At 41.3% G+C, this 72,089-nt stretch overlaps 1 pseudogene; it reads left to right on the top strand.

Moving 5' to 3' along the window:
• Window positions 1-43,642: 43,642 nt before the first annotated feature.
• On the top strand, window positions 43,643-44,210 carry LOC118499837 (annotated as a pseudogene).
• The last annotated feature ends 27,879 nt before the right edge of the window (window positions 44,211-72,089 follow it).

Below are 72,089 nucleotides of genomic sequence, written 5' to 3'. Positions count from 1 at the left end.
AGTGGCCGTGCAGAGTTCCAGGGAGGCAAACACAGAAGACAGCAAGTCCAAACCTGCTCATCACCAGAAGAAGTTGCCTGTGGGACAGCAGCAAGGAGGCAGGAATGTGCTGGCATCTGGGTAACAGTCCTACTGTGGCCAAAGGAAGGAGAGGCACAGGGGGCTGTGTAGGCATGAGTTCAGGTAGAGAGTATCTTCACATCCCTCTACAGAAAGGCAGATCTCTGCATTCTTCTCATGTTCTCTTGCTGAGTGGGATTTCCCTATGACACCAAACCCACATTTCTAACAAAGCAAAGAAGCGTCAGTTTTTTATTACATTTTCAGCTAACTATAAAGTATATTTGTTTTTGTACAATAGAAACATTCCAGGAGAAGAGATAAAGTTGACCAAACTGATTTTTTTAAAATAAGAATTTGAGGATAAGAGTCAAGAAATAAAACTGTCAACAATTTGTTATAATTATTAAGATTTAGGTGACCACAATTGTTTGAGTGGGAGGCTCTGCTTTTCAGATTGAATCACTATGCCCTGAAATATTTTTTTAGTTTGAATTTTCTTTGAAAAAAATCAAACTTTTAAATTATATTTGCCTAACAGATTGGATTATGCTTGTGGGTCCAAAACAGAATCATCATTTTATATGAGAGAGGTTTTTTTTTAAGAGAATATTCTAGGGATTGACATTCTCCATATCCTCGTCCTCAGAACCTTGATATCCATATTTAAATAAAGCAGTAACTAGGGTGCCAATTTTAAGCTTAGAAAAGATTATGGCAAATCAATCTTTCCTTTCAAAAGTTATGCAGTCTTGTTGGTGAGCTTGATAATTCTTTCACTCTCCTGGGGAAAAACCTGAGGTTCTGTTGGGACACAGGTGTTGGACAAAATGCAGAATCTTTCTAGGAAAGTCTGTAAAAACTCAGAGTTTCTGTGGTCACCCCTTCATGAAAAATCATTTCTGCCATGGAACTCAGATTAGGTGAGACAAACAGACTCTAGTTTTCAAATTCTCCCAGAGATGCAGGGCAGGTTCTCGGTTAGCTGACTCTCAAGGTTTGGAGCTACACTGGGGGAATAAGCGGACCCATCCATCAGTGGGACCTAAGTGGAGGTGAGACTATCCCCAGAGGATTTCCCACAGAGAAGTGGCCCCAGGTCAACCAGTCATTGGGGTGGGGAGACTTGAGAACAGCTTCATCAGTCATGTAGTTGGATGGGTAAGTGATGGAAAAGGCCAGAAGAAACAAGGAAGCCACAATTGAGGAGGACAGTGAGGGATGGCTTACTAGCCACACAAGTAAGATACTAAGTCCCCTTGTTTCCAAAGGGTTCTGGAAACAATCCAAGTTTAAAAATAGCTGTGATCTTAAATTTCTGTGCTTCTTTATACCATCATTTATGAATGAGCATATAATAAATTTATTTTTAGACCCAAAAAAGAGGGGGAAAAAGAAAGCTAAGCAGGCCAGCAAGAAGAGAAAAAGGAAGGAAGGGACCCTACCACTCTTAGACTCTTAATGGAAGAACTACCAAAAGGGAAAGAAAATGATTCCAGGAAAAAGATGAAAAGAATATCAAAGAAATAGGCAAACATAACTAGAACTGAAACATAATTTGACTGTCATAAAAACAGCAAATTCTGATTCTGGAGGTTCTGAAAACAAGGTGAAAGAAAAATATGACCCAACCATAAAATATAAGAAAGCAATAGGTTATCTATTTAAGGTGATTTATTTTGATTCTTGAATTATTTTTTGGGAAATGTAATAAACTGATTAAATTTAGCTATTATTAAGTCAAGTGTGCATGAATAAAGTTGAAGAGCATGGAAAAAGTAAAGCTGTCATATATTTCTGGTGGAATATAAAATGATGCAGGTTCTTTGAAAAGCATTTTGCATACACAACCCTCTACACACTAGTGCACACACATGCACCTACCTTATACATACTCTTACTCTCTCATTCAGAGGAAGTTGTCTTTGTAATTGTCTCTAAATCATCCAAATAACAAGCCAACTTACCCCTCCATTCTTTGTAGAGCTTGAAATAAATCATTTGGGAGGGTCTTCTTTAAAATGAGAATGTGCAACTGTAAATAAAAATGAAGTATACACCTTATATTTATTTAGAATAGACATATAAACATATTATGGGGTTCTTTCCAGTACCTAAAAGTGGGTCCATGGATATTAGGGGGTTCAGAGCTCAAGTTTCACTGGCTTCAGGGTATATCTGTCCTCATAAGTAAAAGAAACATTTTACAGTGAAACCAAAGCAAAGCCTGCAATGGACTGTATTACTTGCGTTTCTAACCTTAGTTAAGTCTGGCCATCCAAATGTCTTGAAATGAAACTGCAGGTTGTTAGGTCTCTACCTGATGTCAGTCAGAGCAAACCACTGGGGCAGTAACTGTGGATCCACACACCTAGCACTTCACATGCCCTCCAGTTTCATGGTGCACACAGTGGTTCGTGCTGGACCACAGTGAAGTCCAGTGAGGCTGTCGGTCAAGAAGACAATCAGTGCTGAGAGCAAACCATAAATCCAACAAAGGGCTATTCCCAGAAAATACAACGAAATATATGTGTATGTATGTATTTACATATACAGTTATATTTTATTTATTTTTTCATAAAAACATATATTTATACTAGTTACTTATTCCTTATATTTATATATTTACATTTGCATAATATCTATGTTATTTATTATAATATATTTATCTTCCTTAGTTTTTATATTTTGTATGTATACTTATATAACATTTATATATGTATATGAGTTATATAATATATAAATATAAACACATAAATATAATACATTGTGAATATTACTAAAATAAATAATATATATAATTAATACTTTCTTAGAAATAAGATAAATCCCACTAAAAATGGTCAAAAGATTTGTAAACATTTTACCACAAAAGATGCATGAATGGTTAACAAGTACATGAAAGAGTCTCAACATCACTAGTTATCAGAGAAAAGCAAACAAAATCCAAAGTCAGATACCATTGCACCCACTGAAATGGCTAAACATACCTGACATTTCCAAGTGAAGATGTGAAAGAAATGGAATTCCCTCTCATTGCTGGTGGGCATGCAAAATGAGGCAGTCACTTTGGAAAAGGGTAAGGCAGAATATTATAAGTTAAATAGGCACTTACCTGTGACCCAACAATCTCACTCTAGGTATCTCCCTATAGAAATATATATGCTAACTTACACAGCAGCATTATTCTTAATAGCTAAGTGCAGGAATTGACCCACATGACTAGTGAATGAAAAAATACTGTATTATCCATCCCTACAATGAAATACTACTAGAAAGGAGCACAATAGTGATACATGCCACAACACAGATGGATGTCAAAAACATTTCATTGAGTCAAGAAGTCAAACACAGGCCTGGCTGGTGTAGCTCAGTGGATTGAGCATGGGCTGCTAATCAGGGGGTCACTGGTTCGATTCTTAGTCAGGGCACATGCTTGGATTGCAGGCTGGGTCCCTAGTGAGGGTCACATGAGAGGCTACCACACATTGATATTTCTCTGTCTCTATTTATCCCTCTTTCTAAAAAAAGTAAATAAATAAAATCTAAAAAAGAGAAGTCAAACACAAAAAAACTACATAGTGTTTTATTTCATTCATATAAAATCCTATAAAGAACAAAGCTAGAGGAACAAAACACAGATCAGTGTTGGCCTGGGATGAGGGAGTGGGAGAGAGTCGACTGTAAATGGAAACAGGAAACTTTTGGGTGATGCAACTGTTCTATGTCTTGACTGTGGTGGTGGCCATACAAGTGTACACAGTTCCTCAAATATATCTAAGTATACACTTAAAAATTATAGTTGAGATTAAATCATTCAAAGGTATAATATCACAATTGAAAAATACGCATAATAGTATGTAATAGTGAGTCTGTATTTGAATACTAGTGGTTTCCTGAAGAAGATAGTCTAACCCCAAGACAGTCTAATACACAGTATTACTCATATTATACAGGGTCCAGCAGAAGTAACGCTTGCTTGACGGTGGTTGGTAGGGTAATAATATGGATATAATAACTTATAGTTTTAATTTGAACATATCACCTAAAATGTCACATGGTTTGCTTGAATGTGATATTGTTACATTACAGAATTACTTGCTTATGGTTTTGTGATAAAAGATTTTGTAATAAAAAGGGACGTTATTTGTGCTGAGCCCTGTATTTTGGTTTGGAGAAGCATTGACTTTTGCCGGCAGCTATAAATACACCAAAACTAGAATCACAAAATGTTAGGGAAGAATATAAGCTATTTACAATTGTCCTGTTGGATAATTTACTCCAAAGAATAAGTCTGAATATCTTGGAACTATTTTTTAAAACTACTTTTAGAACTCTGAGTACATTCTTCTGACTCATCTCAATAATGGAAAGTCTTTGTCTTGGAAATTGAGTTTAGGTTTTGCAAATAGTTAAAAGTCATTTGGAGCTAAGTTTCTTGAAATAAGTGGACAACTGAGTATTTTAAAAGGTGGCCCTAGTTTTTATACTCAGGCTCTGATAGGTTTGTTAATCAGCAGCCTGGAACTTTTGAGTTCTTCCCCATCTCCATGAGCTCTCAGATTCAAGGCCTTCCCAAATGCACACAGACAGGATGGCACACCCCAACTTTGTCATTGCTTGTTTTGCTTTGTTTCTGGTGCACACATTTCCAGTATGTGCAAAGAAAGGGTTGGTAGAGTAATGATGAGAAAATGGATGTGGTAAGGAAACATTATTTAAAGGTTTTCAGACTTTAGAAGATGGTGCCACTGATAAGCAGTGGGGATTTTAGGGTGAGATTTGGCTCCTGAAGATTATTCTTGAGTTTGTTAATAGTCACTTTAAGTTTCAGTGGAAGAGTCAGGAAGGTGGTTAGAAAATGGACATGATCTAGAGTAAATTCAGTTCTGAAAACAAGCATTTGCTACAGAGAGGTGAGGTAGAATAGATTTCCAAGGGAAAAGGCTATATAAGGAAACAAGGGCTGAAACGGGAGTAGGGGGCAGAAAACTGTACTTGAACAATGATTGAAATAAAAAAAAAAAAAGAAAAAAAAAAGGAAACAAGGGGATACAGCTGATTCTAGGGAGACCCCATGTTGCTTAGCTGCCCTATTATCTGTCCCACCCTCCTGCCTAAAGTGGAAGCTGGAATTTGAAATAAAGACACCTTGATTTTATTTATATATTTTTAAGGTTAAAACTGAGAAAGGATGATGTTTATCTAGTGCCCAAGTGAAAGTACAGTAAGAAACAGAGATTATAAGATAATTACAGCATACCCTCTGCTAAAATGTAGATTGAATACATCATGTGTGCTATTATTTATAGCAAGAAATGCCTAGCAGAATTTTTACTGTGGAGAAGGCTGTCTGAGATCAGATACTGGACCCACACTTGCACCCAGCTGGTCATAGAGCCAAACTCAGACCGTGAGAAATTCTATAGGCCAAATGAGCGGGTTTCTCCAATGACCCAGCAAATAAATGCCATGAATAAAAGATGAAGTGAGGAATGGGAACTGTTACAGATTAAAAGAGATGGAGAAAGTCTACCAACCAAATGCAGTGCATGTTTGTTCTTTGGATCACAATATAAACAAATCAATGGTAAAAAGAGATTTATTTTGAGATCAGTGAAAATTGAACACAAACAGGGCATTAGATATTATAAAGAAATTATGGCCAATTTTATTGGGAGTGATAATGTAATGTGGTTAAGTGTAAAACATGATTTTCAGTACATAATAAAACATTTATGGATGAAGTGACATGTTGAAATTGGCTTCGAAGTTTTATAATTAAAAGGTGGTAGGGATTGATGGAACTGAAAGAACATTGAAAACTGTCATAGACAGGTTATGAGTACATGGAAATTTACTATATTATTTCCCCCAATATATATATATTTTAAGTGTTCTATTAGAAGGTGTTCTTTAAAATGGCAAGTAAATTAATTGCTCAAATCAGATTAAGTCTGTCTGGTAATCGTGGTTACATTCGTTTGTGGCGAGGTGATAGGGTCCTTGCCCTTGCAGCATGGGGACTATGGGCAAGATGTTGGCGTCAGACTGGTGGGAGTTCAAATCCTGCTCTTTCAAGACAACTGCTGAGCTTGGGTCACATTTCCCAACATCTGCAAACCTCCCCCAGCACCTCAGACCAGTGCCCAGAACACAGTAGGCATTCAGTGTTTGTTAAATGAATGCGGGAAGGAAAAGCTAAAGCAAGAGATAAAACTTTTAGCACAAGTATTGACAATAGTGTAGTATTTCAAAACATTTGTTTTAAACAGCTACCAAGAAAAGGTGTAGAGCTGGGCTGGCCTCCTGTACACCATCCTTCAACTCTTAGTCGGAAGTGTTTATGTGCGAGCAGATTCTGGGGTGAGTGGGGGATGAGGGGCAGGCAAGATTTACACCATATTCAATAGGGCCTCCATGTGCTAATTAGCATTTGGTCAGAAGAAACTGGGCTACATTTATATTAAGTATATATTTTGGGATAGAGAAGAGTCCTCCCATTTGAAATTGATGGAGAGTATCGGTGTTTCTCTGCGTATGTCTGAGATATTTAGCACAGTGCTTGCAGTTAGTTGTCACAAAAGAGTGGTTTAATGAAATAAACTGACCTTATCTGGATACCTCTGATCTGAACTCCTTACACTGAGGTTTGTTACAAAGCAAAGGTTCCCAAGCGGAGTGAGGACTGCAAATCATCTGGGGGGTGGTTCAGAAAGCATCCCCCAATCATAACGTACACACACACATGCACATCTATGGCTGGCCTGGTAAACAACATCGCTGGTAGGCAGACAGGTATTCTATCCTCTGGAGTGTTGGTAAACAAGAAAGGACAACTTTAGGGACCTGCTAAGAAGTCCCACACTTCTGTATGTATCACAAAACATTGCCCTGCTTTATTTCAACCTTGTGGCACAAGAGAAAATACCTGGGTAACACTTCTGAAGCAAGCTGGGCATGAGTGTTTTTACTCCAATAATTAACAAGCACGCTGCTGGTCTGGAGGGCTCTAACTTCCCATTGGCCCAGTGCTGGGGTCTCATGCTTGCTGGCTTCAGGAACACCACTGTGCCCACCTTTCAGGTGTCCTGGCATCCTGTTTTGTGTGTATTGGAGCATTGTACAGGAAGGTGCCGCCACATAGAGGGTTGTATGAGACTGTGCAGCTTATAGCTCAGCCAAGGGCCATCCTAATGGACAATCCATGATGGCCTCCAACAGGCATGGGGCATAATTCTATTCCTACAGATAGAAGTATGCACTTGTAAGGTAAGTGGTGATGGACTGGGGCACGTGTGTCTGGGGTTCTGGAAGCTGCTAGATATCTGAGCAAAGAAGCTATTTCAAAAAGCTGTTCTTCTATCTTCGCATGTCCTTAGCCTTTCCCAGGCAGTGGCCTCTGCCCTGTGGCCGTCTCCCTCAACACTACACCAGGCCCTTAAAGATTCCCCTTTGGTCATTCTCTCATTGCTCAGCCTACCTCTCCTGGTCCAGTCCCTGCTCACTCTTCATACCTGCACTCAAGAAATACCCTGTTCCCTTCCTTTCTGATCCAAATGACTCAACTTTAATGAACCATAAAAAGCAGGGCCTAAATCATCAGAAGCCTCCTAACAACAAAACTAAAAGGCATTTTTCCCCTAGAGGGCAGACAGGCTTAGCCCTGCATTTTAGAAGAGGTACGGCAGAGGTGGGGCCAAGAATGGGGGAATTATCAAGGAACAGGAGAAATAGTGAACAAAGGTGTTATTTGCAAAGCACAGTGAAATGAAATTTAGAATCAGCCTTCTCTTCCATTCTTGGAGGCAGCTGCGAATGTGGAAATCTACTGGTCCTTTTGCAGGTGAGAGAATGGCACCTGTGGGTGAAGAAAGCAGTGAAAGGTCTTCAGGTGAGAATGGGACTGTGTGAGGAGAGAAGCTTTCAATTGGTACTGCCTAGACATTCCCCAATAAGACTTAGCTCACTGTCCCCTTAAATGATGTCAGACTGGCATGCTAAGAGATTTCCAAAAGTCTAAGAGGTTTCATAAAAATGTGGATAACATAAGCACTACAGGGTCAGACAATCCTGGGGTAAAATTCCAGCTTCTTTTTCTATTGGATATAACCACAGATAAGTTATTTAACTTCTTATACCCTCATTTTTCTCATTTTTAAAATGAGGTGCTTCCAGTTAGAAAATAGATAAGTAATGGGGATGCAAATGCACAGCATGGTGACTGTAGTTCATAATTTCACATTGCCTGTTTGAAAGTTGTTAAGAGAATAGATTTGAAAAGCTCTAGTCACAAGAAAGAACTGCATCTATGTGTGGTGATGGATGTTAACTAGACTTATTGTGGTAATCATTTTGTAATATATTCAAATATTAAAGCATTATGTGAGACATCTGAAAGTAGTATAATCTTATATGTCAATTATATCCCAATAAAATAAATTTTAGAAAGTATGTTTTTAAAATGACAAAAATGGGATTAGCAACAGTAACTACTTTGTTTGTGGTAACTGCTGTCCATAACTGTTGGAAAAGGAATGAAAGAAGGGAAGGAGGAGGAGGGGAGGAAGGGAGATGGGGAAGGAAGTGGAAGCGGGCGAGAGTGGAGAAATGAAGAAAAGCACAGCCAAGCCCCTACTGGCCCCACCCTCAGGCACCCTCAGGGAACAGAGAGCCTCTCCTGGGGAAATGCAATATGCAGAAGACATTGTTCTTCCCAGTCTGTTACCAGAAGAACGTTCTGCAACACAATATTTAAAGCATTCAAAGGTGAAGACTGGGCTCAATAATTCTTCCACTCTATATACAACAGTGAAAATTGATGCTTATGAAGTGGGAGATGGTAAACACTAAATATTGCTCATTAATCTAGAGATATAATGGGATACCTAACAACCAATGACTGAGAAAGGCTGTTCAGTAGGTGTCATTCACTCTGCTCAATAGTATATGAATAACAACAGGCAGGTGATTAAAGAAGAAGGTGGCTCATTAAAGCAGATAAAAGGGAACATTGCATTGTTTACTCCCCACATAATTATCTTTTAAAAGTCTTCACTGGGAGTAGGGGTATTACTGTGACAAATAGTTTCAACTGGGGATTAGACATTTATAATATGAATGTGTAGTCACAATGTTTAAACCACATTGAGAGACCTGTTAAACTGTATGCTGCATAGAAGGTGCTAAGTGAAACTGAGAATACTGGAAAAACTTCCAGAACATTCAAGGCTGAGACCCCCAGTGTCCCCCAAACCCTCTTGGCATAGCTACTGATATATGAGAAAAATGTATTGTGTTTGTGTGCTTTATTGTTTCTGTATTGGATTATTTTCATTATTTTTTATTTTTCATTATGTGAAACACAGGATTCCATTCAATTCAGTTTCTCCCTAAGATTTTTTGGCTAAACTAATTAACTGGTGGGAGAATCGATATAGTAGGCATTAATGGTAGTCAGAATTGTGTTGGTCACAAAATTAGATTATTGAAACTCCTAAGTACTTTGGTGGTAATAAATGTTCCCAATTGATTCTGTACATTGAGATGACTCTGATTATAACTAAATGGCTGCTTTTCATATGGAAGCAGCCAGCAGAAGGGTAGCTTTCCTGTAAGACATTTGGATCACAATTCTGTTGGGGACATGATGAACCATGAGCCTGGACTGGCTGACAGTTGGAATAAACATTTTTTCCTGTTTGGCTGTAACCAATGACAAGGCAGTGACAACTTTAGTTAAACCAGGTGCTTGACATGAAAAACACAGCAGCAACAAGCACATTCTGAAATATTTGTTTTTGAGAAACTAAAGACTGTTGGACTCAACTGAGTTAAAGCCCTTTGTATATATAACTTCACTAAGCCTGATGTTCCTAAACCTTTGTAAAAGTAGAATTATGCCTTATGTCAGGCAATAAAGTACCTCATTCTAAAAGCATTCGTGTACTTGTGAATGGGAAGTTTAATGCACATATACACATGTATTTGTTATGAAGCATGAAGGTACATGGTTCATCTAAATCTACTTTTGATATTAACCAAGTAAAAACAACATTTCTTTGATAAAGAGGTTTATACTACCTTTCTGTTACTACTTGAATTTGTTATTTTTGTCTGGTAAAAGGAATATAAAATAAACCTAAACAGTCACAGAAATGAACTGATTTTTTAAAAAGTAGTTCATTTAAATTTTGCTCCATTATCTTTAGAAATTGGCTTGGCTCTGTAAATGATGGCTCGTCATGGATACAAAGATTCTTTTTGTTTTTCAAGGAAAGGATGAATAAGGATTGCATTTTCTTGCAATGGTTCAATGAATACTTGCAGTGTGGAGGTAAAGCACTGCAGTCTGCTAGCTTACCACTTTCTCAAGGAGCCACCGACACCTTAAAGAACACTCATGCACATACAATGTCACAGCATAGAATGCCTTTGACCCAAAGCATTGCTTTGAGATCAGCACAGGTGCACGCTCAAGGAAGTGAAAAAGTTCCTCAAGAAAATGTCCCACTAAAGCAATTATTATGTCCACCAGCCTACTGCCTCCCTTAGGATTGCTCCCTCTTTATCAACTCCCTGGTGCTGATTTCCAGGAGATGTTGCTCATGCTTCTCTTCTTACTCTCAAACTTGGGCTTATTGGACTTGGCCAACTAATGTTGGCTCACTTTCCAACCTCAAATCTTACCCAGTTTTGCTTCTAAAAAAATGTGAATCTTACTCAGGTTGAAAATCCCCTTACCTGGCATTGATCCCAGCTTGTTCTCTGTTTCAGACTATGCCACCCAAGGCCAGGGGTGAAAATTCAAAGGGATTCTGGCTTGTTTGAGAAAATAAATTCTGTGTCTTGTGGAAGAAAAAATTATCACCACCTGAAATAATCAGAGGGGCTCACAGAGAACAAAAACCCTGACTCAGGAATTGATGAATAGGTAGAAATGGACACTGAGCAAGGCTGATGGCAATTTTGGTGAAGGAAACAGAAAAAAATGCCAACATGAAATGTTGAACAAATGCCAGCCTTTGTTCAAAGGCTGACAAACAGACCAGAATGCTGGTGTATTAGTTAGCTCTTGCTGCATAACAAATTGGGCCCAAATTTGGCAACTTGAAACCATGCACACTTATTATTTCACAGTTTCTGTCGTTCAGGAATTTCTGTGGCTTGGCTGGCTCAGGATCTTATAAGACTTGTAAGGCTGCATTCTTATCTGCAGGCTCAACTGGGGAAGGACCCAATTCCAACCAAGACTGAAAAACAGTCATTGAAGAAGCAGCATGTTCTTTCTGTGTGCAGGAGATCAGGGCAGGGCACAAAGTGCTGATGCTGTTCTTTGACATTGCTGTTCAGCTGCTGGCCTAATGGCTAGGCAAGGATGGCAGGTGGACCCACAGCCCTGCCAGCTTCCACAGAAAGTTCTGCATCAGTTTTTCTGCTTTAGGCCATGTGTGTACTTAGCTCCACATTGAAGGATACCCACTTCTTCTGCTAGGACACCCCATCTTCTGAAGGTCAGAGACAGTGAAGACCAAAGTAGAATCCAATCTGTACTCAGAGTTCTTTTTTTCAGCTCAGCCTTAGAGGTCCCAGCTGATCTTTGCTTCCCCTCTTTTATGTTCAGTTTCCCCTTCCCAGCTCCTTGCCCTAGGCATTTCACAGATGCAGAAATGACAGTCTCACATTGAATATTAATTAATTTATTTAGTTAGTTATTTTATCGTTGTTCAATTACAGTTGTCTGCATTTTCCCCCACCACTACCCCCTACCCCAGCCAAACCCACCTCCCTCCCTTGCTTCCACTCTCCCCCTTGGTTTTGTCCATGTGTTCAGTTCCTGAAAACCTTTTCCCCCATTATCCCCTCCCTGCTCCCCTCTGGTTATTGTCAGATTGTTCTTAATTTCAGCATCTCTGGTTATATTTTGTTTGCTTTTTTCTTTTGTTGATTATGTTCCAGTTAAAGGTGAGATCATATGATATTTTTCCCCCACTTCCTGGCTTATTTCACTTAGCATAATGCTCTCCAGTTCCATCCATGCTGTAGCAAAGGGTAGGAGCTCCTTCTTTCTCTCTGCTGCGTAGTATTCCTGAATATTTACCCTGCCTGCACAATGGCCTAACCTCGACTCCTTCTGTAACATCAAATATAGACATGTGTATTTCAGTGGATTTACTTTTCTGATCAAATGCTGCTGGCAATGGTACTACCAGTCTGACAGCAACAGAGCACTGGGACCTGAAACACAGACCACTGAAGAGGCTTTGATAGCAGATTAGAGAGTCTGGCTAAGTTAAGGAGAGGAAAGTTATCTTCCCCTCCTTATTCAAAAGGTTACAGTGTTAAGGCTCTCTCTGTCAAATAGAGACTGTGGAACATTTTTACCATACTCTGAGATAAGGAGGTAAAAGAGGTTTCAGAAGTATAGCCATTGGTCTGAGGGTCTACATAAGCCTCAGGATCTCTGGAAGCACTCCAGGGAAAATGAGCAGGCTCTGTTGGGTGGTTTTGGATATTTGCCTTCTCCTAGAATTTTTGATATATTTTAATTTTGTAATAAAGGCTAAAACCTATCCCTCTTGGTCACTCCATGCTTCAGATAAAGCACGTGCCGTCCCACTCACCATCCAGGTATAAAAAAAATCTAGCTTTAACTCCTGTAGGGGAGGTAAACTTGAGTAATTTAGGGCTTGTTTCAATTTTTAAATCTAGCTTAATATTCACCCACAATAGGAAGAATACAGTTCAAGTTGATTCTCTATGAGCAAAAATGTCTGGAAGAAACCACCACATGGCCGTCACATGCCCAGAGGTGGGCACTTAGCTATGTCCTCTCATGACCCATACATTTGGAGCTATTTTCTTTCTTTTTTTCTAGCCAAAGAGACCTTAACAGAAATCACTGGGTAGGGATTCTGGGAAAAGAATTTTAAAGGGGATTGTCATGCCCTCTTTTGTTCTCCGTTTTTGCACTTTCCTTTTACCTGTAATTGTTGGCACTCTGTCATCTACCTTGGGACCATAAGGACACTTTAAGGTTGAAAATATGTGCTAAACATAGGAGGACTCTGCAGCCTAATGACTAGATGTGGGAGGCTTATATTAACTTTAACCTGGACTTCAGAGAGAAAACCAGTATCAGAAGTGCAACTCCACTCAGGGAAGTCTGTGCACTGGGAAATCAGTAAGGCACAGATGTAGGTATGGGTATGGCATCTCAGCTCATGCTACCTGGAAGGTTTCTGACTCACCACCCATCAGGGGTGAGTCTTGTGCCAGGAGGGATAAATGGGATTGTATCCAGCAGTGACTCCTTAGGTCCCTGCCTTCTGACATCTGTTGAGCTATTTTCTAGGCTCCCCCTGGACTGAAAAGACATGAGAAACAGAAATAGTCCCTCTGATCCCTGAAGGAAGCCTCCCTTCCTAAATTCAGCACCAGACTGTGTCACAGCACTTTGTGGGGGAATGACGGTACAGGCCACCAGGTGGTGAAGGCAAGATCCCCAATTGCAAGGCAGGTTTGGGGCCTCCAGGTGAATTCCCTGCCTCTGCCATTCACTGCTGGCTCTGCTTCAACACGGCGTTGCTCCATCAATAAGCTTAAAGCATTGCTTCCTTCGGGAGGAAGTGTTCAAATAGCTATCTCATTTACAATTACTGAAGGCCACCCCCATTACCCACAATTATTCCTGCTGCTGTCAACTTGGTCTCAGTTCAAAGGAAAGAAGACCTTAGTGATACTGAAGCCATTAGGGATTTTTAATTTGGAAACAGTGCCACAGACTGGGTGGGTTATGAACAGCAGACATTTATTTCTCACAGTTCTGGAAGCTGGAAACTCCAAGATCAAGGCACCAGTATATTCAGTGTCTGGTGAGGGCATTCTTTTCCCTAGTTCATAGTGTCTTCTCACTGTGACCTAACATGGAGGAAGGGACAAGGAAGCCCTCTGAGGTCTCTTAGAAGGACACTAATCCCATCTTTAGGGTTCCACCCTCATGACCTCTTCACCTCCCAAAGGCCCCACCTCCTAACACCAACACATGGAGGTGGGGGTGTTAAGCTCCAACAGCTGATTAGGGGAGACACATTCAATCTATATCAGTTACTCAATCTAAAGTGACATTAGAGATAAATGGAAAGAAATTGCCTCATTTGCCTAAATGTTAAGTCCTTAACATTATATATATAAAATTGTAGAGTAGTACAGAGGGAACCTACAAGTTATCCAAGCTCCTTAGCTCTTTGCCTTCTGTCAATCTGTTCCATTGTTGATAAAATGGTGTGTGAAATTTCTACCTTTCAAAGTCATTGTGGGGATGAAATGAAGTCCTTCAGATTAGATGTCCAACACAGCGGTATCTCATCCCAGAAATGTGGATTCTTATGCTATTTTTCACTCAAGTTTTCATCCGTTGACTTGAAAAATGGGTATTGGGAGTGAACATATTTCAGATGAGCAGACAGAATCCTAGACTATTAGGTTTTGCTGGTGTGTAAACTTCCTCCACTAAGGTTCAGCAATGGGAGCCTACAAATTAACTGACAACAGAGAGACTAACAGAAGAAATCAAGGTTGATTTCCAAGGGCTTTAATGGGAAAATATGGCAGGTTCTAGTGGGCTCTTTGAAGCTGATAGGCAGCTGAATTCTCACTTCCAAGTGCTAAGTTAGCCTTCTTCCAAACAGGAAACTTCCTCAGGGGTGGTGAATGGTAGCTGTATTTGGAGGAGTATCTGCTTAGATTTAAATAACATTTCTTCCTGTGCTTACTAGTTATTCAGATGTTTTCAGTTTAATGTAATTTTTAATCCCTTTATTTTCAAACTTGAGCATGTATCAGAGTCACCTGGAGGGCTCATCAAAAAAGAGTTTTGGGTCTGAAGTGGGGATGACAGAATGACATTTCTACAATTTGAGAATCACTGAGCAGTGATAACCTTTGGCTGCTACACAGAGGCCTCAGAAATGAATAATTCATCTCTGTAATGTCGTTAGTGGAGCTATTCTGTCATGCCATCAAATACTGTGCTGTGGTGGAGAGGGCCAGTGGGAAGCCCAGCATCCTGGCTGCTGGATGATGGTGCTGTCACTTGGTTCCTGGTACCTGATGTGGAGGAACCATGGACACTCTGGGAGCCTCATGGGCCTTAACATAGTGAGTGTGTGCGAGCATGTGTGTGTGTTTGGGGCTGGAGATCAGTGGGCTAAATAATACTTTTGTCAACCGTGAACTCCTGTGGCTGATTTTTGTGCAAAAAACAGCCCACACTGCTCCACTCCCTTCACTTCTGTACCTGACACCAGGGACTGACATCCATGCTGATACCAGAACTCCCACATCCTAATTCAGCTGTATCCCCCTTTTGTAGAGTGTAAAAATAAAAGTTTAAAAGAGATAAAAATAGAGTAAAGGGTTAAAAGAGTGATATGGAAAAAGAGAAATTAACCTGAGAGATGCTATTTTGGGAAATGCTTTCCTAGAGGCCAGAATACCAATCTGTGCAGCTGTGTTGCTCTGACATGGGCAGAGGTGCCTGATGAAAATCTAATGCTGAATCCAAGCACACAAGGGCAGCATGTACTTGTGTTTATAGCACCTACCATCAAGATCTATAAATAAGAAAGCTAACTCAGAAACTGCCACAGCAAGGAAAATATCCGTGAATGGTAGAGAAAAGGTTTTATAGGGAGTTCTCTGATGATGAAGGAGCTGAGGAGAGGAGGATCCCCGGACTGTACCCAGCAATACCCTACCACTGCCCCAGCATGAGGTGTCAGGAGTTGTCACTGCCTCCAGTGCTGGATAGAGGGCTCCACTCAGACAGTAAATGTGCAAGAACCTGAAGCTGTACTCAGAGGAGGCAGAGCTCACCTTTGAAAAGAAATTCCTTCTTTTCACTTAAAGAAGTTTATGCCCTTGAAAAGAGTTTTTTCAAATACACCTCATTACATCACCTCCAAAACATTTTCATCAGGCAAGTGCAGCCCTTCGCCCATGAGCAATTCTATGTTCCAAACAAAGGGATTCCCTATGATCAGAAATCAGAGCTGTGTGCGACCCCAAGACCCTGTCCCACTTCCAGAGACAGCTATCCTCCTGAGAGGTGGGAAGGAGGAACGAAGGCAGGAGGGACAGAAGCTCTGGGCTGCTATGGAGTGTTTGTCCCTCTCTTTGTTCTTGGTTTGATGTATTCAATGATTTGCAAGAAGTACAGTGAAATTGTTCTTACCCATTATATTCAGAACTAAACTCCCTTCCACAGCTAATATTGACTCAGTGTCCAGTGCTCTGGGGACAGTAGATTCATTGATCCTCAGATTTTGTGCTGGGCATTGGCCCACCAATATGGATCATGCTTCTCTAAAGGAGAGGCTATGGGTAACTGTTTGTTAACATCATTTTAGTTCAAGGTTACATCTCAGAAAACTAAATGGACCCAATATTGTGATATCTACTTTTAAACTCCAATCAAAAAAGTAACATTCACAAAAAGATTTGTAAGAAACTGGGATTTGGTGCAAATCCATTAAGGGTCTAAGTTTGTCTGTCAGAAATATGAGTTCAGTAAAAATCACTTTTGGAAAAGATACTATAATATCTTCTAGGGAAAAGGTTAGATTAACAATGAAAATCTTTTTCTCACCCTTAGATCCTAGTTCTGCCACTTTAGGCCCACCCATTAAATGCACGTCTTCTTTTTTAGCCTTTGTAACCTTCATATACTAATCTCTTCTTCCCTTTGCCTCACAAACCCTGCCTCAGGACCAACTGGGATGATCTAGGTCGGGAAGGTTGAATACAAAACTATGTCTGGTATTATTATTCTGTTATCCAAGTAGAGATTATAAAATTTCAGTATACAATCCAGAACTATTCTTATAAATGAAACAAAATTATGCAAAAAAGAATGACAGATTAGTGCAACATGCTGAGTGGTGTCCATCTGGAAGGAGATTCCAGACTCTCTCCCAGTTCACCACCCTTGTGAGACCAACCACAGGAGGGGGGCAGTTGAGCAAGGTAGGTAATCCCTTTTCTAATAATGGAACTGGGGAAAGGAAATCCCATATGAAGTATGCTATTTTCCAAAGGGATTTCCTTGGCTATAATTCTTTGTGTCACACAATAATAGGGTGATTCTGATGGGAGTTTGCAGAGAGCCATCTGTGTGGGTGAGAAAAGTAGTCCAATGATGTTAACCATTGCAAAAAGGCAGCAGAAATGGAGCAGGGTTAAGCTGGTCTTCCTGGTCTGTTTTGAGCTGTGTCCTTCAGAGGTCAGGTAGCTTATCAATGCCTCAGTTTAGCATGTAAAGACATGGACCTCTCAGAATTATGAGAAAGCTAAATAATTTAGCAACTATAAAGTCCTAGGAGATGAAAGGCACAATAGAAATTCAAATTATTTGTTTTATTAGGAGACACCATCAATAGAAGGAAAAGTAAAATGCTCTTTGATGGTTGTCCAGTTCAACTGATGACAGCATTGTCCTCCTACCTCGGAATCTATGAGATTTAACTGCCTCAGATAATTGCTTACCCTCCTACTCTGTTTCATCTCTTCTTTATAAGAATTATCTTTAGTAGTTTCTCTTCAGGGGTTACCCTGCTTCTTGTATTCTGACATTCCTCAGAAAATTGAACAAAATAAGTTGGCATAAATCCCCAAAGAGAAGCATGCCTCTTCATTATGGTGATTATGTCCTATGTGGAGGCTTTTTCATAAGAAGAAGTAGGTATCAGAGTTTTAATTTAAGTTCAAAAGACAGTAAATTGCTAGTGGCTAAAACCCAGTTGTTACAGGGAGAACTTTACCTTTAAACTAGGAAAGCTTTTTCAGCAGGCCACCCCTCCTGGTAAAAAGATTGGCCCCCTATTTAATCTCAGTAAACACAGTCAGAACCTCAAAGGGGAAATTTACCCAACTAGAAAGCAGGCAGCCACCTTCCTTGATACACCTAGTTAATTGACCCCCTTAACGAGGAGGTCTTGAGTGGAGCCCTCTCTCCAATCTGATTTCTTCATTTGGGCCTAGGCAGGGTGCCTGGCCTTTGTCCAGTCTCTTCCATATAAGTGACTAGATGGACCAGATTTTACTGCAACCTCCAACCAGGCCATAGGTCCACAGGCTTTGGTTAACCAGTGAACAAAATAGGGAGAGAATCTAGGTGCTTTTCTGCCTTAGGAGTACAGGCCAATGGGGAAGGGACTATGAAAATTTAATGGCTCAAAATTCTCATGTTTTGAATTATCACAATCACAAATTATCACATTTTCTTTAGCCCAAACCTGGAAGATGGCTTAAGAAAGAATCTTTGTGACATCTCTTGTATTAAGCAGTCAAGAAAAACAAAAGAAACATTGAATTTTAAAAGTAAAATTTTCTGGATTTTTTTTTTTCGTTAATGGGAAAAATGTCTAGTTGATTAAGTACTACATGACAAGTTATGTCTGGAAAGAGTCCAGCCATTGTTAATATAACGAGAATGGTTTGTGTGATATTGATGTAATCTGGCAGCCAAGGAAAGTGGACTGGAATGTGCATGAGTGAACAATGATGACTTCACTGTACTAGTCAGTGGGGGTAGTAGATGCCATTTAGTGAGCATGTGTATTGTGTGGCTGTCACGTTCAAAAAGACTGAGTGAGTAGAGCAACGACTCTACATCAAATTTTGCATTAAGCTTAAACAGTCCTCCACAGATACTATTTGGATAATTCAGAATGCCTCTGCTATGGGCAACTGATGATTGACAGCTTCATCACAACCATGCACCTACTCGTGTATCATGTCTTGTACAGAATTTTTTTGCAAAACATCAAATCACCCAGATGACTCAGCCCCCTACAGCTCAGATTTGGCTCCCTGAGACTTCTGTTTTTTTCCTAAAACTAAAATCACCTTTGAAAGGGAAGAGATTTCAGACTACCAGTGAGATTCAGGAAAATATGATGGGGCAGCTGATGGAGACTGGGAGAACTGTGTGAGGTTCCAAGGTGCTTACCTTGAAGGAGACTGAGGTATCATTGTCCTGTGTACAATGTTTCTTGCATCTTCTTCAATAAATGTCTCTATTTTTCATATTATATGGATAGATACTTTCTGGACAGTCCTCATATATTTGGCCCCATCTATTCAAGATTCCTAGGGGGAAAAAGATGATGACAACCTTGAGGAACAAACTGAGTAATACTAATTATCATAGTCATTCAGGCTGTGATGAAATAGTGCTACAGACTGGATGGATGATAAAAAGCAGAAGCTTATTTCTTACATTTCTGGAGGTTGGGAATCCAGGATCAGGGTGTCAGCATGGAGGGTTCTGATGAGAACCCTCTCATGGCAGCTGAGGAGCTCTCTGAGTCTCTTTTATAAGGTCACCAATCACATCATAGCAGCTCCACCCTCATGACCTCATCATCTCCAAGAGGTCCCACCTCCTAACACCATCCCACTGGGGTTAAGTTCAATATATGAATTTTGGGGGAACATAGACCTTTATAGTCCATTGCACAAATGCTCTGGCCTTGTATAAATATCTGTTATTTAAGTGTCTACTAATTTCTAGTCCCAGGAGTCAGAGTGGCTCTGAAGGAGTACACGTGGAGCTTAGAATCTGGATTTTCATTTATGTGGGTGGGAATTGGACAGGTGACAAAGGCTGTCCAAGCCTCAGTTTCCATACCACAAGATCAGTATGGGCTCGTGTATAAAATGAATGGTGTGGTATCAGGCACCAAGTAGGTATATAATAAGTGTTACTTACCTCTCTCATTTTCATCAGCACTTAGAGAAGGGAGAACTCAAACATGGTGCTGAGCAACCTGTGAGTTATTTTAATGGAGGACACCTTCCATTCATCACAGCCTGTATTAGTCTGCAGCAAGAACATGCATTTGTTCCACGTGTTTCTGAAGGTGCAGGTTTACAGCCATCTAGAGGGGCAGTTATTAGAGTAATTACTATATATATTTCATTAAGAAGGACAATTGTTGAACTCATACCATTTATAATATGAGTGATAAAAGACAAAGGACCAAAAAAATAGAGTCTGGTCTTTGCTTTTTTTCTTATAATATTAAACATATCTTTTACCTGGGTACTTTATACTTGAAATGCACATACATACTTGAAAACAACTTATATCTGCATAGTTTTTACATTTTTCAAACTGGTTTGATGTATCTTATTTTATTTTATCTTAACAACACCATGGTGAGTTCAAGGGGTGTTTGGGATGAAGAAACTTAATAATTGATTTTCAAGAACTGATCAGTGGTTTGGAAACACAGCTGAACCCAAATCTGCTCTGGTTCACTCCATCACTAGTGTTCTTTTCATTTTATTGTAGATTCCTGATTTAGAAGATTAACATCACAAGGAAGATGCATTTTACTCATGGCCAATTGCTAACTCCCATTGTGACTGCTCTTCCAAAGAGAATCTAGAATAAAACTGGCATTGATGGATGTCATGTAATGAATAATAGTGTCCATGTACACATCTGTATGTATGCATTTTATCCTCTGCTTCTTGATAAAATTGTTTTGAAGCACATCATAATTACAATGAGGATACTAAAGATGTTAAGCTACATAGACACAGGATATAAACTTGATCCTTGATTAAAACAGACTGAATTAAGAAGGGAGCCTGAACTAGCAGGTCTGTGATTCAAGCACAATGATAAATGTCTATTTTAGGTTAGAGACATCATTGCTTTGAGTTCTGACAGCTTGCAGTTAGAGATTCTACACTGTGAGTTTTGATCATGCTTGCAGTTAAATAGACTATTTTATGACATTAGATTATGGTTGAATTTCCAAGTCGCTGTGTTTTGTATCCTATGGTATATGACCAATTTTTTGAGCACTAAGTTAAATCTTTTACAAACATCAAGTCATTTATTTTCATCTTCATTGGCACCTGTTGAGGTAGGAGTTATCATTATTTCATCAATGAAGATACCAAGACTTCAGACATTTCTCCTGTTGGCCACTCCAGACCACTCAGTCTTGTCCTCAGCCGAGGTGCTAGTCAGCTCTGCTTCATGACAAATACCACACAGATGAGGGGGCTCAAACAACAGACATTTATTCTCTCATAGTCCTGGAGCCAGAAACTTGGAGATCAGGTGTGGGCAGGGTTGATCTCCTCAGGCTTCTCTCCTTCATTTGCAGATGGCCAGCTTCTCTCCTGTGGCCTTTCTTTGTCACCCTTCTGTGAATAATTGTGTCCTGATCTCCTCTTCTTATAAGTCATATTGGATTAGGGCTACCCCAATGGCCTCATTTTACCTAATTTCCTCTTTAAATACAATCACATTATAAGGTTCTAGGGATTGAGGATTCAACACATAATTTCTGGAGAGACACAGTTCATCCTATAATAGCTTTTCTTCTGTCCTTCATTTTAAGAAGAACATCACAGACTTTGAGACTGACAAAGATGACATGAATACTCTGCTTTTACACCATCAACAAATGAGCTCTTGATTCTCCTTTATCCTCTCTGTCCTTTGGACCCTGCCTCATGGTAACAAAGATCAGCTGAGAGCAGGGCGATTGTCATCTCTAGGAACTAAAGTCACTATGTTCCTCTCATGGAAGCCTGCTCTTTGATGGTGGGGTGAGGCTCCATGGGGGCTGCATCTTCTAGGAAAGCACCAAAGGCATTCATGTCACAGCCAGGCAAACCTTTCTTAGCATTGAACACCAACATGGTGGGAGACAAACATTGTTTCTATGTCTAATTTAGCTAGAGAATAAGGTTGTTCCCCTTGATGTTGCTTTTGACTTTATGTGACTATTATGGGGTGATTTCCTTCACTCTGATGTAGAGATCAGGAAAAGCATGCATTTCAGACGACCAAGTTTATCCTCCAACATGCTGGATGCTTGGAGCCCACATAGCTATGCTTCTGGAAGTTTCTCTTGAGCAGCAGTGGGAGTTGGGGGTATGGATGTTCTAGAAGGGGTTTCATAGAGGACTTGTGTCATGACTCTACAAGCTGAATTTCCTACTGAAACATCCTACCTACCTCCAAAGAGTGAGTTGGCTCTAACAAATAATGATACTTGATGTGGTGTCCCAAATATTCCCATTTAACAGCTTAATTTGGTCTGGTTGGAGTTGAATTAGCCAATTATTAATGCAAAGCACAAATCAGACCTCTGATAATTACTTTCTGAATTTATTGAGTGATCATAAAAACAGGAGAAGAAGCATTAGTCTCTCACTATCATAAGCCTGGAGGACACTGAAGCTTTCCTCAGAAAGGTATTGTCCTCTGGAGCATATGAAATGTTCTCTTAGCTAGAAATAGAAATGGGTTGTGGTGGGGAGCTGTGAATCTGCAAAGAAGAGGGGAAGCCAGATAATCTCAAGTCCTTACTGCTTTGGGAATATTGCAAAATTAAGCGGAAATGACTCTGTAGATTCATTTGCACAGTCTGACTTAGCCATAAGTCCTCCTGGTTTCTTCTCTTCCTTCCATTGGATTTGCTGAGAGGGTGGCAGGTGTTGGAATAAGGGAAGGGGGCTGTACATTAAGGTAGCTGAGACCAGTCTTCTGCCTGTAGAAGCACAGATGTACAACATCACAGGACTTTGCACCAGATTCAGTTGCCCTCTGTGGAATTTTAGAATATTATGTCTCTAACAAAGACCCTAAGACCTCTGGCAAGTGCAAGGCTAACATAATTTGTCAAATCCCAAATTGCCTCCAAGTCTGGGCTGCAAGCCACACAAGAGTAAGGCCCCACTCCTGTTCCAGGTGGGGATACCTACATCACCCTCGTATCTGATTCTACTACTTTAGCCTGAACATCTCATAATCCTACTGAGAAATGTCTTTCTAATCTCCTATTAACTTTGACATACATTTCACAGTGTCTTTTATTAGAATCTGTTTTGTTGAATTACAGTCCTATTTCCTCAGTAAGATGATTGTAGACTCTCAAAGGGACAGGCATGTTTTATATACACAACTTAAAATCTCCCTCCACATTTGGAAGAAATTGCTTAGTCTCACATTTAATATTTGTTAATAGAATTGTTGTCTCTTCTAGTTTAATAGTCTCTTTTTAATAGTTTTTTTGAAGGAGTGGCTAATTGAAATTTCTTCATAAGCTTTACAAATAGTGTGAAGAATAACTTCCAGTGGACATGAGTGGAATCAGGGACATGAACTAGGTTCCTGGCTTTTGGGGACTGAATATGGCCATCCAGGGATGGAAGGCTACCTGTGTGTGAGAAGTAACAGAGGGACTGAAGAGAATGTGGATCCAACAAGGCTCTGTGGTATAGAGGGAGAGGGAACACATAAGAGGAATTAAGAATGACTCCTACATTTCCAGTTTGAGTCATTGGGGTGATGGGAGATACATTTTGCCATAATAAGGTCACATTTTCCACTTTTTCAGTTGAATTTCTTACCCTGCTCTATAGTCTACCTCAGCTATTTTCACCACGCCACAGTATTTTTAAAACATGCAGTCCCTGACTGTTTAGTCAGGGGCACTGACCTCTTTTCCCTTAGATTGTCAAATAAAAAAATGACAACAGCCAACATGATAGCCATCTGGTGTGAATGAACCAAAATTATACCTATTTTTGTCAGATAGGCAAAATATAATATATATTTTTAGTGTGCCACAGAATTTTAGTAATTAGTTTATGTGTGCCATGAGATGGGAAAGGCTGAAAATTGCTGGTCTATCCCTTGGAGATGGACGGCAGAGGTGGCAATGTCATGGTAAGAGCTGTTATTGTTTTCTTAGATAGGTTTTGAAGAATAAAAACTGAGATGAGAAGTGGATTCCTCAAATCTCCCCACCCTGTGAATTTCTGTCTCACACACACATATTTTCTTTAATGTCTCCTGTGTAGGCTCTGAGTGGTTGGGCAGAGATACAGACAAATCTTTTCTGGAATCTCAGTTGTTCTCACAGCCCTAAGAGATCATCAAGCTGATAGTCCTTTTCCAGGAACTCATTAAGCAGTGGAATATTCCTGTGGTGTGAAGAGCTCAAACTTTGGCAAGATCGGACTTGACTGATGGTTTGGGCATGATGGCAGCAGGCTTTCCTTATATTGAAGCTTTCTTCTCCTGCTCCACAGAGGCTTACAAGCTATGAGTTTAGTCCTTCAGTATTTTCTACGGTGAGAATGCCACATAGTCCAAGCAGAAATTATGACAGGCCAGCTTGACAAGCAACTAAATAAAAAGTTCAATTGGGTTTTCACCTAAATTTTGAAACAATTTTGTAATGTACTATGTCTACCTTACTTTTTTAAATTTAAAAAACACTAGACATTGTTTTCCAAAATCATGCCAACTTTAAAAAAGCTGATAGTATCATTATTTTATCTTGCTTTGTTTATTTGTGGCATTTTTTCAAGAATGTATCTAAGTTTTGGGCCCAAATCACAGCTTGGTGAAATCCAAGTCTTGGTTCACAGGGCTGGAACAAGGGCTGAGGTCCGAATTTCTAACAAGCTTGCACGTGGTGTCCTGCTACTTGTCCGTGGGTGGCACTAGGGGAAGAATACCTGGAAAGTTGTGAAAGATGTACTTCTGGGTTGCAGGAGATAACAGGTGGCCATGCAGTTCCTACAGCACCCAGGGGAGTTCACAAAAGTAAAGTAAGTGTTTGCACACCATATCCAATGGTGGTTGGATAGTGTTTCCTAGAGCAAAGTCCTTTGGACTGAGCATGGCATGGCAAGGCACTCAGCTGTGGGACCAGTGCCAGGTTCTGAATGGTGGCCACTCAACATAAGACAGTGGTAGACTGAGACATAGAGGCATGGGTGGATATCAGGCCCATGGTGCTGTGGAAGAAACCCCTCCTCGCACCCACAGGAGAGACCAGGACTCAGCTCCTCACATTGCCCTGCATAATGCTTACTGCAGTGGGGTCCAAACATGTGCGAGACACTACCTGGTTTATAAGTGTCTTCTTATGGGGGAGGCTTCCAATCTGGCACTATGTCCACTCCTGGCCTTTCTTTAATCTAAGTCACAATTTATAAGAGATGCAAATTTTCTGAATTTGGTTCTTGATGTATCTTTTGCAAGGGTGAGCCAGGAAGAGGTGCCAGTGGGGCAGGTTGGCGTGGTTGGCATGAATTATGGATGGAGAATCTGCCTCCTTCAGCCAGAGCCAGGCTGCAGGTTAGAAGAGCATCTCTGATCTGTTATTAGTGAGGCCTGCAGCCTCAGCCATGTTCCTGCCACCTCCAGAACATAACACGTCCCCAAAGACCAGTGGAAGTCATCACATGAAGATGAGATGGAGTGGGGCTTGAGGATGTATACATGGCTGTGGGCTGTGGTGTGGGCCTGGAGTGGGGATAGAGAATGCCCTCATGGGGAATTCATTCACAGGGTGTCTTAACCAGCTGGCCCATTGCTGCAAGAGCATGAGCCCTGCAGAGGGCACTGCATGGGGAGTGACACCCTGCAGACGAGGGAGTTACCTAGTTCTGACCCAAAGCTTAGTTTTTTCGATTAATTGTGAAGTTGGTATGCCAATTCCTTAACACTCTGAGTCACAATTCCTTCATTGTAATCAAACATCTGTACAATAACAAATCTGGCCTCTCTGATCATGGAAAGGTTGAAATGAGAGGTAGCCCTTAAAGTTACCAATGAGTCTTCTTTCTCTTCTGCTCCCATCCTGGTTTCAGAGAGTAAGGGGTCAGAACATCAGGAGGCAGTGAAATGCTGTGGGGCACACAGAAGTGAAATGTGTGGTGCAGGGGGACACTGCAGACCTGTTGGCCATGGCAGTGTCAATATCAGGTTCTAGACAAGACGCTTTATCCCTCCATTAGGGGAGCACTGGCCCTCTAGGTGTGACCAGGCTCCCTCAGCACTAAATGTGGCAGATGCATGGCCAGCTCCGCATTTAGGGTGGGAATGCAGGAACCTGGCTTAACTTGCCCTGGGAGGCCTGGAAAGCCACAGGCAGGATGCTCCTCTCGGGTGCAATGTTCGCTGACAAGGCCCTGGAGTCCAGGCTGATGGCTGGCCAGGGCCAATCGCCTTGAAGACTTAACAAGTCAACTCTTCTCACTCCTCCTGCTCAGCTTTCTGCCACAGATTGTCGGGTAGGTATTATTTACACTGAAATATGAAAAGACTTAGTCCTTAGTCTTGGAACCAACACTTTAGTTTTTTTTGTTGGTTTTGTTTTGTTTGTTTTTTCTCCTTTGAACTTAGAAGGAGTTTAATTTCCAACTACTATTTTGGTATTATAAGGACACTATTATCTGACTCTTGCATTAGTATGATCCTAGAAAGTTGACCAAAGGATGATGATAATGAATAGATGTTTTGTCTGCAAAAGCATTAATTTTAGTTGAGATAAAATTTTAAGTTTTAGAGAAGGAGGAAAGGGAAATTGGATAATACCAAAATGAGAATATAAACAAAGCTTTAACCCAAGCAAGACCAGAATATATAGGTTAAACTGGTGTAGTGTGTTGGAGTAGCATTTGCATATTCTACCAGGACACCATTGGTGAGTTTTGCTGTGAATTCTTCACCCTGGTATTGCTTCCTTGCTGCTCATGTGTCCTCATGTCCCCAAACAACCAGGGCTCACAGACTCAACCCTGCACATGTCACTGTTTGCACTGCTATCCCAGATTATAGCCACTGGTTTTCAAATGCGCTCTTTGTATGTGGACTAGGTCCTTTGAAATCTCTATTGAAATATCACCCACAGTTGTATGGACCCTCCAAAGAAATAAGTGTGGTTTTCTTTGTTTACTACCAACAGCACAGTCTTCATTTTGTATTTTAAACATTTTTCGAGGTCACAGGTACATTTTATAATTTATCATATCTGAGTTATTTAGGGTGATTCCCAGTATATAATGTTAATTAATATTTTTGGAAAAGGAACAGTATGATAAATTCAGGCCACTGCAAGCACCTTTCAACTTTTATTGATGATTTGAGACTCAGTCAAGTAGTTCAGTACAAATATGCAGAAGGAGAGTGCACTACATTCATGAGAGAGGACCAGGGGCTACATGCTTTCACAAATACATATGATGCAGACTCAGCACCTCTCTGTGGGGAGTTAAAGTGTGTCTACACACAGAGACAGATTGCGAAATAATTCAGTAAGTGGCAAGGGCATTAGAACTGGCACAGATTGTAAGTTCTACAGAGGCTCAGAGGAGACACAGATTGAGGGCTTTTGAGACAAGACTGACTTCAGGGAGAAAGTGTGAGAAAGCAGGGATGTAAGAAAATGGGACTAGTTCAGACAGCTAGGAGGAGCGGGCAGAGCTCCAGCAGGAGAATGCAGGGAGCACAGCCAGGTGTAAGGAGATGCCTGTGGCTGTGTGTCCTGATGTAGCCCTTTAATCTAGCATAGCTCTCCTGGGCGTCATGAGATTAGTGCCTGTGATGGTTAACTTTGTGTGTCCACTTGGCTGAGCCATGGTGCCTGAGTATTTGGTCAAACGTGCATCTAGACATTGCTGTGAAAGTATTTTTTAGATGAGATAAACATTTAAATCACTGTGAGTGTAATGGGTTGCTCTCCAGTGTGGGTGAGCCTCATCCAATCAGAAGACCTTAAGAGAAAAGACTGAACCAAGCCCCTACCCTAAGCTGAGTAGGAGGGAACTCTGCCAGAAGATGACCTTCAGACTAGAGCTGCAATATCAGCTCACCTTAGGTCTCTAGTCTGCTGTTCTAGCCTGCAGATTTTGAACTTGCCAGCCCCCATAATCACATTAGCCAATTTCTCTGGGGAACTCTGACTAATACAGCATCCAACAAAATAGATATCTGAGCACCCACTCTGGTCAAAGCCCAAGTTCTGGAGCTCCTCACCTTCTTCTTGCCCTGCTCTTGTCCTCCTCTCTCCTTCCCTGCCCCCTTGACCCTGACAGTCAGTGTAGCATTGGGGATAAGACACTCTGTTTTTGTCTATCCAACATTCCCTTGAGTGCAATCCATTCCTCACCCTCAGAGAACTATTCAGTTTTGAGACTGTGGAGGGACAAGGTGATAAAATACAAGGAAAATTCAGTTTATGGTCCTCTGTCCCAGGGGGCAGAGCCCATTGGCCTGGTAATGCTGACTCAGGTTGTCTGCTTGGGGAGCGCAAAGAAGCAGTGAGGCACACAGAGCAATCCAGCATGAGCACTGCTCTGGGGGAGCAGTCAGCTCTTTCCTAGGAAGAAGGACATGGGAGAAGCCCCATAGGTAGGCCACTGGGAAGGCCTCCATGTTCTTGCTTAGGTAAAAATAAAAGTTGGGTTGGGTGATATTCCTGACCTCTTAACTCTCAGGAATTATAAATGTTTTCTAACTGCCTGAAAACAAGCTATTTCCTCTGACTTTAACATGTAGAGAAACAAAGCAAAAGTAGATGCTTCTCCAAGAGCTGCCCCTCCTGTGCAGAAACCAAGAGCTGGTTCCTGCTTGTTTCTCTCAGATGGACAGCACCCTTCTTGGGAGAGCAGGGTCAGGACGTCAGGACTGTTGCCTGAAATACTGCAGCACCTACAGGCATCGTTCTTTTAGGTGCCTCAGGCTGCCGGTTGCCCTTTTGCGAAATTCCATCATCCTTGCCACACTGCTATTGCTACGCTGATGTTGGCTGACATTTACAGTCCACTCTTCTTCCTCTACTAACTGTCTGCTTCATGCCTCCAGGATTCATGCCCTGCTTCCCGTTCCTGGATCATGACAGCATATCTGCTTAGCTTTTCATACAACATTGAAGGAGATGATGGAAACACCCGGATATGATCAAAAATAAACTCTGCAGCTGCCTGTTTTCAGGTGGAAGTGCTCCTGGAAGCAGAGTGATGCGCTGGGTCGAGTTCTCCCATCCCAGGAGTCATCAGCCCCACCAGCTCCCCTGAGAATGGCAAGCTGTGTGAAAGCCCCATCCATCCATTATCATCCATTATCAGATGGAAGCAGTCCAGCCCCCAGTGAGCACTCAGGAGCACGAATGTCCACATGGGCACAAAATTATTGACCATGAGCTCAGGAAATGTATTTTCTTCTCCTTCCTCCTGTGATTAGAATTTCTAATTAGGTGAACAGAGAATTAAAATGATTCCAAGACTGAAACACTTGGGAAAAGATCTCAAAGTTCGTTTTTCATCACTGAGTTGAGGCTAAATTATGCTGTCAAAATGCCGTATTCTTTCAAATTAGCCAGATTAATTAATTTAACTCAGTTCTTGGCTGTATTAATTATCTGTTTTGGAATTTTATGAGACAAAGAGCATGACTTTTTCAGCTCAGTGTGTGTAGATGAACTTTCCTGACAGGTGGCTTTTCTTCTGTCAAAGCCAGTGCTTTGAAATCTCAGCAGTAATAAGATTGCCTCAAACACATTAACAGGAAGTTTCACAGTTTTTTTTGTTTTGTTGGCATTTGAAAATACCTACTTTCCTGCTCTTAATGTTGCAAGGAGCAAGTGGTGTGGCTTTTCTTGAGCACTCGTACGTGTTAAAAATACTGGTTTGCATACAACCCATTTTTCACGATAGTTCTCTTTTACAAAAATAAATGCTTAAGAAGAGATTTCTGTTGAACTTATTCACAGGCCATGGGAATTCCAGATTCTCCAGAAAGTGACCAAAGCTAAATGAAGGCAACATGAGTCATACCTCTTACTGACTCCTCACTCGCTGTCTCCAGTGAACCCAGGACTATGAACTCTTCCTGCTTATTTGGTAATGATGTGTTTGTAGCATTGACTCACTGCTCACAGTTTATCAGCAAGTGTTATCTATGGAAAAATACCAACAATGTCTAATACTAATAATACTAATGGTGATGTGTGTAGGTGCTGTGCTAAGCCACCTCACCTGTATGAAATGGGTTCCACTACCATCTTACAGATTAGGAAACAGAGGCTAGATGCCAAGTTCACAGTAGTGTCATCATGACTGAATGACCTGGTAATAAATAAGAAGAAAACAAAAAAAGTACTCAAATATTTGCTGCTTCTTCCAAACTCTGAATTTCTGAATGATCAAGTGAACTTGGGCCAGTAGGCTCGGTCCCTCACAGTGTATGGAACAGATCCCATCCATGCTAGACATCTTAGAAGAGGGCTTCAAGGAGGGTGACACACAATGGCTGCAGTGACAGCAGTGGGCTACTCCTCCCCCACGTGGCTTGTGCAGGCCTGAGCCAGGAGCTAAGTGGAGGAGCGGAGAATGGCCTGGACACTGAGCCAGCACCCTGGCATGGCTTTTATCTCAGGTCCACTTCTCTGGACCTCCGGTCCCTCACAATGCGTGTGTGGTCTTAGAAACCTGCAAAGATCATGGCTCTGGTTACACAGGAACGGAGGAGCATGAAAAAGAGGTACATTTCTCTACTGACGCTTTCCCCGCCATTCTGACTCAGATGATATGGGCCAGCTCTACTATAATCATTACTGCTAGTGAACTAGTGGGAACAGTTTGAATTCCTTTGACACATTTCCTGGATGGGGTCCAGTTTTTATTATTATTGCTCTTTTCTGCTCTGCTATGTTCTGGCTGAGACCCAATCAAGGAGTGGAAAAATACTAAGAGAAAGGCTGCACTTGCGGTATTTCTGGCTTGACTGGACACAGGAAGTACAGCAATCTTAGGGAAAAACATGTTTACATATTTTTCTGAAACTGTATCTATCTCTCTCTTAGAGTTGGAAGGAATGATGTTTACTGAAAGGTTTGAAACTAGCCTCAAATTACTGCCCCATATTAGGTTTCTCAAAATTGGTCCAGCTACCACCCAAGCAGTTCCTGTCATAATTCAGGGACCAGAAAAGGTGGCCTGCACTCAGGTCCCCAGAGACCATGTGAAAGGCATTTCTGGGCAGCGATGGGAAAAGACAGAGACTTTGCAAAGTTCTGTTGAAAAGCAAAATTGGCAGTGTCCCACATGGGTGGTCAATATTTATCTGGGCAGTGACCAGAGTCTGAAATCTGTAAATATCAAAAACTATTTTAGGGTTTTGTTGAGCTTATGTCAGGAAGAGTCTGAGCAGGTGCCTCCTCATGGGCAGGGGCAGGTGTAGAATGGGAATAAATGGAGCTATTTTCACAAAGCCGTGACTCTCCCTGCCCTCAACTTTCATTTAATCAATGACATGTCTCATTAGAATACAGCTCAAAACTTCTATGAGTCTTCCTGGACCAACTCCACATTTCCTCAGTTATTTTTGTTTTTGTTTCTGACCTTGACATGTGAGTGACCTTCTCTACCATGTTATCTTGTACTTGTTTCATCATGCTTCAAGTATATTTTTGATGAAAGAATTGGTTACAAAATGTTGATTTGGCATGAAGTTCCTGCTCTGATAAGTCTGTAACCCCAAGGCCAGCATTCCAGAAACCACAAAATACATGCTTCCTGAAGACATGATGAAGCACATTACTTTTTGGCAAAATTATGCTTTCAATGGAATCATAATGTTAATAATATTTTGAAAAATCATGTTAACAATTTGAAAACTCTTTGAGAGATTAAATTCCTTATATAAATGACCAACTCAGGCTGAGACTGGCAATATCAAAGACACAACAGGGCCTAAACATGCTTTTTAAAAAAATATTTTAGTATTACAATAAATGTTGGCTACGTACAGTATAGTTACAAACAATAATATGACATTTATCAAGCATCCATTAAGTTGGCCCACACTTTTTACTATCAAGCACACATTTCAGCCCTGGCTGGTGTGTCTCAGTGGATTGAGCACGGGCTCATGAATCACAGGGCTACTGGTTTGATTCCCAGTCAGGGCACATGCCTGGGTTGTAGACCAGGTCAGGTCCCCAGTAGGGGGCGCAGGAGAGGCCACCACACACTGATGTTTCTCTCCTTCTCTTTCTTCCTCCCTTCCAGTCTGCCTAAAATAAATAAATGACATCTTTTAAAAAAACACACACACATTTCATTAGATGATATTTCTTTACTCTGCTTAAACAGCTGTATTGTTCAGTGGCTTTATAAATCTTATTCTTGTGTATCTCACAGATTCTACCAACTATTTGTGAGAGGTAATTTAGTGGTGCCTGAGTTATGAGAATAAAGGGCAGTGTGCCCACCATTAGGGATTTTATGTTAGAGTGTTCTCCTTTTAGATGGCAATGCGCACAAACACACAATACACACTAACACACACAAATATATACAATTTTAGCCATCCAGGATTTGACTCCTTCCCCTGGCTGGGGAATTCCTCCTATGTGAGTATCAGGGACACTAAAGAAGACCCCAAGTCTGCATCCATTCTTTCTTGACTCTATCCTCCCCAAACTGGGAAATGGACCAGGGTTAGATAAGCCCTATTGGATACTTTGTAAATGAAAGCAGTGTTACGGGTTGGGTTGAATTTTAACCTCCTACCTCAAATTTATATGACCTTATTGGGAGATAAGGTCTTTACAGAGATAATTAAAATGAGGTCAGTAGGGTATGCATCAATCCAACATGACTGGTGTCCTTACGAAAATTTAGACACAGAAATACAGAGGGAAGATGATGTGAAGAGACACAGGGAGAAGATGGCTATCTATAAGCCAGAGAGAGAAGCCTGAACCAGATTCTCTGTCAAAGCTTTCAGAAGCTAAACCAGCTGACGCCCTGATCTCAGATTTCTGGCCTCCAAGTGTAGACAGTAAACTTGTGTTGTTTAAGCTGCTCAGTCTAAGGCACTGTGTTATGGAAGCCCAGTAGAATAATACAGCTAGTGATGCAAGGTGTAGAACAGAGAAGGAATTTCAGTAAAAACAGAAATGACAACACTTAGTCCTGGGGCCACAGCACCACCAGCAGCCTCCTGTGGGCAGTGCTGGTGGTGCAGGTCACCGAACATGGTGCCCAGGGGCTGGGGTGCTTTGGGAAGTGCCTCCATCGGCCAGTCTGTGGGACAAGTTTGGCTGTGGCTCTGGCTGCTGAGCTTCTGTTGCTCTGGCCCATTTCTTAACTACCCAATAGCCCTTCAAAAATTTATTTTTGTCTCAAACCATTCAGAGTTACTGTTGGTTGCAATTAACAAACTTGACACAGAAATTGATAACCAGAGTGGCTGTTTGCCCATCAGATGTAATGAGTAATACTCGGCAATTCTGTTGTAGCACTTTATTGATTTACAGTTAACTAATAATTCTTACAACTCCGGGAGGTAGGACCAAGATTCAGAATTCTTAGGAAGAGGATGAGGATAGCTAGTGAAATTTGGTGCTGTAGTAAACCCTAGACAGAGCTTCCTGGCTTGGATGGAAGCCTGAAAAGCCCCATGACAAAGAGAAACCCATCAGCTGAGGTGGGATCTCAGGGCCTCATCACAGTAACTTTGATTTCTTAGGGTTTCACTGAGGATAATATTAGATCCTATTCTACCTTGAAGTTCAGGGCCAGTTTCAGTAAGCAATACCAGCAGGGAAACTGTGACAGTTGTTTCAAACACACACATGGTTTCAATGAATGGATGAGAAATGCATTGCATTGCATTGCATCTTCATTGGGTTGCTATTAGGAACAATGGAAGACATATTTATGAGGCAGTTCTAGCACTGTTCTTGGTACATAGTGGATCCTTGTGTGTGTGTGTGTGTGTGTGTGTGTGTATTCATTCTTAGAAGCTCATCTTCATGTCAAGTGTGAGTGGCAATAAATGTTTTAAGATCACTATGTTTCAAATGCTGACAGACCAGGAAGGGTTTAGTTTGATTACTTGGACTAGGAGATTGTAGAAGACCATATCCTGGAAAATAGAATAAAATACATAACATAACAATTTCAAGGTGTGGTGTGCAATGGGTAGTGAATGGGTAGAGAGGAAATAGAAGGTGTTACAACATATGAGATCAAGGAAACACTAGACAAAGTTGTTGGAAAATTTATCAATGAGCATTCAAGGGTTATCTGTAATCCTCTGAAAATGAAAAGAGTATAGAGAAAGATAATCTTGTTGCTTAACGCACTATGAAAATTAGAAATGTCCTAGAGTTTCAGATTCCAGCAAAAAGTATTGAGAGTGTCTGGTGTAAATGGAGTTTTGGGCTTCAGGTGAAGGAAGGCCTGGTGTCTGCTCCTCATCAACACATTCTCTCCTAATCTCACAGCCTCGATGACTTCCTCTCTAACAGTGTCACCATGGCTGATGGCTTCACTGAACTGTGGTTCCAGAATTCCAGCATCACTCAACAGAGATGTGGTGATTCACTAGTTTCTGAGTCTAAGAGCTCCAAGCCAAACTCATCATGTCTCTCCCTATTTTTTCAAACCCTTATTAGTGGTGTCTTTCTTTTAAACTCAATATCACACTCAGTTTCTTGTCAACCACACAAACCCCAGGGCTTTCTCCAGCATTCCTACTACTTGTCTCCACAAGTCAATCAACTGCTGAGTCCTGTGGCATCAATAACTCCAACATCTGTCCTGTTTCTCTCTTTATTATGTTTTCCATCACTGCTCCTATAAGACACACATTTCTTTTCAGGTGGTGTCTTTTTATCCATTCTCTCCCTTCCCCAATGTTACATATAGAGTAATATTCCAGAAAAACAACCTGATTAATAACCCTCAATTGCTGAAAATCTTTGAATGGCTCTCCATTCTTAAAATTTAAATATATACTCCTTTACTTAGCATTTTAAAGTACTTTTAGATCACACCTTCTAACAATTTCTAACTTTCTAACAATTTCCCTCTGTGTGTATCTGTATCACAACTAAACTGAATTATTCTTTTTTCATATATGCACAGTGATTTTTCCCTGCTCTAGACTTTGTCATTTGCTCAATCTGGAATACACTTTCTTTCTATCTCACTCCCTATATGTCTACTTCAAATCTTTCAACAAATAGAGCCTAAATGCTGCCTCCTCTTTAAGCCTTCCTTGATAACTCTCTCTTATCAAGAAGGAAGAGATGTTTTTCCTCCTTTGAACTACCAAAACACTGTATAAAATTATATTTTATAGCCCTCAACATTCATGGTTTGTCTGCCTTTGATGTGGGTTATTTCTCAAGAGCTTAAGGATTTTTTAAAAGTATGTGACAAGGCAACTAGTTCAAACATTTCACATAGAAGATGCCCATTTAATATGACAAATAGTCCAGCACATTGCACATAGTAAATGTTAACTCAGATATAATCCAATGCATTTTTAATATCTAGAATATGAGATGCTATTAATGTAATGCATATCTAATACCATATAAATATAACTGAATACGTATTTCACCAAGCAAGATACAACATGACTAAAAAGCACATATCAAGATGTCTGTCATCATTAATCACTAGGGAAATGAGCTTTAATACCACAATGGATAACCACTGTGCACCCTCTAAAATGACTACAATCAAAAAAGGCAGACAATAACAAATTTTGGGGGAAGATGTGGAGAAACTCAAACCTCCCATACATTATGGATGGGAATATAAATTGTACTTACACTTTAGAAAACAGTTTGGAATTTTCTTAAAAATTTAAACACAAATTTATCATGAGATCCAACAATTCTAGCCCTAGGAATCTATCCAAGAGAAACAGAAATATATGTTCACATCATGACTTTCATGGGAATGTTCACTGTGGCTTTCTTCACAATAGCCCCAAAGTGGAAACAATTCAAATCTGCATTGACTAGTAAATTGGATAAATAAAATGTATGTGATGGAACATTATTCAGCAATAAAAACAAACTACTCATATATAGGTTCTGACTTGGTTGAACCTTGAAAACATTATGCTAAGTGAAAGAATCCATGCACAGAAAAGATATTTTCTTCAAATAAGTCATTAAAACAGGAATAAATTTTTAAAGAAAGATCACACTTACTTATTTTTTAAACAACAGTTTTGTTGCTACCTTAAATTCTCAATAATTAAGTTAAAAATTGCTTTATTAAGACTTTATTTGGTCTGATCTATTAGTTAAGTCATAAATTGTCAGTACATAGCAACCATGTATTAATTAATTATTCACCTGAAGTCTAGTAGCAAATATTTAGCATTTACAGCCTAATTAAAATTGAACCCAGGCTACTATCTAATACAGGTCATTCTAAAGCTCTTCTCAAGAGAAATAAAGGTTTGTTAATAGGAGAATTGCCCAGAAAGTCCCACTCAGACTGTAGTTTTCAGAGGTCGATAAGAAAGTTAGGGACATGGTGACATTCAACATTCACAGCCATATTATTGTCCATTTTAACCAAGTATCACATTCATTGAAGCTGGGTGATAACATAAATCTGGAAAGAGGAAGGTAGGTTTCTAGGCAGTAATGAGTCAATCAATACTTTCCTCATAAAGCAACAAGACTGTAAGTCAGTAAGTATACATGGTGGCATTTGGTTGGAAGGAGGAGTGGTTCCCTCCCTTCCTCCACTCCTTCCCCCTTAGCCTGTCTCCGTGAAAAAGCAATAGGCCAAGAGGGTGGCCTTCTGATTTTATAGTGTGAGGTCTCTGCTCCTTGGAACTATAACTCAGCAGGCTCTGCAGAGGAGATCATCACAGGCTGGCTGTGACCACTAGGGAGTGGGCATGGTTTCCCATGGAACTCATGTTTCTACTGGCTCACTTGTGAATGCCACTTACAGTTGAAATGACAACTGCCCCATATTTCTCAGATTCTGTCCCCCAAACCACATGTTGACCATCATGTACATTATTGTACAACAGCTGAGGTGGACCTGATGTCTTGTGCCATATATGACATTTATGGCAGTAAGCCAGTATCCACCTCAACCCCTAAGAGTTTGATTGACATGAGTCTGCCCTGAAAGAAAGATGCCTTCAGTTAGGTTAGGCATCTGATCCTGCATGGAAAAAGAACAGCCCCAGTGGTGAACTGCCTGAGTGAACAGTGCCCTAAGGGGGCTTTGGGGACTTGGCTGTGCCAGTATCACTCCTAGGTGTCTGTTTCTATTTTAACTTCAACAATTTCTTTGTAGGAGTGGGATAGGAGTGAAGGGGAGGTGGATGTGGATCTATGAGGAGAAAGGATGTAGGCTGGTTTAATGGAAATTTTGAGACTTCTGAAAGGAAGGGGTAGAAGTGTATGGGGAGGCAAAATTTAACCTCCACCTTTATATGGTTTTCATCTGGACCTGAGAATTGCATTGGTGCAAGATATTAACTGGGAAAAGCATACAGATCCATTTAATATCCATTTTTTGTGACACGGGAGCCCTCATAAAGACACAAAGACTTAAAGAAGTGGCAGAATCTAAATGCTTTTGTACTAGACTAAACAAAGGGATGTAATTGTGGAAAAGTAACTAGAATATATGGGTATACTGAAGATAAAAATAATTTTAACAATGTCTGCCTGCACAGAATTTTCTATTTCCTCCTCCTTGGTGATAAGAATTCAACTTTCCTCCTGGTTAAGATGGGACATCTTCCACAGCAGGGTCTTATCTTTTGCTTTCAGGGAGAAGAAGAGCAAGAGCTGAGCACCCTCCTTGCACCTAATGTTTTGTTAAGTAGCTTAAAATAATCCTTATGCCCAAGTGGCACATTTTTTGAGGTGGTCTATTCCGTCTTCCTTCAGAAGAAAGAACATAAACAAGACGTCACATCTGCTTAATGGTTCATGATTTTTTCAATATACATTTTGAATATACATCAATGTACATTTTGAATGCACATTTCTGCATTTTCCCATCACAGTTATCTTGTAAGGCTGACCAGGAAGATGAGACCATTTCCATTCTCCAGCTCAGAAGAGTGAGGCTTTCCCAGGTCAGAAAGTGGAGCTAGACTTTGAGCCCAGGTGCCTTGAATCCTATCCCACGGCTCTCTACAATGCAGATTACAGTACATCTTTTAAAATATGCTGAAAAAGAGCATAAGACGATGACTTTAGAGGTGTCTGTCATGGCTCAGCAACTTCTATGATGGACCCAAAGGAACTGAAAACAAGATGGAGATGGCAGTAGTCTTTAGTCCTTTGCACCTTTGGCACCGGGAAGCTGGCACAGCTGCGCTAGCACAACATCAGGATGTGGTTTCCAGGGGTGACTCATTATTCAAAGATGACTCTCTGCTCTGAAAACCCCAAGCAGCCCTGGCTTCCATTGGATCCTCACCCTCCTTCAGCAAGCTCCAGCCTCCTGGGTTTTAATGACAGGAAGTGGCTACTTGGCTACAAAGGATGGAAGAAATGATAACACAAAGAACAGAGACTAGGATCTCCACTTTCTCATCACCCCCTTTATCCATAGAGCAGATGTGGTCATTCTTTTTAAGTAGCCAAAATATGTGAGACTGTTTTTGTTCTGACAATAAATAAACATAAAGCTCCCCAAACTCAAGATTTCCCTCATTCGTAAATAGAGCATGTCAGTTTTAAACAAGCACTGGCAACATTGTATAGAATGTCAGGGAAGGTCCTAACAGCCCATTCCCACACATGCCAGAGATGGCAGATCTGTAGTTTATTAGCGATATTCCCATTAATTGCTGCTGTCGACAGGACTCCAGCTGGCTAAGTGCTCATGTGTTATTAGAGGAGACTTCAAACACTTCACAAACACTGTAAATAGCCTCAGTATAGCTGATTATTGTTCATAATAGCATTATTAAAATGGAAAAAATAGACTTTAATGAAGAATGCTAATAGACAGCATTTGATGAAAAACGTCTACTTGTAGGTTTGTGTTTTGCACTGGGTAATTGGCAGTTTCAAACAGGAGCAGCAGTGAGCCCATGATGGCTTAGCGTTCTGAAATGCAAGGGTTAACATCTGGGGGTGAACTGCTGAGGAAAGCTATAATCTGGAGGTCGCATGATGTTTCAGTTTAAAAGGAGGGTTAAGCCAACCATCCTCTGCACTGGGAGGGAAAAAAGTTATCCCCAGTTCAATGAAGGGGTCATGAAGCACACCTGAGCTTTCTTTATGTTCTCTAATTAATCCATTGTCTTGAGATACTGGCTGTGTCTCTCCTTGGCTCTCCTTGTAGGACACCTTCTGCTCTAAAGCTTAAACCAAGATGGCAGCTGGATGCAGCAGAGGTAGGAGAACCCATGCAGAAGAACTGTCCCACCCCATGTCTTTGGAGAGATGCCTCATGGCAACAACCCAGAACTGAGCAACTTGGAACACTTCAGCCTCTTCTGGACAAGCAGAAAACCTGTAACCAATTAAGTCATTGTTTCAGGGTGTTTTTAAAAAAGATAAATGATAATAGAAAAAGAAAATCATAAAGTTAGGTCTTTTTATTCTAGGAAAGTTTACACTGAAGGATATGATGCAACAATGTTCAGAATATTTAAATCTCTACATAATTTCATCACTATCAAGTAATATATAAGCATATATAAAGCACTCACTGAATCATTGTCTGCTTTTGAATTTCCAGGCATGTAGAGGTTGTGCAATATTCACCCATATCTCAGAATTACATTTTAGTCAATAATGTATTTCAACTCATAAAACCTTCTGCTGAAGCTGTTAATTATACCATATTTAACTGGTTCAGTGTCATTTTGCTTCACAGGTTGACTTTATATCTGACTTTACATCCCCTAGGGCTCAGAAATGCTAAAAAGAAGTCTTCCTCCATCAAAATGGTTTCCCTATTTACCTGCCTCTATTTCTGCTGAAAGTCCATCTGTGGACATCTGTTTCCTTTTAGCTGCTATAGAGTGTACTGTTAAAATTATTCATCAGGAAAGTATCTATTTATAATATTTAAGACACTTCTAGTATTTACAATATTTATTATTCTTGTTCATATGGATAGAAACAATGGTTAAAATTGCTGTGTGCTGACCAATAGGCTAAAAATTATATGTTATTTAACCTTTCAAACATTATTAAAATGAAGATACTGCTTTAATTTTCATTTTACCGATGAAGAAACTGAGATGGGAGAGCGGCTCTATAACCTTGGTAAAAACAGCTAGGATGTGGTAGAACTACCCAATGGGGTGCTCTCTCTCCTCCCTTTCTTTCTTCTCCCCTTCCCCCCCTACTTGCCCCCCTACCTTCTTCCCTTCCTTCCTCCTGTCTCCCTTTTTATTCAACTTATGTTTAGTACTCATTCTTCCCTTCCTCCAAATTATTTTTTTCCTTCACTCTCCTCTTGTGTCTCCATCTCTTTCCCCATTTACGACAGAGAAAACTCAACAAACCATCCCTTCCTAAACTGTGTCATTGTAACATGTTTTAAGAAATAGGATTCAAATAATACTTTTTTTCAATTTACTATCGTCCTCAGCTATGAAGGGATTAGACAGTGACATCCTCTGTTCTTCTTGGTTTGTCACTAACAACTAAGTGCAAGTCATTAAGGTTCAGAGAGTTCAAGCTGATTGTGCCTCATTTATTCAATTGCCAAGGCCACACAGTGGTGTGGCTAATTATTGTTTAGAAGGCACTTGAAGTTCCTCAGATGAAAGTGGCCACGAAGGAACATGGAGTCATTACCATAATCACAGCTGCAAAACAAACACTTTTTCAAGGAAGGTCACAAATGTATGAACCGAGTCACATGGTAGAGAGTGGGAATAACCTCATAGAGCTGGATGTGATGCCTTGCTGCACTTCCACATATGCTAACTACCCAGGGTCTGAAAGAACAAAGGGCCCTGGGCAGGTTCTGGCAAGGTCTCAACCCTCCTTTCCTGAATCTTCTTGCAAATACCCAGAAGGCCTTGAAGAATCTATTTGTCTCTACACAGAGCCTCAGCTTGATTGCAACCTGCCTGGAGCTGTGCAAAGCAGTGAGCTTGGCATTCGCAGGACATATCAAATACTAGAAAGTCATCCCTGACCCTGTTCCCCTCCCTCCTACTCTTTCTTCAGGATTCCACACTTCTGTTTTGCCATTTCTAGTTCAGAACTCTCCCTACACCCTAGGAAAAGGAGGTTGTTCTGTGAATCTCAGCAAAGATCTTAGTACTTGAAGAAGCTGCACTGTGAAAACCACAATAAATGATCAGCCTGCATTTTAGCTGTCGTGGTTTGTTTGCTATGCTATGCTATGCTATGCAAACCACCCGTGATAGGTGGTAAAGATTACAGAGTTGCATTCAGCACACAGAATCTGTGACTTGCTAGTTAAGGGTTTGATCACAGTAGGCATACTCGCTGTCACAGATAGCTCAGTGACACTGGTTACAGCCTGACCACCTTCCCTGAATACTTGGGGAAAACCACCTCTGTCCGCCATGTCCTGGTACAAACACAGGACCTGAAGGGATGGAAACCTGTCTTTTCTCTTATCAGTAAGGATGCTTAGCATACTTGATGTACAAGATTACGTTGGAAGATGCCCAGCTTTGCTTAATGGACAAGTCCACAGTGAGGGGAGATCAAAGGCCTTGAGCTTCCAAACTGCAGTTAAATTTAACATTCTGAGAGTCAGGAGAGCAGATTAAAACAGGATTTTCTCGCAATAACATTTGGAGGTCTGTTCTGTGTTGCTGAGTGTTTAATCCAGCCAGGAAGCCAGGTTTACAGAGAGCTTCTGTAGGCCTTCAGCTCCCACATTCATCTCATAGGCAATAGGACTTTCTCTTTGATGAAAAGTCTTGCCTCAGAGACTGTCCTCCCGTCCCAATGGGGGATCCAGCTCCTTATCAGCACTTTCTTCCCTATGGCAAAGGCTGTAGGGCAATAAAAATAGCCAGCTTTGGGAAAAGAATTTATAGACAGTATAACAGGATACTCAGAAAACTAGTGCAAAGTGAATCACACAGACTATTCGAGATATATATTTGCATTGTGTTGGCAACTGCCTGCTATCAGGCAGGTCTTTGGCTTCATTATTATGATTTTATGATTAGTATTATTATTGTCATCATCGTCACCTTTATTTTATTACTATTATTATTATTAAATTGCTATCTGCTATTTCAAAGGCCAGAAACTGTAAATTCTTAAATACCCAGGGAAAGAAGCGAGCGGCCCAGCATCATTGTCCACGTACCTGCGGCCGCGCAGGACCATTCAGAGCCAGAAAGCCTGATGCCTGATTCTTGATGCAGTATTGTGTGGCTGCCAGGGCTTCCTTCCTTAAGAGACTCGCAATTGCTCAAGAGGCTTTTCATTCACTGACCGAATATGTCCTTTCTTCCATGTAAGTCCCCTTAATTTAAGGAAACTAGAGTATGTAGTACTTGGGTACAAACAAGAAAACACAAATGCCACTTCAGAGAGTTCTTAGTTCCAAAAGGACAGAGTCCTTTGGGGATCTACCTTGTTTTCTTCTGGTGTGTAACACAACAGTTGTACTTCTGGCCAGAGCTCTGGACATTAGCTGTCACACAGGAGCAAGTTTTCGATTTTTTAGGCCCCACCTTAACACCCTGAAGAGATATTTGTTAGCAAGGCCCATTTGCATGTGAGGAAAGTGCAGTTAAAAATTTGCCCAAGGACGCACAGACATTAGCTGGGGAGGCAAGTGTTAAACTCTGGTAACGTCTGATTCTAAACTTACATTATGGCTGAGTATCAACAATCCTGGAATCAAAACAGGTCTGAAAACACAATTCCTGTCGAAACTAAGTTGGCAACTAAAACTAACCAGAACGTAAAAACTAACTAATTTAGAGCAAATTTCTAATCACTGTTTAAGTCCTTTATTCTGAATATGTAATAATTAGGCATAGAAATATTAATGTGTTTTGAAAACAGAGTACTGCCTCAGTCTCTGTTGGTGATGTCATAAAATATGGTGAACACACACATTATCTGTCTAAAGTGAGACAAGAAGTGAACTCTGAAACACATATTGGCTTGAGGTTTTTGGTTAGTGGGCTATGGACTGTATTACAACTTATAAAGGAAGGTTCAACTTATGATTTTTTAACGTCATGATGGTGCAGAAGTGACACATTTAGTAGGAACCTTGCTTTGAATTTTGAATTTTGGTATTCTGCTTGGCTAGTGATCTGTGGTACAACCCTTTCCATGATGCTGGACAGCAAGAGAGCCACAGTCCTCGGTCAGCCATGCGATAACAGGGGTTAACAACTGATCCTCCACAGTGTACTGTGTATTCCAGCACTGTTTGGATTCAGTGGTACCTCAGTACCATCATTAATTTGTTCTGGAACTTCTCACAAGTGCTGAAACCAATGAGTACCAAATGATGAAGCATTTTCTCTTGGGGGGTGGCACTGTGACTCATACAAGTTCTAGCAAGTGTGAGGAGTCCCAAGCAAGTGCCAAGTGCTGAAACATTTTTTTCTCATCAAAATGCAATGAGGACAGGGTTTGGTGAATTCTGAAGCTGACAAGTATAGGGGTATGACTGTACTGTGTTTTGTGTTTTCCCATCCCATAATATCTACAAAATAGCCATCTGTGTCTCCTGCTTCTGGTGAAAAGAAGAAGGCAAATATTATTGAGATAAAACTCAAGATAATCTGCCAACTGTGGGCTAATAGAGGCGTTCTGAGCATGCTTAAGGTGGGCAAAGCTAAACTCTTATGTTTGGTAGATTAGGTGCATTAAATGAACTTTTAACTTAATGCAATTTTCAACTTAGAGTGAATGTATTTGGACAGATGCCATCTTAAATTGAGGAACATCTGTATACACATTCTAACAACATTGTCCTGTGACAGAACCTTCAAATGGCTGTTTTAAAATGTTATTATTCAGCTTTTTCATGAAGATGACACTGGAAGCAAATGAAACCCCTGCCCTTCCCAAAGCTGAGGCCAAAGCAAAGGCTTTGAAAGCAAAGAAAGCAGTGCAAAGAGGCATCCACAGCCACAAAAATGAGAAGGTCCAAACATCACCCACTTTCTGAAGGCCTGAGACACTGCTGAAGGAGCCCAAAGATCCTTGGAAGAGCGCCCCAGGAGAAACAAGCTTGACCACTACACCATCATCAAGTTCCCCGTGACTTTGGAGTCAGCCACGAAGAAGACAGAGGACAACAATCCCCCTGTGTTCACTGTGGATGTCAAGGTCAACTAGCACCACATCAAACAAGCTCTGAAGAAGCTCTATGACATTGACGTGGCCAAGGACAACACCCTGATGAGGTCTGATGGAGAGAGGAAGGCCTGTGTTCCACTGGCTCCCAACTATGATGCTTTGGATGTTGCCAACAAAATTGAGGTCACCTAAACTGAGTCCAGCTGGCTAATTCTAAATGTAAAAATTTTACACTGTAAAAAATAAATAAAGCATAATAATTTATTTAAAAAGTTTAAAGTGACTTGAGATCTTTGAATCAAAGTGTTAGTTCATAAATTATATGTCATTCAATGGATGCTTTTAGCTTTTTGTAGCTGTCTTCTCCTCCCCCAGTTTTATAGATGAAGTTTTTAATACTCCACACATTTAAAGGAAAAAATAGCAGAGTAGATGCTGAATAAATTCAAGTGCTTTTTCTCTTTTATGTCTTCTTACAGAGGAAAATTAACTTCTCTCCAGAGTACAGAGACTGTATCTTCTTCAATAACCAGATGATGGCAGAGTTTATGATTCGGGGAATGCAGAAGGGTGTAGCTAGGTCTGGCTGCAATAGTCAAGAAATAGGTTTCTGAAATATTCTTAGAACAAATTAAGCTATTCACATCTGACCTAGACTGTTCTTTTTTAATTAAAAAGTGAAATTTAAAGGAACCAAGAGAACTAGGTTAACAAGGAAGCTGTAAAGACTGGTGATTATTTCCTGTCAGCCCTGGACCATCAAAATGCTCCTGATGGTTGAGGAAGTGTCTTAGATTGGGGGGCGTTTCTTCCTCCCAAGATGAGAGGAAGGCGCACAGCAGCACAGTGAGGCTTGCCCTCAATCAGTCCAGTGACTTACTGGCTGTGATGCCATCATTCCCCCAACGTTTGAAAGCTCCCTGTAGGGAACTGCCTTTCTCTTTCTCTTGTCCCTCTGCCATTACGTTACATGTGTTTGTATTTTCTGTGACTCCTGCCCTCACAGCCCTGTCTCAGATTCAAACTTCCTGGCTCTTTCCAGACAGGAAACTCGCATTGTGCCCTGGGCAAATGTCCCTGTACCAGACACCGGGGTTGTTCCTAACCTCACTGTAACCTGGCTATTACGACATTTGCTCTTTATTTCCAACCTGTAACCTTCCTGCATTGTATGTTACTCTCTAAATATGCGAAGGTGTATTACTGAGTAGCAGGCTCTTTATTCTAGTTTTTAAACATGAATCCTCCTGCTTCTCTAATCGTGAAGCACATTCACACCTGGAGTTATTCCAGAGCTCTCCTGGCTGAATCCTTCCCCCAGGTTCTCTGGAAGGTGCCCCTCAGAGTCCCCGGGGCATGATGACCTGCCCTAAGCTCCTACAGAGAGGAGCCTGAGGACAGTGCTCTCCTCACTCCCAAACAGAGAGGTCTTCAGCATCCCAACTAATGTATTTCCAGACTGCGCTTGCCCACATTTCATTAATTCCTGAAGGATTTAACCAGGCTGATGTGGCTTTTCATTAAAGCAATGTCCATAGAATTCCTTAAAGTGAGGCCAATTCCTTTGTAGTCCACTGATTGGAGGGCTGCCTGTGAAGGGCCGTGCTGGTCTTTGGTCACTCTGTGCCATCTCCTCTTCTCACAAGGTGATCTTCAATGGGTAAGGTGGGAGATCTGCCAATTCCAGAGATGGCAACTGGATGTGAGTTTAAATTCCCAACCTTTTCCTATTTACCCGTTATCCCTCTGTTATCTTACGGGATACCACATTCTGGTTTCTCCAGAGGCATTACTGCCCTTACCTTTGTCAAGTCCCCCGTTGCTTAGGAGGCAGAAAACATGGTTGTGGATCTTGTCTCTGACACTGTTCATCATTCTGTGTCTCAGTTTCCATTGAAATGTGGGGACTTACTTCACTGGGATAGACTATCTGATCAAGCGGAGCTGTTGCATTTGATCTCATAAAAATTAGGCAATTGACTTGAAAGGGTTTGAACAACACTTGCTTCTGTGTATTTCCCATTTGACGTGACATTGGTAGGAAGCTGTCCTGATGAATGCTCATTATTGCTGGAGACACCAAGGGTGTGCTCATCAAACCCTTAGTGAGCGATGTAGATCCTAATTACTCTCCGGCCCAGACTTATCAATACGCAGGTCCTGGCTCTGTTTCCTTAGCTCATGATAAGCTTGCAGTTGTCTTATCCAGTGATTACATAAACTAAAAAAGGCTATATTATAGCCAAATATATCAAGAGACATGAGCCAAATGTGATTTTAATATGCTGGCATAATATAATACTTCTGACTTTGAAAAGTACCCTGAATGATTAAACCCCTTCACTTTTACTAAAGAGGGATAATTTGCTTCAGATTAAAGTCAAAGCAATAAAGCTACTTATGGAAAATGACCTTTCTTGTCCTTACACATATCAAGTGGATTCCTAGAGAAGCAAGCCCAGCAGGAATTCCATTTAACTAACTGACTGAATCCACAGGACTCCAAGAAGCCATTCCTTACTTCTGTTACTCTGAGCCAACTAGTTCCATCACTAGGAGCCCAGGCGTTTTTGCCGAGTGACCTTGGTGAGACGACATTTGTTGTACCAGGCATGCTGATGTTAGCTTTGTAAATGTTTTAATTCCAAGTTTATATTTACACTTTTAATATTTAGTGTGACCTTTGTTTTGATGTAATGTCATCAACATAGATACAATCAGGATAGAATATTTGGTTAAAATCCAGTTCCCACACCTCACATAAGGTTGAATATGCACAGCAGGTAATGATATATTTCGATCTGCTGTTTACTTCTTTCTGCAGAGAGGGCATCCTGCAGCCATTCCAGGCTTTAGTATCCTTTGTATTTGTATATATTCTTCAGTAGATCCATGGTTAAAAAGCATCATGGGCAACAGAGTTTTCAGTGACTTCAAAAGAATCATTTGGAATCCTATGTGTAACAGATAGACAGAAACCTGTAATAAAGAAATATAAAGATGAAAATGCTAGCATTGGTCTACATAAGTACTCTTGTGTAATCGGCTGCCTCTGCAACAAGAATGCATAAGTAACCTGTGTGCAGCATCACGGGCTTCTCTGTCCTCATGAAAAGAAGGTGGATCTCAGCTCTTTCAAACAAGTGCAGATAAAATATGCATTGGCACATTTATCCTAAAAGTAGTGTGTGGCCAGCCTGACTCTGGATAAAAAAGTACCTCCTCTGTGTCACCTTTTTTTCTATTTCTGTGATGATTCCTTCTTTTCAAGAGCTGTGAGGGGTCTGCAATTTTACCCAACTTGCAAGATACAATGTTAGCCTATTGCAGCTTTAGTTGCTGGCAGAAGACATGACATTGCTAGGTCAAAGGTAAAGGATGATTTATTACTCACAGAAATTTCAGTTGCCTGCATATCATCATTTTTCTTGTGTGGGTTCCTCAAAGTTCCAGGTACCATGAGCAGCGTGATCAGGGCCAGGAGACAGCGGCATGTGCATTAGGTTGCTGACTAGCCCAGAGGAAGAGAACCAATAGGACACATTGTGTCACAGGATGTGCAGGAACTCAAAGGGTCCATGAAGAATTGTCTCCCAGCATCTTTCCTTCCATTCTGTATCTATGGTGTCACATCCAAACTGGAAGCTAAAATAAAGTATTTGCACCATAATGAGAATGATTTTCTTATTGTGAGGTCTCCTCTTCAGGCTTGTTTAGATTGTAAAGTCAGCATTGCTCATTGTAGCATTGGAGAACTTGTGTTGCTGTTACAGAACTCTCAAGCCTTATTGGGTAAGATGGACATGGCGTTGGGAGCCAGGACACCTGCCTGCACTGTGGGCACAGTGCCAGAAGTGAGGTAGTTACCTACCAAAAGTCACGCTCTGTGTTACACATTAGGGCATTGTTTTTGCTTAGATCACATTTTCTAGCCCATCTTGCAGTTAGGGGCATCCACACAAAAGAGTTTTGGGAAGGGATGTGAACTACTTAGGGAGCTGGCTCATAAAGACTCCATGAGCATTCGTCCACATTCTTTTTCCTTTTGGTTTGCAAAGACGGGCATGGTCGTTCAGAGGCTGACAAGCTAATGAGGAAGAAGGCTGAGTCTTTTGTAGAAGTTGAACATTCACTGACTTAATTCTGTTAGTGCTATATTATCGTGTTTAAGCTATTTTATATATTTTGAAGACTACCTGTTATAGCAACTAGCTTACTAACAACTAGCAACTAGCCCTGATTTATACAAGTACGTTGTATTGGTTAGGAGTGATTTTGCAGGAACGTGGAATCATCTCTTGACTTCCACAAAAGTCTCTCTTTGATCTCGGTAACCTAGGTGACATCTGTTGTAGAGACTTTAGAGTCCTCTTTTCTCTCCTACAGCAAAATATGAAATTGATTAAAATGAAGAAGATAGGGAGATGAAGATAACAGAGATGTTTAGTGGCTCAAATACCTTCCATACAATTAAGAACATAATTTATGCCATTTTAGGACAGACGGATTACCTAAACTTGGCCATTCATAGCAGAGATCCCACAGTTGGCTAGATGTCTGTGTAGATCTCAGACAGCAAGATCTTTGTTTGCCAACTTTTTACCACTGAAACATTTAAAAAAACCCCAAATAATAAAAATGTTGGTGGCAGCTGTATTTATGTAGCATTATATTGAATAATAATCACAAATGTTTGGCTTTCTGGAGACAAATGTCCACTGCAAAAAAAAAAATCACAGATGTGGGAACACCAGTGCCCTGCCTGCATACTCTTTAACCGAGAAATAAGTGTATGTAATTAGCTCAATATGGTTTAGAAGTGTATTATTGACATAAAGCAGGGGTCAACACTTTCTTTTTTCTATAAAGGGCTAAGTAGTAAATATTTTAGCCTTTGTGAGTCAGACAATCTCTGTAGAAACCTCTCAACTTCTGTGGCACCCAAAGCAGCCAAAGATAGGATATAAATGAACAGGAGTAGCTGTCTTCTCATAAAACCTTATTTACAAAAACAGACTCTGGGCTCCATCTGGCCCAGGTCCCCTAATTTGCTAAACCCAGACCTAAAGAATCTGTATTCTGTTTGTGTAGAGCCAGATACATGTTTCAGTGGAAACTGTGCGTCATTTAGAGCATATCCTTCAGGATACGAGTCCACCTCAGTGCATTACCTTGGAATTGTTTTTGCATTCTTTGTAAGTTACTGGTAATTGATAAATATGCAAACTCTGTCCTTTCTGATAGTGATTTCACTGACTTCCTTTTCCCATCACCTCCCCTCCAGTTTCATCCCCATCTGTTACTGACCTCAACCGTCCTTTACTCCACATACATTTACACTGTCCCTGCCTCCTTTGGAGGGGTTGTCAGATCTGCCTGGCTCCTTCACATCACGTGAGTTAAATAAAACTTTTAACATGTATCTATTTTAAATCTCTATAGAGTGATGTGTGGAGGCTAAAAAAATAATACTTTTCCTCCCATCTTCTAATTCTTCTACCTTGCCTAATAAATTAATGAAGACCGATTAACAAGAGAATACCAAATTTTAATACATGTGAATGAAGAATTCACATAAGCATGACAAATCCAAAGACAGTGAGGTACCACTGGGTATATACAATTTTGGATGAAGGAGAGAAAGGGAGGGACAAAGTCTTAGAGTTCAGAAGTGAGATGGGGCGAATCACAGGTAATTGAGGAAGAGCAGAACATACATGGCAGGCAAACTTTTGCTTCAATGGGAAATGGGTGATCTGGTTACCAGGCCCTGGCTGGACGCCTTCCTATCTACCATACTTACTACAAATTAGACTAAGGTGAATATGTTGAGATTTCTTTCCTGGAACAGATTTTTCTACCTGAATCTCTTCGTCAGGAAAAGGGAGAGGGACAAAGTGTTCTTCCTGATTCTTTTGTTCCTTAACAACCAGCTTAAAAGCAATACCCCAAAAGCAACAATACTGGTCCCCAGAAGATGGTTTTATCTTTCTAAAAATTTTTTAGTTGTGTGTATGTGTGTGTGCACACTTAATGATCAGAAATTATTAATAGCTTGGAAATGAAGTTCTAACTGAAGGTTAAATCAAACTGGTTTTTGCAATCGGCTGTGGGCCTCCCCAATCCCACACATAGTTAGTGACAGCATTGTGTTTACACAGCATTTTCAAAAGTGCTTTCATAGCCATTAGCTCATAGGTTTCTTTTGACAGCTCTCCAGGCTTTGTTACGGCAAATGATGATCAACATGTCATCAACGAGGAAAGTGTGACACATAGAAACTTCACAAATGAATTTCTGTGTCTCCTGGGAAAGGGAACGCTGTTGCCGATGACTGCTTAGCTGCTCAGTCACCCTGCTGTCTGTCTTCCTGCCCATTCAGTCAGATGACTGTTCCTCCTCCCTTCTCTACGCTGGCCTTGCAATCAGCTTCACCACACCACCTTTTCTAAGCAGCATGGAGATAGAATGGCAGTTGAGCTCTGGAGTTTCCCTGGATTGCTTTGTACATTTGACTAGTATAGGATGCATTCAAAAGTCAACAAAGATTTATTTTTCAAACTCTAACTCTCATCAGCAAGGTGAAGTGATAAATATTATAGTCTTATAATTGTTAAGCTGATAGGCATTTTTAAAAACAGTCTCCTCAAAACAGACTTTGTCCTGGCCACAGGGATGTAAGGCAACCTGACACGCACAAGACAGAGGTCCAACGAGAACAAGGACCTGCTAGCCCACGAGCAGAGCTTACAGCAGCAAGCTGAAATTCAAGGCAGGAAGACTTTTCAATGTTGTTAGTAAAAATTCAATGTCAGCATGGAGCAAACTTTAGGAGGGAAAACTCAACAAGAGAGATATCAGTGTCTGTAGTAGGGTACCTGTAGAAGCTGATTAAAGCTCTCACTAGGATCCATGCAGGAAATAAGAATGACAGAATGCAAACGGGATAATTCGGTGTCACTGCAGCTAATGGTGTTGTCACAGAGCGTTTGAATCTCCCCCTTTTAAGCAGGGAGGTGGCCAGAAGATCACCACCAGCTCTCACAGGGCTGCACTGCTGTAACAGTAGGTGACATGTCTGCATAGCTTTTTCAGAATAATTAGAGGGTGATTTTTCAGAGAAAGTGTGCAGCGTTTCTATTTTAGACTCTGAGTGTGATGGGGGAAAATTTTTAATAGATTTTCTTGCTCTTAAGGATACATTTCTACTGAGTTTGTTGGAGATTTAAAGGAAGGAGTAAGCAGACTGTAGACTTGAGACAGACTTCTCTGGAAGTTTCTCCAGAATCCAGTTTTATGTCATTGAGTGTTTTTGTTTGCCTTTGTTTCTCTGTAAAGAGATAACTAACTAACTATATATATATATATATATCTTTGAAAAGCCATTAGAAACTTTGTTCTCTACAATATAAAAATACCATTTGTTTGCTGTTTTCCCCTCTATGACTATTAAAGTGTTATATTTATAGTACACATTCATATATTCTAACATTCATACATGGCTAACAATTATATGAAATTAAAATTATAGTATTTCACTTTCTATTGGCTTAAGTCATTTTAACTATAAGATATTTAGTGTAACTTTTTAATTGTCCACAGACTATTAAGTGTCTAAAATTCTTTTTCTCTATTTAAGGCTAAAGTGAAATTCTTTATATCCTTGTTTGAGTTTTTTTTCACTAGTAACGATAAGCTGACAAATACTTAAGTGGAAATTGAATGCATATGGTTTCAGGTCCACTGAGTCCAGCTCACAAAGAATTGTGTTTAAAAAAGCACTTTTGAAATTTTTATTAGAAGCACTTTGAATATCTTTCATGGATCCTTAGAGGAATCAGGAATAGAAAGTTCCAGAATTCCAGGAACACAGACAACTTGACCCTAAAAGGTAAAGTTACAACTAAGGGTTGGAAAACAGGAAATTCTAGATGGTTTCTGGCAAAACACACGGTGCTCCGCCTCCTCTCAGTGTGTGGTAAAGTTTCTCCCAGCTTGTGCATTCTTTCTAAGTCAGGAATTCTCTAAAGACAGAAATTCCCATTCTGTAATGAGAAATAGGAACAGCAGCAGCAATACCACCTTCATGAGGATGAGCAAAAAATACTGTTACTGTGCTTCCTGAGCAAAATATTGCTCATTTCAAAACCCACTTGGGGGCAGGACATTTCCCAGACACTGGGGAATCACCTTCCCAGTGGGAGGGAGGGAGCCATTGTTCAGAAAAGGAAGTGGTCCAGTGTGTGAATGAGCATGTTTGTGTCTTCTGTTGGATCAGCCCCAGAGCTGGTCTGGGCAGGGCTGTGCATCTTGGAAATACATGTTCCTTTGTGATGGTGGTTCCCTGGAGACAGTGAGGGCACAGAGCACCCCTCCTCTTCAGCCTGGAGGAAAACACCCAGGGACAACACCGACACCAAGAAGAAGGATAGAAACAGTGGGTGTGTTTGAAATTCCATTTGCATGAAGAATGCTGGGGAAAGCTGGCCAGTGATCATGACTGCTGAAAAACAGATTCCACTGCTTATTGTTCTGCTCCCTGAGTAAGTTAGCAAAGAGATGTGGGTGTGTGCTGTCTGGAAGAATATCGACTTGAACAAAAAAACGTGGGAATCATTTTTCATTGTCAAAGAAAATATATGAGAAGTGATGAGATAGCTCCTAAAATTAAAACAAAATAAAAAAACCCAAACATGTATTCTCTATCCCCCAATACATTTAAAACAAAAATTGGCTATAAGGTACCTCCTGGTATAGTCAGCTTAGGCAGGCCAGGCTTCCTAAAACCTTGACAAATATTTAGTGTAACAACCCTGAGGGCTATTAAAAATGTAGCCAACCCTCCCTCCATCTTTCATTTAATCCCACAAGGAATGTGGTGAGCAAGAGTTTGAACGTTACAATTTAACTGGTGGGCCCCAGCTTCTCCTCCTCCACAATAGGTCACCGTGAATCACAGTTTTTGTGGTTATGCTATTCAAACAGGCAGGCACTTGGTGGTTTGTCTTTTGTTTAATTTGCTACAAGATCACACAAGATATTTTGAACAGAGTTTCAGAAAGCATCTTGGGAAATCCACAAAAAACGGACTGAGTCATCCAACCCGAAACAGCCCATACCACATCTGCTTGAACCTTGCTCTTTTGTCTCTCGGGAGAAAGTTCTCAACCTGAACCAGATGTAAGACAAGGGTGCAGATATTAATTTAAGGTGAGACAAGAAAGCCCAAGGGAATATAAGGATTAGGAACCTGAGGGCTTTTTCATTGTGAGGGGGAAGTGCGTGAGATAAACCCGCCAATGGCTTTAGGATCTCAAGACTCAAACCACAGTGGATATGCTATTATGGGAAAAATGGCTGTATTCGGAATCTGCTGCTAAAAATGACAATGATGGCGAGGTGCATGCATCTCCATGTCATCTTATCGCAAGATGCAGACGAAGCTAGTTTTTTTGTCTTTTTTTAAAGCTCAGGTTCAGCACATTTCTCTCTAAATTTGCAAAGCAGGTCAAGTTGCTTTTGGTCTGTGACCTGATCCTTACATTAGAGAAGGCATTATTTTGTTTATTCAAACACAAGCCCAGAGAGAATTTGACTTTTTGATTTATAACAGGATTGGATTTCAGACTTCTAACAGTTCAAACTAGTCTTCAAAATAGAATCAATAAGGAAAGGCAAAGAAACACAGTTAGTGAATGAGTTGTTTGGTGCTTGGACACTGTTTCTTTTCATAGCAGAGTCACATTTCAAGCTGGGAGGTGTTTCCCCTTTTCAAAAAATGCTTGTGAAATGCATGACTCATCATGCTATTGCAAACAGCCAAAAATGTTCTGCAAAGCACAGGGCAGGACACACCACAGCTAGTCGGATATTTTAGACACTTGCTGAGCCAGTTTTTCCCACTCAGGTCCAGAAACAGTGGCAGTAAAGGGTCCCTACTTTTATTCCCAAAGGTCGTTCCCCATCTTGAACACAAACGGGTCCAACAGGGAGAACTCCACAACATATTCCATGACTGAAGTTCATATTCCGCCTCTAACTCTCCCAGTTGGCAGAGATCTTTCTCTATTTGAAGAATTTGGCCCAGAGCATGATGTGGGCAGGGGAGGGAGAGGAATACTAACACCTCAGTTACAGAGAGAGAAAGACAAACAGGTTTTTTCTACAGCGTGTATCCCAAGTAAGAAAGTGCTTAGTGTCTAGCTCCAAAAGAAAACAAACACAAAAACAAACAAACAAAAAGGAGATCTTTACTCCACACAGTCACAGACACCACCTTGAAAAATGGATGTTGGCCCAGTGACCACAACACCCATGGTCCCAGTTTCGGCACGCACAGATCGCTGGCCCAGTGCTGTTAGGGACCTGTGCTTTCCTGTTTGCCCTTACGTCAACGCAGCCATGCCAGCAATCCCTCCTCAGGGCGACTGATTTTAGCTTCAAGAACAGTAAGTCGGACTAAAATACCTCCAGCCAAGCACGACGTGCATTTAACTGTATCACCTTTATGAAGAACTGGATGCTGAAGGCCACCTTTAGTGCTATGCTGTATCTGCATTAGGGAGTCTTGCTGTGATGGCATAGGGGTGTTGAAGAGCCATAGCAGACCACCCCTTCACTGGGACTTTTGCTCCAACTCAATATAAGGGTTTGTCCTGGGTGAGCTCTTACCTATTGCAGAGTGAAGTCCAGAGAGGAGCTCCTGACTGCAGCCCTGGAACCAGAGTCTAGGTAGCAATAGAAACTTGACAGTATGGATATATACACACATATATGTACACACACACATATACACACATATATACATATATACACATATATATTCTGGTACAAGGTAGATATTACATTTCAATTTACTTTCATTCATTTTTTAACTAACCAATGAAAACCTTTTTAAAAATTTTGTGTCTCTGTGTGCAGTCCAAAAACACAGAATGGTTAATACATGCAATTGGGGAATCTTGCATCTCAGAACCAAGAGACAAGACAACATGATCCTGACTCAGGATGCACCGACACTAATGCCACCCACTGACCAGAACAGGGTCCAGAGTTCTTCCACACCCGTCATCTGTTCTTACTGTTTTTCACACTGCCTCCCTTGCCCCACGTCGTGATTTCCCCTATTTAAATGGATTCTCCACCAAGACCCTCTCTTTGATCAAAATGTTTTTGATTATGCTCTTAGTCATTTTTTAAAATCCAAAAATGTTTTACTTTTGGGCATCCTGCGGTGCCTGGAAAACTGGAAAGGGGCATGCCGAAGCAGGAAGCCAGGCGCGCTGCCTGTTTCCCCACAACGGTCCTTTCGAACCTGTGGAAGCTGCCCCTGCCCTCCCGAGATGCACGCCAGGATGCACGGCGAAGACGGTGTGCCGTTCTTCGTCTCCATCAGTTACTGAAAACAGTGTTTTTCTTCTCACATCATAGACCCATTACTTCCCGGAGAGCATTTTTCTGTCTCAGTAAATGGCTTATCTCTGATGTTGAAAGAAGTAAGTAGTTGGTTTTATTTGGTATATTTCTTCTCTCCAGCTTGAAAGCATTAAATCATGAGCTAAATGCAATGGGGCACCTCTGGAGAAAACACTGTTTATTAGGAGACAAAGCTGGCATTTTGGTTTTCAAGGCATTCAATAGACTGCTAAAATATACTGACTAGCCCACAACCAGAATTACAAATCCTCAACAGCAAATTTTGAAGGCGGGGGGGGGGGGAGGCAACAAGAGGGGGGCAGTGAGGGAAGGAGAGGGATAGGACAGGCTGAATAAGGAAATCCTATGCACATGGTTTGGCTGGAGGGAAGGTTCTGGAAACAAGAGAGGGGAGAGGGGGGCATTGTGTTGAAATAGTGCTGGGGGCAAACAGAGATGCTCCGCCTGTGGTGAATTTACACTGTTACCAGGGATGGTAACAATGAGAGAGTTTTATGAGGCTTGTTTACATATCCAGAAAATACATTTAGCTTTCAGAAGCAGCATGCTTTGCTAAATGTCTGACATTCAGTTACTATCCCCAAAATAACTCCCTTCTCAATGGCTCAGGACATCCTCTTTTGTTTCAAGGTACCAAAAGCCATAAATCCATATTTAATTAGCATTGAATGAAATGCTAAGGATTATAGGATCTTTGTGCTAAAAATGAAACCCAAATGGGTCTAGCTGATTTATGCCTAATTCAGAGTTGTAGTTTAATTAAAATGACATACTGAATTTTTAAAAAATCTCTCTGGAGGATTCCTTCCCACATAAAGTCTAAATTCAGTGTCTTCTGGCTTAGGAATCTCCAAGTTCCATTGTCACATTGCTTAATCTGTTTGTTCACTCCTCTCCCAACAACTCACAGCTTGCTTTCCGAACTGGCTCGTTCCTCATTAAAGCACTGAATTTCTTAGTGACTCAAAGTTACAAAGCTAAAGTTTGCATACAAACACGTCTTTGCGCCTTACTGGATGACTTATCCGGCAGCTCTGTGAAGATTAATACCCCTTTACCAAGCTTGTATCTATGGGAGAAGGTCAGTGTTATCTTTAAGTATAGGATATTGAGACAAAGTTACAAAGGAAAAGATAAATAAAATGATGGATTTTTAAATTGTGTCAGAGGGTGAAATTGAGATATTAATATGAAAGTAAAAATTTAATAGCACATCTGAAAAATGAAAATTTCCCATCAAAATCCTAAATTGTTATGCCATTGTTTACAAGGATAAAATGAATTCCTATAAATTAAAGCTTTTGTCTACTTCCACTCTTAGAAGTGCAAAACATTTTAAGCTAAATTAAGCTATAGAAATGTATAATTTCACGAGCTTCCTTCCAAGCTAATGAATTATTTTTTAAAGATTTTATTCATTTATTTTTAAAGAGAGGGGAAGAGAGAAAGAGAGAAACATCAGTGTATGGTTGCCTCTTGTGCACCTCCTACTGGGGACCTGGCCTACAACCCAGGCATGTGCCCTGACTGGGAATCGAACCAGCAACCCTTTGGTTCACAGACCAGCACTCAGTCCACTGAGCCACACCAGCCAGGGCTGAATTATTACTAAATAATTTTAAAAATTCACTTGTACTTTCATAGGTGCTCAACTTCCAACTACTGGGATGCCCAAATGCATCATTTTTACTGAAGTGTGAGTTATAGACAATAAAATGCTGTATAACTACCCTGTGTGCAGCCATCAGTCCAAACAACATATAAAACATATCTATCACCCTGGAAGGTTGCCCTGTGCCCTTTCCAACAAATTTCCAAAACCATGTGTGGCATTCTTCCCATCAGCTTTCCTTTGCTGGACACGTGCATTGGAGGGTCCTGCACTGCTGCAGGCCTGGGTGGTGTGTTCCTTCCCATGGCTGCATGGAGGGCTCGGGCAGGGCCCTGGGCGGTGCTGGGCCTCCCCGGGATCTGGCCCACTGGGCCAGTCCACTCCACCATGAATGCCAGAGGAACCAGCCAGTGGCTCCAACTTCACATCTAGCTTGCTCCCCCTTCTCCCTCCTCCACAGGCGTGAAATCAGCCAGTGTCTTCTCCACAGAGCAGGACTTCTCACTTCTGTGTCCCCAGATTTTTAGAAGGGTTTAAATCTGATTTTGTGGACTGTCTAGTTACGTTTCACTATTAGAATGAGTGTGACTCCCTCCTATTATTTCTTATACTAACCAAAATGGAAAGTCTTCCCCAAGTACCTGTAATATAGATGTGTATATATGACAGCTTCTTCACATGAAAATCAAAGTTTTTCTTTATTTTCCTTCCAAGCAGTTGATTAAGCAGCTGCAGCAGTTATAGAGGAACACAAGGAGAGCTGTGAGAGTGGAGGGTCCTTCAGGATACCTTTTCAAGGAGAGCTGGTCCCTGTTCCCACAGCACAGGTTTCTCACTTGATGTGAGTTACCTTCTGAAGGTGAGTATTTTATACCACCCTGGAATAGGTACTCTTATTTTGTAGGGTCAGGGAGATTTGGAGATAAGTAGAGATTATCTGACTTAAGAAAATTTTTATTTTATAGGTGAGGCAAGTCATAGGAAAGGTCTTATAGGAACAGGTGCATGGAGACTGTCATATCAGAAAGTTGAATGGGTTTTGAAGACTGAGTAGGAGTTTGTTAGGTAAACGGAAGTGGAGGTGGGGAAGAGCATTTGGGCAGAGGAATCATGATGGGACAGGGTGGTCAGAAGCTGTGGAGAGAGAAAAAGAGGTTGACAGTACACATAACTGCCCACACCAAACACATGAGGACAGCAGGCCTCTAGACACTGATGCAAAGTACCCACAATGCCTCAGCAACCTTTCCTTTCCTCTACTTGTCTGATTTTCCTACTTCACCCTCTCTCTTCTTGCAGGAACTAGGGGACAATTCAGAATCAAACTCTTCCTTTTCCTGCTATTCTAAACTGTACACATTTTAAAGGTTGGTCTGTGGTATTTGTTGTATTTAGGACAAATCTCACATGGAATAGACACAGGAATCTTTTCATTTGTGCAGCAAATACCTATTGTTGACCTGCATGAGGCAGATGCTGCCCTAGTTCTTTAAGATGGAGCATTATTACGTGAAGGAGTCAGACTCCCGGTCTTCCCATAGCCTATGTTTTGTCAGGTAGAATGAGGCAGCAGTGGTGATGGAGACAGAGAGGACAATAAATGTAATGTATGAGTAAATTAGATAGTATATAGCATAAGAGACACCTCATTTACATGTAACAGCAACTATTTTATACAGTAATATTTCAAATGCTTGGTACAGAGGGAGGTATAAGGTTTAATCAGAAATTTTGTGATGGAGATTTAAGATTAAAGCTGGCATGTATTTGTGATATACAGCTGTTCTCTTTGAAAAATGTTCCTTGAAATCAAGTGATTCTCAAATTCTAAATAGATGTCTCACCAACAGACCCCGTGTACACAAGAGGCGTGGGGACTGAGTGCACATCCTGATTTAATACTTGGAAATCAGAGATTGGGGCAGGTGAATGTCTGGGCCCAGAAGAAAGGAATGAGCCCCAATCTCAGAGGCAGCCCCTGTGGTGTAACAGACTCCACCATCCACTTATAGGTGTGGCCTTAACAAGTCCCTCTCACCCCGGATGATGACATCTGCCTCTGCACAAGTGGGAAAGCATGGACAAACTACTACTCTGTGTTATATCACATGCCTGTGTATTGCCCAGGCATTCAACCACTGGTGGTTTTCTCAGGAAACCTCCACTAAACATCTGACAGAAGATTTTTGACGAAGATATGTCACATGTTTAGTCAATAAACTAACCGATGAACTAAGCCCCTGAGGTGTGCTGGGCACTGTTAGAGAAGAGGGAGATACAGAAACAGATGCCCCTTGAGAATACATTCCAGTAGGAAATTTATACAAGCCCATGTTTCTGCTGCTTCAACTCGAGGTTAAGTGGTTTCATCTGTCTATTGTCTCAAAATCTGCCAGGTGGTTGTGTTGAGAATTGGTTGTGTTGGTTGCTCCCATTTGCCCCACCCCTGCTCCATCCTTTCTCCATGATCACTATCCTTATCCCTGCCCTAAGAGGCTGACCCTTAAGGATAGGGTGAGCCAGCTCCCTTGCTGGATGCTTCCTATTGGGCTTGGCCAAGGAGAGTCCTGGGGACAGGAGGATGTGGTACTTCTCTCTGGGTCTTAGGCTCCTGCCTTTTCATGATGGTCTCTTGGTTGAATGATCTGACTGGAATTCCAGTGGAACCTCTGACGGATATTCCAATTTTGTACTAGGTTTAGGGATCTTGGTGAGGAGAGGAGGGGTAAACTTTTGTCTAAGTTCAGAATCTGAGACGTGCTGTTGTGTAGATCATATTGCCTGTTGAACACAGTCACAGGAATGTGTATCGGTAAACTAGTGTACAGGGATTAGCAAAAGTAGGTTTATAGTTGTGAGCATGGGAAACACAGAGTTTACTCTTATTATTTATTAACTATTGTATTATTTTCTGCTTGAACAACTGTAAACCTACTTTTGCCCCCCTGTATGCCATCATCAATCTGTTCAAGACTAAATCCACAATGGACACATTTATGGGGCTAATTATGGGAACTGTGTCTTTTCAAGTAGCTCCCACCAGGAAATAGGCATTTAGGAATTAAAAGTTGGTTTAATAAAGTCAAGGGCTCAATAAGCTAATATTCCACTGAAACTCTGAAAGTTCAGGGACAGAAAAGAGTGTTGTAAGTCAAAGTTGAAAGTAAGCAAGTTCCCCAGAGGGAAGATGAATGGCTAACCTATAAGGACCAGGAAAGAAAGATTAATGCATGTCATTGTGGTGGCAGACATAAATTGTTGAGTATTTGGACTTCATAGAGAGAGTGCAGAGAAGAGCCACCAAAAGGTCAGAAAAGAGCTTGGTTCTGTGGGTGTTATGAATAACACTATTGTTGGCTGAGCAAGTGGCTCGAAGGGAACTGGAACCATTTGCATGGACCTGAGACACACGGGCAAGGCCTTGAATGGGTCCAGCACAACTTAAATGCAGAGAACTGGACTTGAGAGGCAGGTCAATTAAGATTCAGTATGGAGGCTGGGCCTGGGGACAAAGTCTCGTGAGGAGAGTCTGAGTATCTCATCAGGGAATGTGTTTGCTAGTCACATTAGTTGGGGCAATTGGATCAAAACCCTTCAGGGAAGGTGGGAGATGACCTCTGCCTCCATCCTATTGTCTCTGGGACTGGAATGTATTTCCAAGAAGCCTTAATAGGCAAGTAGTTACAAAGAAAGGGATTGATGCAGCAGGCCAGTTGTTTGCATATGTGACTTTCTTCTTTGAACTCTTCCAGAACTCTGCTACAATTACCAACAAGGGATCTTTGGAAGAACAAGATCTACAGGTAACTTGGATTCGAGGTCAAGCATAACTCTGCCTCATGGCCATGCAACTCTGGGGAAGTCCCTGAGCCTTTATTTTCCAATGTGAAGTGGGTATGATGACAGTAACCTCACAGAACAGGTGCCATCTATCAAAGTCAGGGTGAGCCTGTGGATGCAGAGCAGGTGTCCCCCAAACATCAGTCTCATTCTGGAGACACCATCAGAGCAGGTTGAGTGATTAGTACAAATGCTTACCCCTTTCTATATCAATCCCTTACACCCCACCTTCCCCCCAAAAGAAACTGTAAGTGCCTCGTGTTCTGGGTCACACTTCAGAAGTGTGCATTACCACAGGCTCTAAGGAAACATTTGTTGAATTGATGGCATTTCCACTCAGTCATCAGTTGACACTCGCCATACCTTGGGTATCTGAGGAGATGGGCAAAGCACCCTCTCAGAGTCTGCAGGAACTGATGGGTTCATTAGAGTGCTCCAGAGCACATGTTTCTGTCCTGGCTGCCCATTGCAATTTCCTGGGGAAGCATTAAACATTCCAGTGCCTCAGCCTCACTCCAGACCAATCAAGTCAGAGTGTCTGGGGGTAGGATCTAGGTAACAGCATTGACAAAGCTCCCCGGTGATTTCTCAGTGAAGTCAACTTGAGACCCACTGTTCTAGTCCACAGAATTATGGCTTCATCAAAATACCAGCTCAGTGGGCCCAGCTGGCTTCCCAAAAAGACTACACAATTATCACCTTTCACAAGTTATTAATGACAGAAGCCCTGAAATTACTCATTGGAGTGAACAAGTAGAATGTGACTTCATTTTCTCACTCATGAATTTTGTGACTTGTAAAACAAATACATGGGAGAGGGTGTCTTAGTCCATTCAAACTGCTAAGACAAGATACTATAGACTGGGTGACTTAAACAACAGATACTTATTTCTGGGAGTCTGGAAGTCTGAGATCAAAGAGTGTGCAGGGCTGACTATTCTTGAGGCCTTTCTCCTTGGTGTGTAGAAGGCTGTCTTCTCCCTGAGTCCTTACATGGTCAGTCGTCTGTGTGTATCTGGGTCCTGGGACACCACACTTACTGGGGGCCTCATTTTAACTTAATTATCACTAAATACCCCATCTCCAAATAAAGTCACATTCTGAAGTCCTGGGTTAAGGAGTCAACAGATGAATTTAGGAGGGATGCGATATAAAATAATGAATGGATACATGAAAGAAAACATTCGTAATGATGGAATTGGGTGTGAAAATTCACTTGGGACAGTTTTGTTAGTTGTTAGTTAATGGACTTGGATAAGAATGTTAGAAAATTTATTAGGAAGCAGATTGGAGGTGGAAACAATGGGAATTCCTTGGAGGTCTGGGATAGCTGCATTAACCTTAACCCTTCTCTTCCTGGGAGAAGACATATGTCAGCCTTTCTTCTAAGAAAGGAATTTGACAGGAGAGAGTGTCGAGGATGACTGTTACCTCCCAAAGACTGCAGAGAAGAATGTGATGATGGCCCTGAGCGTGAAGATTGTATTTTGCTTTCTTGTGCCACTCAATAAACACCCGAGTCAGCACTAGCTCAGGAAATACTCATGTGCTTTCCTTAATTGTGCTATATTTATGTTGTAAATTTATGTATAATTGAAACCGGAAAAGACACCAGAGCTTGTGCTGCCTGTCACTACCAAACCCAATAAGCAATGACAGAGGCTGAATCCTTATGGGCACTTTATTCAGATGGCCGGCAACCTGAGAAGATGGCAGGTTCGTGCCCTAAAAGAACTGGCTTATAGTCTTACATTTTCTTTCCAGGCCAAAGTTTTTATAACAGGGAATAAACAAAGTATGGTGAGGGGTTTTTGAAATTCATGGAAAATTAGATTTTAAAAAATGCATTATTCTCGCCCTGGTCAGTTAAGTGTTCCCAGGGGCAGGTGGTCAGCTGTCTCTCCCTGGAACACAATGGCCCAGATGCCTCCACTTGTCCCCAGGCAGTAACTGGAAGCAGTGCCCCATGAGGTTGGCCATCTCTTCCAGGGGCCAGAATGGGCCTTATCCGTAGTTTCTGAAACAAACGCTTTAACATATGCATTACTTACTGGGCTTTTAACTATTTACCTTAAACTAAAATCTTCTGGCTCTTGAATTTCCTATCATAATTAACTCTGTTGTAGATCCACTGAGGTCATCCAAGAGACCATCCATGGTGAGGTGGCTTTGGATGAAAGATGAGGTTAATCTAAAACTCAGAAGCTTTCTCGGGTCATTTATGATGAGTCAGCTAGATATTCCTTGCTTATGAGACCAGAAATGAAAAGGCAAATGGACTCTTAAGTGAACAATTACTAGTAGAAGTCAAACTAATGTGAAAAATTAGTAGTCCCTTTCTGAATGTGGGGGTGCTCAGGGAAAGTCAGTTTGAACGCTGTCTCCATGTGGGTCAGATTCGGAAGAGGGAGTTTTAATAAAGGTCATGCATTGCTGTGCATTGCTGTGCATTGCTGTGCATTGCTGTCTGGGAGGTCCCTCATTCAGAGAAGTCCACGGGAAGCCCTGGAGCACCAGTGAGCTGGGAACTGTGATAGCCCTGCCGGGAGGAGGAGGCCCTGCCTAGGAGGATCTCACCCAGGGGTTCACTCCTTGCTAAAACCTGAGCAGGAGAAGAGGAGACTTTTCCCACTTGACCCCTGCATCCAGATCTTTCCTGAAAGTCTGGCTTCTTCCCACCAGGCTGCTCTGTTCGACACACAGAACCTCTATAAGCCTGTGGCTCCAGCAACTTTGGAGGTGGAGAGGGCACTGTAAGGCTGTGTGTCATGGGAAAATTCTGATTTTCCACTTTCTTTGTTGGGGCCGCAAAAAAATTCCTCTGGCTGTCTCAATCCTTACTTCATCCTTTCTCCTCTGTGCTCTATCATGGAAGGTTCTGAGGGTTTATTAGAATCTATACCAATTAAGTATTACTGGTTGATACCAGCCCATTAAATCATCTGACCCTCAAAACACGTGGCTGAAGTTCAAGTTCTGTATTTTCTGACTCCAAATGCCAGGCTTGCCAGGCCGCTTGTTTACCCCCACCCCAGCTCCAGTTTCCTCTACCACCTGGTTTCAAAGAAAGTGAGTTCCAATCTTACTGTCACCACTGTCCACGTGTGATGGAAATTGATTGGCTTAGTATCACCTCCCTTATATCTTTCATGGATGCTCCTGGTTATTAGGGATATTCTGTAATTGAGGACAGAAGAACAACACTATGTGCTTATTTTTATGAGGCTGTTGCTACTCAGAGCCTGATGAGTAAGCTTATGCCCAAGTCTTAACCTAGGAAGTTTCCTTCTTGCAAGAAAACAACATGAAGGAAGGGGGCTGTTCTTTTCAGGAATTGCTCCAGGCCATGAGTTTATGCAAAGTAGTAATTATAGTTTCAACCCCAGCATTTCCAATGACCAAGCCTTTGGAATGTAATCTTCACAGGGACCTCCTTCAAACTCCAGGATAATAATCATTTGTGATCATTAGCTAGCAGCCTCTCCTTATCCCAGAGAGCTGGGTCAAAGAAGTTCTGAGTTTTTGCCTACAGGAAAGGGGGACCTTTGGTGAAATCCTTCCTCTGTTCTGGCTGCCATTTCTGCATCTGAGAAATGAGACTCTCCTGCTCTACCTCCCACCGCTTCCACCCTGCCCAAAAGCCACCTTCTGGGATACACGTTCTCCAAGGAGGAGCAGTATCTATTTTTGCATCTTCTCTTCCTCTCAACACCTAGCCCATGTGGCTCCACATATATGGCTAACCATTTAAAATAACTTAAAGAATTGAACACTGAAGACAAGCTCTACTGCTCACCCCCCAACATGTATATTTTGAGTATTTTGTCAGAAATGTCAAGATTTTATGCATTGCAGTATGTGCCTGTGTTTTATTTTGGGATTTTATGAAATCTGTAGCAACTAGTTTCTCACAAGTCTATTTTGTGCTGAAGAACCTGTTATTTTCCATTTCTGTGATTTCTTGGGACCTACCTTTATCATGACTGACTTCGCTCCCAGGCTGATATTCCCACTTTCCATTTGCGGATTCTGTTTGCTGCTGTCTTTTGGGCTCAACTCAGTCCTTTTTCTTTCTTTCTTTTTTTATGCTATTTGGTAAGAAATCAAGGACAAATTAGGCAGATGCTATAGGTTAAGAGCTATAAACAGGATTTAAATAGAAGAATGTTTTTACTACAGGGAGCAAGAGAATGTGTATATAAAGATAATGTTAAGAATGTAATTGCATATTTTAATAATGTCTGAAATGTGTGCATTCCTGTCACTGGGGTCAGTGATAGAATAGAAATAGGTAGAGTAGGACCCTCTAATTAGATCACTGTTAGCACAAAGGAAAAAAATGGAATTATTTGCATAAAGAAAGTGACTAAAGGATGTGCACTCTTTCTCTCTGCAACCCTGTCCTCATCCCCAGAACCCTTTTTACTTTATTGAACCACTTGTGAGACCTTGGTCAAACTGTTCATTGAGATATGACTCTCCCCTAGCATCTCTTACAAAGAATTACATAAAAGAAATAAAAATTCTGTTCTTCTGAAATTAGGAAGAACATGATGAATATTGGGAAGGTTTGAGATAGACAATCTAATATGTGTGAAAAGGCTTCCCTTTTCAAAAAGAAAAAATAGCCTGCTTTAATTAAAATCGCTGTGCTCTATTCCTTAAAAAGTTTGTAAGCTTACTTAAATGGGAGAGAAAAATAGTAAGCTCAGAAAAGTCCACAGATCCTCAGAGTCACCTCCTCAGAAAGACCCTGGAGGTGCTGCTGGGAGGTTTTGTTTGCTGCAATTAACAGGATATTGCGACATCACAGACGCTGGTGAGCAAGTGTTGCCAGCAGAGATTACCTTCCCCTGTCTGGAGGCATGGCCTAGCAGGCGCCCGGTGGCACTGGTCTCACCTCCCATTTGTGTGGTCAGGACCTGCTTCTCTGAAGAATCTCCTTGGTGGGCACCCCAGGACGGGGCCTCCTGGTTAGCCTCCAGATTCTGGAAGTACCTGCCTGTGTGGGGACTTGGGAAATGTTTTTAAGCCTCCCACTTCTTTGAGTTCCTCTTGTTCTCATCATCAGGACCAAATACTCTATTTCTGTGCCCTTTCATGCCCATTTTGCTTTTCAAATTTTCAAATATATGGCATTTTGTGCCCTCCTCTCTTAAATGTAGAGACCAGGTTCACAAGTCACCTGCTTGGCACAATGTTATCACATGGTCTTCTCCACCTGCCAGGTCTGTGATCACGCAGCAAAGGCAACAACCAGGACATGGTGCCATTATCCCCCTTCCCTTGTCCCTTGTTACGCAGATTGGAGGAGGCATACAGAGAGCTGGGGCCTTTCTCTCAGTCCTGGAAAGAGCTCAGCACACCCTGGGCTGCCACCGTCCGGGTGGACACTTTTACCTATGGCCAAAAATGAGACACTTAAAAGGCCATTGGGTATGCTCCAGTTAGGCTGCAATGAAGCTACAGAATAATTTTAAATTCTTATCTGGTGTGATCTAAACACAGCCAATAGAAAGTTGCTGTTCCATTTATTTATATACCTGAGCCTGTACTTTTGTCAGTCCAATTGCTTTTGTCCATTTTCTTTTGTCTACTTGCATTTGTCCATTTCTATTCATTCATGTTCTGAGGATTTTCCTTGGCAAAAGTGCAGCTGTCAGTGCATGTGGGAACCCAGGAAAGCCCCATCATGGTTTTGCTGTGCTACAGTGAAGTTGGGGCCACTGTAGTGACACCTCTGGCCCACCCGCCCCACTTTTTATGTCTTTGCTTTAATAGGGCATCTTAGGTCTTGAGAGCATCACAGCAGCTGTTATTATAAAATAAATTCAGAAGTAGGCCTTGTGTGAGATTCTTAGTGCTGCATTCATAGTTCCTCATCAGGCTAGCATTGGATTACTGACCTCAATGGATAGTTGTTCAATCAAAGATAGGAACATTTTCAAATGAGATTCTTTTAAAAAATGCTTCCAATAAGCTTTGCATACCACATTTCTCTTGGGATAATATTTAGTAGAGTTGCCTAGTCAACATAAAGGACACCCTATTATTTAAAATGCCCTGAATATTTAGATATCAAGTATCTATTTGAAATGTTATAAACACAGAAATTGCAAGTAATAGATTGGGTTATTTGATTCAAGTGCAGAGCAATGCTGATATGCAAAATGCCTTATGTTTTTATGTCTGGCAAGAAATACACTTTCCTTCCTAGGTGAGTAAGGTTTCTGATGAAGATCTTCAGATCACAGCAGTGAGGTTAAAGTTTGGAAGCTCTTTGGATGATTCTGATCAAAATGATTTCCATTCAGGTATATTTTGTTTGAGGAAAGGGGATGGGCAGAAGGTAAAAACCAACCACCAACCAACCAGCCAACCAACCAACCCATAAACAAGTATATGTGAAGCAACAGGAACGTTCGTTCACTGCTGGTAGGAACATAAAATAGTGTAGCCACTTTGAAACAGTTTGGCAATTTCTTACAAAACTAAACATGCTCTTATCATAGGATCCAGCAATCAAGCTCCTTGGTATCTACTCAAAGAAGTTGACTACTTAGGCCCACACAGAAACCTGTACACAGATATTTATAACACTTTATTATAATATCCAGAATTTGTAAGAAACCAAGATGTCCTTCAGCAGGTAAATAAATGGTAGTCTACTCACACAATGCAATATTATTCAGCACTATAAAGAAATGAGCCATCAAGCAATGAAAAGACATGAAGGAACATTAAATACATATCACTGAGTGAAATAGGCCAATCTGAAAAGAATACATATTGTATGGTTGCAACTCTATGACGTTGTGGAAAAGGCAAAACTATTGAGACAGTAAGAAAATCAGTGGTTGCCAGGGCAGAACAAAGGGGTGAACAGGCAGAGCACAGAGAGAATTTTTAGGGCAGTGAAAATATTCTTGATAATATCAAAATTATGGAGACACATCATTTACATTTGTCCAAACCCACAGAGCATACAACATCAAGAATGACCGTAATGTAAACTATGGACTCTGGGTGATGATGATGTGGCAATGTAGGTTGATCAGTTGTAAAAATGTACCACCTGGCAAAGATTGATATTGATGAGGGAAGGCTTTTTTTGTTTTGAGGCAGAGGGCATATGGGGAATCTTTGTACCTTCACCTCAATTTTCCTGTGAACCTAAAATTGCTGTAAAAATAAAGTCTTAAAAAAGAAGATTGTGCTGGACGCTGCATGAAAGCAGGAATAGTTAAGAGGCACTTGCTCCTGCTTGGCTCTGAGCAAGGTGTCCTGACTTACCCTGCAGCCCAGGTGCAGTTGCCCACCGCCCCATCTCACCTCAGCTGAATGAGACACTTGGGGCCTTTTTTTTTCCAGCTGTGGATCAGCAGAAATAATTGATCACAGGTGTCTCTGTAATCGGGCTTGTCTAGGAAATGTCATAGCACACATGGTCTTGAAGTTCCACCCATCCATGGAAAGGAGTCTCCAGCAGCCATGAGGGAAGGCTGGACACTGCCGTTTGAAGAGTTAAATCTGTGAGCATGTGGCCCTCTGCTTTATACTTGCTCAAGGATGTGCTGTCTGTCCTCAGCGTGTTTATCCGGGGCAGGGGGTTGTGTTGTGTGTGTTTTCATTAAGTATATATTTAAGATCCCAGTAGTTTATAAAAAAGAAAACAAACAACAAAGCAAAACCAAACTTCTGCTGTCTGGGAGCCAGGGCGGTACCAGCCAAACATCACCAGTTTAAACCCTGTGGCCTGGAAAGGAGTCAAGAGCTGATGAGGAGCACAAGGGCTCTGTCTCCATGGCAACAGTGGGTTTTCCCAGGGGGTTCTTGCATGGCAGGGATTGTGAGAAGGGCTGCAGATGGGGGTTCAGGGTCCTTCTTTTTATCCTTTTCTGACCTTGTGTTTAAACTGGTGACACTGCTCCCTATGTGAGCTCTTAGAGCTATTTATTCGTGACACCCCACTTCCTGGGCTGGCCAGTTTATTCTAAGTTACTTAGAAAGAAAAAAAAAACCCTATATATTTTTAACCAGATACATTGCCAGGTGTGAAGTGTGAGGTGTTGCAAGGCAGTGAGAAAGGGGACTTTGTCTTCCGGAAAGGGAACCTTTTTCAATGACATAACAGAGGAGACCACGATGCAGAACTGAATGGAAATGCATCAAACAGGCCCTGAAGCCCAGAGAAGCAGGTGACAGAAGGCGTTTGCTGCTTGACTGGCTCTTCTGCTGACAGACCAGACCTTCCCCAGGTGTATCTACCCTGCCCTGATTCTGGGCTCTTCCTTGACATTGTTATTGTTGCAGCTGCTGCAAGTTGCTGAGGGAAGACCTGCCCGGAAGGAGGGACACAAGGACCTCTCTGCCAGCTGCAGCTCTCCACCCTCATGCACATCATAGCAAGGCCCCAGTGGACCCGTTTCACTTGTCAAGTGTGAATATGATGGGAAAATTCTGGCTTCAAATATAGACAGGTTTGTCCTGTGAGGTGGAAACTTGGTTCTGGCATAGCTCAGGGTGACAGGCTTACATACTCCATTGTGACTTAAGAGAGCTGTCAAAGCCCAGATCCCTCCAAACCCAGGCAGGGCAAGGCAATTAAGACTGGTGAGGCCCGTGACTAAGGATATGTGCCCTCCAAGCTAAGGCCAATAGCTGGCATTTATTGAGCCCATATTCTGCATGAGGATCTATTCAAGAATTTCACTTATTCGCTTACTTAATCCTCCCTCCAAATCTATGAGGTAGGTGCTATTACTAATCCCAGTTTAAAGATGAAGACAGAGGTGCAGGAAAGTTAAGTGATTTTTGAGGATTATATGGTTTGTTAGTAGCAGAGCTGGAAGCCAGAGCCAGATCTCTCTTTTGTGTCCACTGTCTTTGTCCATTCAGGCTACTAGAACAGAACACCACACACTGGGTGGTTTAAATGACATACATTCATTTCTCACAATCTGGAGGCTAGAAGTCCAAGATCAAGGAGCTAGCAGATTTAGTGTCTGGTAATAGCTTGCTTCCTGATTTATAGATGGGTCTTCTCACTGTGTCTTCACCTGGCAAAAGGAAAGGGAGCTCTCTGGGGTCTTTTACAAGGATCACGAGGGCTCCACCCTCATGACCTCATCACCTCCCAAGGGCCTCCCCTCCTAATACCCTGTGGGTTAGGGTTTCAACATGGGAATTTGGTGGGGGGGGGGGTGGCACACAAACATTCAGTCCACAGCACCCACGCCTACATTTGAGCTGTACTGCCTCTAGGGTCTGCATCTGAGAGTGCATGTTGAGGTGAGATGGTTGAACAATAAGATCATGGAACAGTTTGAGGAAGACAGATGAGGGGGTTATCTACAAGGACTAAACTGGCTTCTCAAACAACTCACTGACATGTGGCATTGATGATGGTAGGGATGACGAGAAGTTGGCACAAGACCAGGCTCAATGGTTGGCACAATAACCAAAACTTAGAAACAAGAGTGCTGAACCCAAATAGGCATGGGCTAACTGTTGTTCTCCAGGAAGGCAGAGGTAACTTCATTAGCTGTGGTTAGGGTAGGAAAAAGAATAAAATTTTACCACAGGCATACAATGTGACCTTAAGAGATGACTGGAAAAGAACAGATGACAGAAAGCAAAGCTGTTCACCTCCTATGTCACTTGCCTTTTCTTCATAAAAAATTAACCTTCAAGCTAAAAAGGGTAAAATTCATTCCCTGTGAGTAAACTGAAGCCCAGATAGGAGAAATGATAGCAAGCACGTGTTCAAATTTTTTGAGTTACAGACTCAGAATGCTAAAAGATTGTGTAGAAATGCCAGTGACATCTTTCCTATCAAATTCTTGGAATTTGGAGAAAAAGAGCAAGGTGCCAGAAGCTATAAGGCTTTTGATTTTGTCCTGCCATAGACAGCTGGAAGTTAGTGGGTATTTCTAGGCTGACCATGGGAGGGACAGCACTGGATAATGTGGCTTAGTCAATATGGGGTTGAAGTATATATTTTGCCATGAATTCCAGGTTGGATGAGAGCAGAAGCAAATGAGAACAAATGCTGGGAGAAGTAGGAGGGGGCTGAGGTAGAGGTGGCTTCATGGGAGCTAGCACCATCAGGACAGTTCCTATTCTCATTAAGGTCCCATATCCAGTAGGGACCCAAGTCTAAGAGGGCTACTCATCTAGGAAGATCAATCTCCAGGAAGGTCCATCTTTAGGATGACCCTATCCCCAGGATGACCCTTTCCCCAGGAGGGCCCCAACCCCTGGGGTGTCCATCTGCAGGTTTCCCCACCATGATCCTGCACCCTCCGTGGGTTGGGGTAGAAAGCCCGTGAGAAAGGGAAATCGACTGTACTACTCACTCTCAACCAGCTCCTCACTCACATTTTGCACCATGCCCAACAAATGGTATCTCTAGCCCTGGGGTAGAGGTCAGAGGAGAGATGATGAAAACTGTATAGTGACTCAGTATGATGGTTGATTAGGACTAAATTGTGTTCACACCCAAGTCTACTTGAAGTAAAATATAAGATGAGAATTGCTGAGTCAGTCAAGAAACACTGAAGTCAACACTCAAGTAGAAAGTAGGAAGAATTGATGTAGAACAGTAAGAAGAGAAATCAAAGTACATTTCTCCTGGAAAATAGTGGATGATGAGGCAAAAACCTTCCTGAACAGCATACCCAATACTAAATGCTTAGAGCACCCCTTGATGCAGTAAGTCAACATAAGTGACAGTCAATAAAACAGGTTCATCCAGGACCAAATGGGTAAAGTCCAAGTTCACAGTCTGCAACTGGTCTGGTTTTATTTAATGATCAAATCTATATCAGAAGAATGTGTGAACTGCATATCTTTTGGGCAATCCTCCAGAAATATTATTTCTCAAAATCAGGTTTTTAAAATAATTTGAAAAAACAAATACTTTAGGGGCATGGTGCCGGTAATGCTGGAGATATCACTATCTCCTTATGGACCTCATGGAACTCGTGGACTGTCCAAGACTCTGACTACCATGGACACCACCTCTCATTTTACATGGAGGTGGACAACAGAAAGCTACAGACAGCAGAGACATTTATCTTAAAAGATAATTATGGGTCAACATATCCATAACACACTAATAAATGAATAACTCAAGCTCAAAAGTCTACATTACAGAACATAAAAATAGAGTTTTGAAGTTCTACTTCCTGGCTAAGAGTCCATCTTATATCCTTAAGCAAGTTACATGC

The sequence above is a fragment of the Phyllostomus discolor genome, chromosome 1 (genome assembly GCF_004126475.2).
Source record: "Phyllostomus discolor isolate MPI-MPIP mPhyDis1 chromosome 1, mPhyDis1.pri.v3, whole genome shotgun sequence".
Lineage (NCBI taxonomy): Eukaryota > Metazoa > Chordata > Mammalia > Chiroptera > Phyllostomidae > Phyllostomus > Phyllostomus discolor.
The sequence above is the reverse complement of the archived record's forward strand: the minus strand, read 5'-3'. Positions and strand labels throughout refer to the sequence as shown.